This window comes from Scyliorhinus torazame, chromosome 7 (genome assembly GCF_047496885.1).
Source record: "Scyliorhinus torazame isolate Kashiwa2021f chromosome 7, sScyTor2.1, whole genome shotgun sequence".
Lineage (NCBI taxonomy): Eukaryota > Metazoa > Chordata > Chondrichthyes > Carcharhiniformes > Scyliorhinidae > Scyliorhinus > Scyliorhinus torazame.
Genome location: NC_092713.1, coordinates 157,905,673 through 157,977,761, shown reverse-complemented (window position 1 = coordinate 157,977,761; position 72,089 = coordinate 157,905,673).

Here is a 72,089-nt window from a genome sequence, read left to right as displayed (position 1 = left end):
TCCCACCCTTCATATAAGGAGGGAGATTGCAACAAGAATGTTTACTTCAACCCAAGTTGCTTGCTCTTGCTACTACACAAGAGCCTTACCAATCCATCGGCTCACCTCCCATCATGCCAGCCTGTATATCGAAGATCACCATGCCAAGGAATAACAGCAGAGGCCCTCTCACAACAACAGGAATGGAATTAATACCACCATTTAAAACCACTTCCACATCACAGATCCCACAGCTAATATTGGGCACTCTTCAACCGTTTCCACATTGGCAAAGGCACAATTGGGGCTTTGCAGGGAATCTGGGCTGCAGCTGTAGTGCACCCGGTCAATGACTCACATCATTAAAGACTGACCCCTGGGATGGGGTTAGCACTGCTGCCCCACAGCGCCAGAGGCCTGGTTTCATTCCAGCCTTGGGTGACTGTGTGGTTTTCCTCCAGGTGCTCAATTTCCACAGGTTAGGTCGATAGGCCATGAAAAATTGCTCCTTAGTGTCCTAAGATGTGCAGGTTAGGTGCAGATATGGGAGATAGGGCAGGGAGTGGGCCTAGGTGGGGTGCCCTTCAGATGTTGGGACAGACTCGATGGGCCGAATGGCCTCATTCTGCACTGTAGGAATTTTTAATTAATTCAGCAGAGGGCTCAGGGAGCTCCATTTACCCCTGCAAGGAGCTGATTTACACAGTGGGCTAAAAAGCTGGCTTGTAATGCAGAACAAGGCCAGCAGCGCGGGTTCAATTCCCGTACCGGCCTCCCCTAACAGGCGCCGGAATGTGGCAACACGGGGCTTTTCACAGTAACTTCATTGAAGCCTACTTATGTGATTATTAATTATTTAATTAATTAAAAGCTGCTACCTGATTTGAAGATAACTGCTCACACTAATAATAATTCCAAGTCAGCGCTGATTCCACATAAAGTTCCTACCCAACATTTGTCCAAAATCGAATAATACCCCATTACTCAACAACTACACAATACATCAAGCACACTATTACATACATTCTAAGTGCCAGTTTCAGTTTGTTTAGTATGCCCAGAGAGATTATTACAGATAACGGTCTGCAATTTATTTGTAATCCATTTCCGGATATGTGTGAGAGGTGGAATGTTACACCTGAGAGCAGCACTTTTAAGTGCAACTATTCTATCACCAACAGAACTCCTGTTCAGAAGACGTAACAATATATCTACTCTTGTCTATTCTACTCACCCAGAAACTAGAGAGCAGCTTTTAAAACTGCAAGAGAAGATGATCAATGTGTATGATAAAAATACGGGTACAGAATTACCAAGTTTACAGTTGGGACAACAAGATCACAACCAGGATCCCACAAAAGGTGTGTGCCAATCAATTGAGGTGACAAGGATTTGTTCAGAACCAAGTCATTTTACACAAAGGGTGAGGTGTAACTGAAGGCAAATCAGATCCATTCCAGCTCTTCAACAATGGGACAAGATCCCAAATGCATCCATGAATCACAATCGCACAGATCACTGTGAGCAATTAAAGAAACCTCCAGACAAGACCAGGGTGTACCAGCAGATTACCGTTATACTTCAGAGACTCATAGTCCTATACACATATGCAACATGAACATATATTGTACATAGTTATACTTTGTTGGAAGGGGGAAAGAATCTTTAAAAAGAATGGGGGATTTTGTAATATGCCTTAAAGGGATAGCAACATGACATCACTAGATGTCCTGAGATATAGTTCTAGTTTCGCTTTTGCTTTGAGCAGAACACACACAAACAGCTCTGGTGCCGCTATTGGTTAGTGCACTCGGCTAGAAACTAAAACACTTGTGGTTCGAGAACCCTTCCTTGTTTTCAGCATTCGTGCCACACAGATCAGGGTTGTTATGGTGCACTTTGAAACTGGTGCGGAGGGAGGGGGACCTCCCTGCCCCTGGAGCCGAGCCAAGTTGGCCATTAATAGATCCAGACAGTGGGCTCTTGAGGGGTAATCTGCTCCAACTGTCTGCCCCTCTTGCATGGCTATGTTCACTGCCTGGTGTCCCTGGAAAGGAAGCACACGGTGACTGCCAACGCCATTGAGGCCTTCCATGCCCAATGGGCACCGCAGGGATGTTGGTCCATTACTGTAGCCCTTCAATCACATTTTGTTTTGATATTTTAAGTTTCCTTTGGGATTCAGTTTACTTTGATGCAGTATCCCTTTAAGGAATTTAATTTTTAATTTATCCCACAATTCGTTGATTTAATTTATTTGGTTAATGACAAGAAGCGCACTGCTCTTGTGTCTTCAGCTTTATGTCTATCTGCATGGAAGGGAGGGGAGGATTTAAAGGGCTGGGTGTGGTTGGAAGCAAAATCCCATTTTGGATGAGACCGAAGCCAAGTTGGAGACCCTGCCGCCACCTGGCCGCCATAGCAACAGTGGCTGCCCCCGGGAGGTGGTGGGAGGTGTCAGAAGAGCCGGGCAAGGCGGAGAGAGACTCTGCCCTCGCTGGCGGATGGAATTGTCACTTCGGTAGATGGCGCTGAAGGGGTTAAAGCTGCTTCTCCCCCCCCCCCCCCCCAACACACCTCCTGTCATTGGCGCCAGCAAGAGTTAAAAGGATATTTATTTTTGAATGATGTCGGGCAAAAAAAAAACCTTTCCCACCCAGCGGCCCCCCACCTCCCCACAAGATTCCGATTAAAATTTAATTAAAATGAGAGTAAGTGAAGAGGGCTTATAGGCTGAGTGGAGATCAGCAAAGGTAAACACATTGCCAGGAGCAATTCACTCCTTCCCTTTGTGTTGTTTCGCTCCGATCAGCGCTTGCTTCCAGAGTTTACATATATTTCCTTGACCTTTGCGCCGATCCCCAGGAAGAAAAGACTGCTTGTCTGGGCTCCGGGGTGCCCTCCCAGCTCCCCCCGGGTTAGAAAGGAATGCCTCCGAATTATTAGCAGTCGAGATGAATAAAGGCAGCAGTCAATGCCCCCGACACAGGCGGTGTTTGCCTCGAACCCTCTCTCCCTCTGTTATTGCGGCTCGTTGCCTATCTGCGTGGGCAGACTTGCGCTTCATATTCTTTCAGTTCGGACCAGTATTCCTATTTCCCCATTTTACTGTTTGTTTTTCCTTTGTGGGGGGTTGTGGACGGGGGGTCTCCCTGTCGGGTCACACAGAGTTCCACAAAGCCATGGCTGGGTTAGAAAAACCAAGTCACTAATCCCCTTGAGAACAGAGTTTGTGGAGATCATTCCTCCCACTGCCATCTCTCTGCCAGGAGCGGAGGACACCAGTATGGATGTTAAAGTTTGTTGGGGGGGGGGGGGTTTCAATCCAACCCTTTCCCCCAGTATCTCCAGGAATTACACATTAATTACACCCCGCTGCGAGGAAATACAAAATAAATCGCTGGGAAACATAACGGATGCATTCAAATACAATTGTGTGTTCTCTTTTTACTCGGAGGACAAGTTAAATTATTAGTTGTAAAGATATTGGAAATGGAGGCAGAAGGGACAATTTGACCAGCCGGGGTGGTCTGAGGGAGGAGATTAATTTAATAAGGACAGGAGGAGTCCACACCGAGTAAAATAAGAAACAACGTTTTAATTACACAAGTGATATAATAATAATCTTTACTGTCACAAGTAGGCTTTATTTTAACACTACAAGAAGTTACTGTGAAAATCCCCGAGTCGCCACATTCCGGCGCCTGTTCGGGTACACTGAGGGAGAATTCCCAATGTCCAATTCACCTAACAGCACGTGCTGGATTCTCTCAAAATGGGACTATGTCCCCCACGCTGGCGTACAGATGCTGGCATTTCACTCCCGATTTTCCGATTAAAAAGGTCAGCTAATTCACCTTCAGGAGGCTAGCAGGGACCCAGAGTGATTCATTTAGCTGCGGATAAGGCTCCTGCACTTCCGGTTTTGAGTCCGCGCATGCGCATGGTAGCAGCCGCCAGCGGCCGCGCCGAGTGCCATGATGGACTCGGACCGCGGAGGCAGCTGGAAAATGTAGGCTCCCCCCAATCGGCCTCGTGCCCGAAGATCCGACCGGCCCCGGGCTGCCCATAAGGCCCCCCCCACCCCGGTGTCCGATCCACCACTGAGTCCGCAGCCGCCACGTGAGCTTCCCGAATGGTGATAGGTGGTTTGAAAAACGCCGTCGGGAACTCAGTCAGTTGGGAGCGCAGGATTGCTGGGCGGGCCTCTGGCAGTGGCCCTCTAGCCGCGCGGAGCACTCCGCGGACACGTCAATTCACAGGTCCCGGAGAATCGCCGGATCAGTATTGGGACTAATTTCGGCGTGAAAATGGATTCTCCGCACTCGCGCCAAACACGACTTCAGCGTGGGGCTGCGCAGAATCCAGCCCCACGTCTTTCGCGACTTGTGGGAGGAAACCAGAGAACCCGGAGGAAACCCACGCAGACACGGAGAGAAGGTGCAGACTCCACACAGACAGTGACCCAAGCCGGGAATCAAACCTGGGACCCTGGTATTGTGAAGCAACAGTGCAAACCACTGTGCTGCCGTGCCGCCCAGATCCCTACCAGGTTCCTCTCTCGTCGGTGCCTTATTGTCTGACCTTTTATGCATGGCTTAATTGAGATATCCTACCCCAAGCGGGGAGCTGGTACTCCGTAAGGAACACGGGGAATGCAAGGGTTCCCATCCCTTAGGTTCCATACGGGATATTATTGTCTATATGATCAAACCTCCAATCAGATTTGGCGACACGATGTTGGAGGCAGCAAGAAATGAAGACCATCTCAATTTCACCTCTGAAAGTAGGCTGTTACATTTTTTGAGAGTGAAAATTCATGCACCAAGTCAGCGATGGTTTGAGGTGGCGGTGTATTCCACATCATTCGCAAACTCTTGGCAAACACACGAGAAACTGGCCCCTTTAGATGGCTAAGACCATTTATATTATCTTCTCTTGTGGCATTCAATCAGGCTATACCATCTGAGGTAGAAATAAAGACTACACATACTGCCAGGCAACAGCCCCACACTTTGGTTTTCTCCACTCCACCTCATGGTATTCTGCAGATTCGCGGTATACAGTATGAATGGGTGCTAGGACACACGGCACATAAGGTCCCAAACTGGATTGAATCATTCCATTTACCCGCTGTGTCCTATATTTATGCAGGTGCTGGCACTGTGGCAAATGGATATTTTTCAGGATGAAGGAAGGTTTGTAGTGACGTTCCCAGGGGTCAATGTTGGGACCCTTGCTTTCCCTGAAAGATATTAATGACCTAGCCCATGGAATATAGGCCACAATTTCAAAGTTTGCAGAAGATAAAAAAACTTCTCAGCTTTGTGAACTGTGAGGAGGTACTGCAGGTAATAAAGAAAGCAAATAGATTGTTGACATTTATAGTTAAAGGAATAGAGTATAAAGGTAAGGAAGTGTTGTTGCAACTATACAAGTGTTGCCAATCGGCACCGGAGTCACCAATAATGGTGCTCTTTTTAGTGAGTGGAAAACTATCCCACCAGCGTCACCAATAATGTTGCCAAATGAATAACTAGATATGGCAGTTGTTAATGATAATATTGCTTTTCAGAGTCGCCAGTTATCAAATGATACCACCACAAGGCCTTACCGGATATCGATCAAAGACCAAACAACCAGTTAGTCAGTTCAAGTTCAAAGATAGTCTATTTATACACAAGGATTACTTCGACATGCAACATAAAACACTACAAGTTAAACTACACCTACCAACTACAATAACCTATACTTAATTTCAGGGCAACCGGCATAATACAGATGAACAAGGCCTTTCTTCGGATCTTGCCTGGCTGGGTAGAAGAAGTGGCTTTGTTTCTGCTGGGCTCACCCGTCTGGTAGCGATCGTTGGTCTTGAACTTGTCTTCTGGTCGTAATGCTGCACTTGGTTTTAGGTGTAGGCCGGGGCCAAGAGAGACGGAACACATGGCTGTGTCTCTTTTTATCCCTCTGGGATTTCGTGCTCTTTGGGGCGGTCCTTAGCTTTGGACCCAATAATTCGGCAGGTTTCGATCACTGCCTTCGATTTTGGCCAATAAAGGGGCGGGTGCCTTGATGGCTGGACGTGTCCTGAGCGGTCATTGACCTTGGCTGTTTGGGCTTTCTTAGCAAAGGGAGTGGCGCCGGTTAGTCTGCATCTGTATCGGTTACCTGAGTACAATCCTTTTGTTCTGGGGAAATGGGCCATTCGAATGCAAACGAGCAGGGGTTTTGATCGCGTCTAGCTATCTGGGTTGCAAATACACACACCAGCTCTGAGTGTGCCTGAGTCCTGGGTTGGCCATAATTCCCACAGTCCTTTGCAGGGGGCCATCTGAGATGGCTACATCCCGTCCTCTTGATCCTGAACACGAAGCGTGGTGGATCACTCTGTTGACCCCTCAACCGTCCTTGGTGTGCCGGTTACCCTTGGTCAAGGACAGGTTGTACACTACTCTGTCCTTTGTTTTTGAGCATTTACCAAAGTTTTATTCACACATCATACATTCATAATCTCTAAGGGGTCACTATAAAACATTCAACTGTGACACATTTAACTCATTCGCACAAGGGAATATCGAACTATCACTATCTAAGCTACTCTCATTCTGCTGGCAATAAAAAGGAATTTATGTACAATACAAAATTTTTAAACCAACGGCAGCATCACATTTCTACTTAACTTATCAACGATACAGAGGTGTACAATCTTTATTTTTATCGGTGGTTACATTGTTGGGTTGGGTGAATTCCAAAGAAGGGGGCTCGGAGTGTATCGGGGAGCGAGAGGCTCTTTTTCGCCATTTGCGGAGTCTAAGTGTCTGGATGACACTGCAGATTATCGCTATCTCCAGAAGGGCCTCTACTGTGTAGGAAAGGGAATGCCATTTAACAATGTTTTCGCACCAGGTGGGGGTATCAGTGTTTATCTCTATGTGTGGTGTCCAGGCTAGGGGTATCATGTTGTGTGGTCATGTTCGGGGCTGGTGTCGTGTGGGGTACAGAGGCTTGTAACGCGCGCAGTTGTAGGAGTCCAGTGATGATCACAATGTAGATCATCAGTCCTCTCTTCATCTTGTCTTCTGTCCTTCGTTCTTCGTATTTTCCTGGGGGTGCAAGCATAATATCTGTTATTATCATTGGTTAACATCTTGTTTTGTTTGTCTTTCTCTCATTAACTTCAATTACCCATTAGAATCGTCACCATGTGTGACTCCCTCATTTTTTTTTTGAAATAACCTTTTTAAGAGACAAGACATGCAAGAGAAAAAAATTCCTTTAAAGAGCAGAGAATCCCGCAGCTTGCGGTCGATGCGGGGAGTGGGCGGACAATTTCACCATCCAGTCTTTTCTTTACTACAACCATTGATGATTGAGGCTCATTCTTAATTAGCTGAATTTTAGGGCGGCCGGTTTTATAAAGCTTCTTCGTCCCAGGGTCCAGAGGTAGTTCGCGTATAGCAGCATATATGGCAACCAGGTTTGTCAAACGTGTAAATAGCAGGTGGGGAACGACCAGAGGGTCGCGGAAGGTAAAGGGATGAGTGTACAGACTGTGGCAAAGGGCATTCTTTAAACCACAATAAGAGCAGAGAAGGGAAAATTAAGACCTGCCAAAGACAGTGGAAAGTGTAAAGAACCATTCCAGAGTACTCAAAGTGACGGGAACATGAGGTGCGTGTGGGCCGCGGCAGGGCAAGAATGGGTGGGATTCCCGGGTAGGGCGGTGATCAGTGCCGTTGCTCCACTACCCAAGCTTAGCTGACCGGATGCATTTGGGGTCCTCAGGTAGGGCGGGGATTAGTGCCGTTACTCCCTACCTGGGTGACCGAAACGAGCGGAAAGAATTTGTAACACATGTGAGATCCAACAATTGTTCCTTTAACGGCCATTGGTCAGTAAATGTCGTCGGAAGAGTAGCTATGACTGTATCAAGAAATTGGGTGTCAGGCCAACATTAATTAAAACCATGTCGCAATAAGAAAGAAAGGAGGAAATAAAAGGCGGGCAGGCTCCATCAGTAAATAGGACACCGTATATCTCATGCAGTTCCTTTTTCTCATCATCTGGACACCCCAGGGTTCTGCATCGAAAAGCGTTGTAAAAGGGTTACTGTAACAGGAGTCAGACTCGGAAACGTCACCATCTCCCGGTTGCCAGACTCGTGACTGCCGTCTTTGTGCCATGGCCGTGTCGTGGAATCCGAATCGTCATGTCTTACCAATCTACAAGAGTTGTCGCGGTGCCAAAAAAGGGGTTCGTTTGTCATGGGGCATAGGGGCGGTGGCAGTGAAGGGCAAATTACTGTTGTCGGGCAGTGGTGGTGGCTCCGGATGTGGAAGGTGATATTGGGGGCCAAACATGTCCTGTTCATGGTTCTAGTGGCTGAAGGACTGGGGCTGGGGAGGTTGTACCAGTGGTCAGTGATCATGGTCAATTCGGGAATGCTGGCGCTATCGTCTGAATCAAGCTCAAGATGGAAAGTCGTACTTGTGGGCGAGACAAGGTCGGGTCTGTGGGCGTGGATATGCACGGCAAGGGGAGGGTTGGACTAAGTTGTCGATGGGCGGGGCGGAATCATCTGCTATTGCCAGGGAGATGTGGTGGGAGTGGCTACATTGGGTTCCATAGACTTTGAGCTGGTTGATGTGGAACCAACCAGTTTTACCATTGAGGTACTTTATCTTTTACACAGAGGGGCTCACTTTGTCCGAAATGGAGTAGACCCTAATTTAGGGGAGAGGAACGAACTGGGATTATAGAGGGAAACCATCACTTGCTGACCGACTGTATACTCTACTGTGTGGACTGTTTTATCAATGCTTTTTCCTAGCGCCTAGTCGGACAGCTGCAGCGAGCTGTGCTGCTTTAATATTTTCCGTGACTTGTTGGACTGCTTTTTCATGGGTGAGGGAGGTGACTGTGGGGCTTGCCAAATCGAGACATAATAAATATTCAGTTCCTTTCATGGGCCGTCCGATCATGAGGGTGTGGGGGGTGAACCCTGTGGAACTGGATACTGTGTTCCGAATGGGAGGACTGTGTCCCATGTGGTGTTATGCTGTTGCACCATTTTTCTAATGGCCGCTTTCAAGGTGCGATTAATTCGTTCAACAATGCCGCTGGATTGGGGGTGATACGCTGTGTGAAACTTTTGCTTGATTCCAAAAATCGTTGGGACATTTTGCATGACTCTGCCAGTGAAATGGGAACCTTTGTCTGACTCAATGCTGCGGGGAAGACCCCAGCGTGTAAATATCTGCTGGGTCAAAATCTTAGCTGTGGCTTTCGCTGTGTTCGTCCGGGAGGGAAATGCTTCTGCCCATTTTGTACAGGTGTCGATTACTACTAATACATATTTAAAACCATTTCTGCAGGGGGGGAGGGGACCAATATAGTCGAGCTGTGAATTTGTCCAAGGGCCATTAACAGGTCGGGTGCGTCTCAATTGTCCTTTCTCGGAGTACCTTTCAGGATTGTTCTGTGCACAGATTAAACAATTCTCAACATAATACGTGACGTCTGCTTTTAAATCGGGCCACCAGCACAAGGGTCTTAAATGGGCAATGGTATTGTCTACCCCCTGATGTCCGTGTCCTTCACGAAACTGGTAAATTATCTGGTTTCTGTCCTGGGTGGGGACCACATAAATTCCATTTTTCAAAACTATACCATCCTGTACCGTCAGTGAGTCCTTGAATTTGTCGTAGGGGGCTGGGAAGTTACCATCTAAAACTTGCTTAAGAGTGTCGTCTGCCTTTTGGACCTGGGCTAAATCTTCGATATTGGTCTGTGAAACCTGGACTGCATGTATCGGCTCACCTTCGGGGGGTTGCCAAAAGCGTCCATGGTGTGATCCTGCCTTTGCTAGGGCGTCTGCTTTACGTTACCAGGTGGGAATGAACGATGATGGCTTCTCCCTTTTATTCTGCCATATGTGCGGTCTTTAGCTGTCTTAAGGATATGCTTCAACAATGGGGCTGAGGGTAGGGGTTTACCATCAGCAGATACGAATCCTCGAGATTCCCACAGGGGCAGGAATTCTGTCAAACTATTGCAGACATGCAAACTGTCCGAATGTATGTCCGCTGGGGTCGGAAAGGAATCTGGGTGCTGCACTACATATGCTATAGCTGCTAATTCGGCTGCTTGTGATCCTAGGTGGCCGGGCAATTTTAAAGATATTTCCTCCAATGCGCGTCCCTGTGCGTCTTCCACATAAATTCCACAACCAGATATTCTCTTTCCATTTTCTATGGTGGAGGAACCGTCTATATAAATTTTTAAAACTTTGTCATTGGTCTGGGGATTCTGTGTTCTGATGCCTGCTCGGGTGTGTAGTGACTTTGGAATAAAGGGTCCTGTGTGGTGTTTGGCTGCAATGATATGGCACTCATGTGGAGTTCCTGCATACTGAAGGTTGTCTGCTAAAAATGTGTGGGTCTTTGTACGTTTAACTGTAACGTCCCTTCCTTGTAACAACAGTGTCCAGCGAGCTGCTCTAATCTGGCTGACTGAACCGTCCTTTAACCTACCATCTAACAATAGCTGCGTTGGGGTGTGCTCGGTTAAAATCGTTACTGGGTTAAGGTCTGTGATGTATGCAAAATACTGCACTGCCCAAAAGATTGCAAGCAAGTTCCATTCGCAGGCTGAAAATCCTTGCTCTACGGGATCCAAAACTCTTGAGGCATAGGCTACGGGTCCTAAGCGGACATGTCTTTCCTATAGGAGTACTGCTGATAGGGTTCGGTCGGTGGTCTCTACTTCTATGGTGTAGGGAGAGTGCGGGTCTGGAACTTGCAAAACGGGGGCTGTGCCGAGGGCGCATTTTAATTCATCGATGGCGTCCATGTGCTGTGGAAGCCATTCCCATGTGGCGTTCATTTTTTAGGAGCTCTGAGAGTGGGGCTGCTTTTGTGGCAAAACCATCTATATGGTTCCTACAATATCCAACTAATCCTAAGAATGACCAGAGTGCAGTGACATTGTGGGGCAGGGGCAATTTAACTATTGACTCAATTCATTTATGTTCGATCTCGCTCTTCCCGTGGGAGATAATGGTGCCTAAATAAAGGACCTTTTCTTTTAGGATCTGGGCTTTTTTCGGGTTAACCTTGCATCCAATTGATTGTAAGAGACCTAGCAATTCTGAAAGAAGCTTAACATGCTCTTCCTTTGTGTCTGCCTGTAGGAGTAAGTCGTCCACATACTGAATAAGGCATTCGGGGCGGGAAAATTTGGAAAGTCCGTTGGCCAATTGTCAGTGAAAAATGGAGGGGGAGTTGTGGAAACCTTGCAGGAGGCATGTCCACGTATACTGCTGTCCTTGAAATGTGAACGCAAACTTGTATTGACAGGCTTTATCTAAGGGAATGGACCAGAAGCCATTGCTAATGTCCAGCACTGTAAAGTACATTAGGTGTACTCTCTGTTTGAGCATGGTTTCGGGACTCGTGGCAATGGTGGGGGCTGCTAATGGGGTGACCTTGTTCAACTCTCGGTAGTCAATGGTTAATCTCCATGAACCGTCGGGTTTCTTTAAGGGCCAAATTGGGGCATTGTTTGTTGAGGCTACCGGCCGAATTACTCCTTGATCTAGTAAGCTATTGATGACTTTTGAGATCTCACCCTCGGCATGCTGTAGGAAACCGTACTGCTTCTGGGGCTTGGGATCGGGACATGAAATTGTGACCATGTCTGGGATCTTCCCACAATCGTGTTTGTGTTGGGCAAAGGCTACTTTATGTTTTCTGAGGACCTCTCTAATTGTCTGGTCTGTACTAATTGTTTGTGGATCACACCAATAGTCTCCTACTGAGCAAATCCTATGTTCGTAGTCCCCTATTGTGAGTGTGGCAGGGGCTCTCGCTGTTTTGGCCATTTTCCATACACACCTATTCACGGGGTCAAAGGAAAGGTTGTGAGAGCTCATAAAGTCGATTCCTAGAATGTGCTCGGCTGTTTGGGGCAAGTCGACTAAATCAACGGGGTGCCTGGTGTTTATGGTTATGACTGTGCCTGTGACTACTGTTCTGCCTGATTTGTCCCAGAGTGTGTCGCAGACCCAAGTTGGGGAGTCTGAACACCGTCAATCTGTGGTGTTGATTACTGCATTATCTGGAGAGTTGCTTTAAAACCCAAACTTCATTATGTGTGGCATCAACAGGGTTGTAATTTACACAAGCCTTTTGGTCTGCTTCTGTGGCGTGGGAGACTAAAGTGCGGGACCATTTAATTGTGTCATCTTTATCTAAGTGTGCACGGTTCAAATCCCCAAATACCGCTTTAAAATGGATCCAAAGGCGACCTGTAAATGCGGTCGGATGCTCTCCCTTCTTTTGCCCACAACGGTTCAAATCTTCTACGGGGTCTCCCTTGTTGTACCCAATCACATCAAAAATGGCCATTTTCATCTCCTGTGGGATTCCTCCTCCTACATTCTGGGGTTCTGGTAAAGCTGAGCTAACGGACGGGTCAAGGCTCATGACTATAAGCTTAACTTCCTCCCTTTCGTCTAGACCGTACATAACCGTTTGCTGTCGTACTCTTCAAAGAAATTATGTGGATCTGCAGTGGGTTCGAATGGTTCAAGTTTGGCGCAGGCATCTCTCAATTGGGTGATGGTTAGTGGGGTGGTGTAAACAAAATCAGGCTCATCCCGATCCGACGACTTGCGCTGTGTGGTGACTGGATTCATGGGGGTGTGTGCTGCCTATACAGTCGGTGGTGCGGGTGCTTTCCTTTTCGGGGGGTCTGGGGGCTCTATTGTGATTTTCGGTTTCCTCCACATATCTATGGGCGGTTTCATTTAGTTCGTGCCAATTGGGGCCATTCTCCTCAACTAAATCTTGTCCAAAGGTATCTCTGAATCTGTTTTGCACTGACAGCAGTGACTGCAACTTCTCTATTTGTTGACTACATTTCGCGTGGTCTACTGTGCTCTGTCTTTGTTCTGTAGTGGAGCTATGGAGCGCTCATAAACGTGCCTTTAAATCCGCATTGTCTTGTTAACCTGCTGATCTGTCTCTTCTCGTACCAAAATTGCACGCTGTGTATCTTGGTCGGCTTTATCGTACTGGGTCTGAAAGCTGCTAAGGTGAACTAAACAAGATTGGTGTGCCCGTTTGACATCAGCCATCTCGTTATCTTTAGCTGCCAACTGATCCCAGAGTTGCTCGTTAATCTGTTCACATTCACTATAGTTTCCCTCATTCTTCTCCTCTTTCTCAACTAGCTGTCTGCGGAGCATCCTCATGACCTCCTCTGTGCCTCGCAACTGTGCCAAACAGGACACTATTGCCATCGGCTTACGAACTTTCGCTGCATTCTTTTTATGTACCTCGGTTAGGTTGTCCCACCAGGTTTGTCCTATGCTTCCTGGACCTGACTCATCATTTGAACAAAACTCGGACCAAAGGGGCCTTCAAATACTTCCTCAATTCCTCTTCCCATATGGGGCACTGCTCTGCTCTGTTGGTCGCTGCGACCTCAGGTTCCTGCGGGTTCATTAGCCGTTCCATCGCTTTTGTGGCCATTGCTACTATTATCTCTGTTTTCCTACCGTTAAGTTCTGTTTTCCTACCTCTAGGTTCTCTTCTGCTCTGCTTCTAACTTCTCTTTTCCTACCGTCAATTTGGGACAGGGGGAATAAGGCGGTGATTCAAACAGCGGGTATGGCCTTGGCTATTTTCCGGTTCACAATACTCCCGATAGTTTTACGCAAAATCTAACGAGTTTACCTTATATCCCTGTTAGTATGCATGCAGGTTAATGCACACTTCCGAATCTTGGTGATTTGATCGATGCGGGCCTTACACTGGTGGTTTCTTACACTTTTCCTCAATTGGATTTCTAATGCAAACTTTTGTGGGTTCTCTCGGAGTGACAAAATCACTTCTAATCGAATCCCGTCAGATGTCGTCAATAAATGTTGCCTATCGGCATCAGAGTCACCAATAATGTTGCTCTTTTTAATGAGTGGAATACTATCCCACCAGCGTCACCAATAATGTTGCCAAATGAATAACCAGATATGGCAGTTATTAATGATAATATTGCTTTTCAGAGTCGCCAGGTATCAAATGATACCACCACAAGGCTTTACAGGATATCGATCAAAGGTTAAACAACCAGTTAGTCAGTTCAAGTTCAAAGATAGTTTATTTACACACAAGGATTACTTCGACATGCAACATAAAACACTCCAAGTTAAACTACACCTAACAACTACAATAATCCTATACTTAATTTCAACCGGCTCTATGCATATGAACAAGGCCTTTCTTCGGATCTTGCCTGGCTGGGGAGGAGAAGTGGCTTTGTTTCTGCTGGGCTCATCCGTCTGGTAGCGATCGTTGGTCTTGAATTTGTCTTCTGGTCGTAATACTACACTTGGTTTTAGGTGTAGGCCGGGGCCAAGAGAGACCAAACACATGGCTGTGTCTCTTTTTATCCCTCTGGGATTTCACGCTCTTTGGGGCGGTCCTTAACTTTGGACCCAATAATTCGACAGGCTTCAATCACTGCCTTCGGTTTTGGCCAATAAAGGGGCGGGTGCCTTGATAGCTGGGTGTGTCCTGAGCGGTCATTGACCTTGGCTGTTTGGGCTTTCTTAGCAAAGGGAGTGGCGCCAGTTAGTCTGCATCTGTATTGGTTACCTGAGTACAGTCCTTTTGTTCTGGGGAAATGGGCCATTAGAATGCAAACGAGCAGGGGTTTCGATCACATCTAGCTATCTGGGTTGCAAATACACACACAAGTTCTGAGTGCGTCTGAGTCCTGGGTTGGCCATAATTCCCATGGTCCTTTGCAGGTGGCAATCTGAGATGGCTACTCAAGGCTCTGATGAGTCCGCACCTGGAGTATTGTGCACAGTTGTGATCCCCTTATTTGAGGAAAGATGCAGTGGCTTTGGAGGCAGTTCAGAGGAGGTTCACTGGATTGATTCCAGAGATAAGGGGTTTGTCATATGAAGAGAGATTGTACAGTTTAGGCCTATACTCTGGAGTTTAGAAGAATGAGGGGAGGTCAAATTGAGTTTTACAAGATGCTAAAAGGTATGGATAAAGTAGACGTGGAGCAGATGCTTCCTCTTGTGGGGAATTCTAGAACGAGAGGACATAATCTTGGAATAGGAGGTAGCAAATTTAAATCAGAGTTGAGGAGAAACTACTTCTCCCAAAGGGTTGTGAATCTGTGGAATTCGCTACCCTAGAGTGGGGTGGATGCTGGGACAATGAGTAAATTTAAGGAAGAGTTTGACAGATTTTTAATTGATACAATGGGTTATGGGCAGGACAGAGGAGTTAAGGCCAGGATGAGATCAGCCAGGATCAAACGGTGGAGCAAACTCGATGGGCCAAATGGCCTAATTCTGCTCCTATATCTTATGAACTTCAAAAGGACATAGACAATTTGGTAGAATGGGCAAATAGGTGGCAAATGAACTTCAATGTGGAGAAATGTGAAGTGATTCATTTTGGTAGGAATAACATGCCGAGACAATAGAAAGGGTTCAATTCTAAAGGGTGTGCAGGAGCAGAGGGACATGGTGCATAAGTCATCGAAGATGAAAAAGACAGGTTGAGAACACGGTTAATTCAGCATACATTATCCAAGCTTTATGAATAGGGGCATAGATTACAAGAACAAGGTTATGTTGAGCTTGTACGAGACACTAGAAAGACGTCAATTAGAGTATTGTGCACAATACTGGACACCACAATTTGGGAAGGATGTTGAAGACATTTTAGAGAATGCAGAAAAGATTCAGGAGAATGGTTCGAAGGATGAGAAACATACAAAGGTGGTCGAGAGAGGTTGGGACAGTTTTCTTGGAGAACACATGAGAGGAGATTTACTGGCGGCATTCAAGATCCTGAGGGGTCCGGAATGTGTAGACAGGAGAAAATGGTTTCCATTCTGAAAGGATAAAGGACGAGAGACAACAGATTTAAATTAATTAGTAAAAGAAGTAAAGATCAAGTGAGGAGAAGCCTTTTCAAGCAGTGAGTGGTTAGAGTCTGGAATGCACTGCCTGAGAGCCTGTGGAGGCAGGTTCAATCGTGGCATTCAAAAACAACTTAAACTGTTAGCAGTAAAGAATGTGTAGGGTTACAGGAAGGACGGGGAATGAGACTAGGTGGATTGCTCGTTTGGTGAGCCAGTGCAGAGGCAATGGCCGTGTTCTACCAGCCACGCTGCACCCGAAAATCAACGTGTCACGGCGCAACATGGCCGGTAAACGACGGGAGATCCCGCTCCTGCGATCTACCTGGATCACCACGCCTCACGAGATCTAACGCGATATTGCAAGGCGTCGTGATGTGAAGCCCGCCTATTGTGGGCGGAATCACTTTTGGGCAAACCTGCATATGAGAACGAGACAGCTAGTCTGACTTTTGTATGCAGTTCCCTGAGGTAACCAAGCGTTGGGATCTATCCCCTTCGCCTTGGAGACATCGGTGAGCGCAAAAAAGGGGGATGAGATGGAATGGCACCCGTGGGGGTCTGCCAGGGGTTTGGAGGCCCCCAGATGAATGCCCTCTGGGAAGGATGGTACCCTGACACTGATGGTGCCACCTGGGCACTGACAGCCTGGCAGGGGCACTGCCAGGGTACCAGTCTGCAATGCCAAACTGGCATAGTTTGCGCAGCGGTGATTGAAGGGGGGTGCTCCGCATGGGTGGGGGTTGCTGGGACCCACTTATAGTAAGTTGGGGCTTGGGGGAGTTCAGGGGTTGTTTTGGGGGCTCGAGGGATCATCTATCTGCACTTAGGAGTTTTGGCAAGCAGGGTTCCTCAGTGCAGGAAATGGGACTAAGTGCGTCTTCGGCCCTACATTCCCCGCTAAGGCCCAGGATCCAACTGGAGTTACGTGAGATAGCGTTGTGTCTCTCAGCGCTGCGAGCGCCAGGAAACACATGGCTAAACACGCACTCTTTGGGGCACAGTTCCTACCTGGTTAAATCGCACCCAATATGTCGACATCTGCAGTGTGAAAATTTCATTTTTCTGTAATTCTGAGGCACATACAGTATCAGACAGGAGTGAATCATTCCCCTTTACCCAGTGTGTATTGTAAATGTACAGGAGCTGACACTGAGACACACACAGACTGTACAGTATCAGACAGGAGTGAATCATTCCCCTTCACCATGTGTGTATTGTAAATGTACCGGAGCTGACACTGAGACACACACAGACTGTACAATATCAAACAGGAGTGAATCATTCCCCTTTACCCAGTGTGTATTGTAAATGTACCGGAGCTGACACTGAGACACACACAGACTGTACAGTATCAGACAGAGTGAATCATTCCCCTTTACCCAGTGTGTATTGTACATGTACAGGAGCTGACACTGAGACTCACACAGACCGTACAGTATCAGACAGGAGTGAATCATTCCCCCGTTCTCCAGTGTGTATTGTAAATGTACAGGAGCTGACACTGAGACACACACAGACTGTACAGGATCAGACAGAGTGAATCACTCCCCTTTACCCAGTGTGTATTGTAAATGTACAGGAGCTGACACTGAGACATACACAGACTGTACAGTATCAGACAGGAGTGAATCACTCCCCTTTACCCAGTGTGTATTGTAAATGTACAGGAGCTGACACTGAGACACACACAGACTGTACAGTATCAGACAGGAGTGAATCACTCCCCTTTACCCAGTGTGTATTGTAAATGTACAGGAGCTGACCCTGAGACACATACAGACTGTACAGTATCAAACAGGAGTGAATCATTCGCCTTTACCCAGTGAGTATTGTAAATGTACAGGAGCTGACCCTGAGACACATACAGACTGTACAGTATCAAACAGGAGTGAATCATTCCCCTTTACCCAGTGTGTATTGTGAATGTACAGGAGCTGACACTGTGACACACACAGACTGTACAGTATCAGACAGAGTGAATCATTCCCCTTTACCCAGTGTGTATTGTAAATGTACAGGAGCTGACACTGAGACACACACAGACTGTACAGTATCAGACAGGAGTGAATCATTCCCCCATTCCCAGTGTGTATTGTAAATGGACAGGAGCTGAAACTGTGACACACACAGACTGTACAGTATCAGACAGAGTGAATCATTCCCCTTTACCCTGTGTGTAAAGTAAATGTACAGGAGCTGACACTGAGACTCAGACAGACTGTACAGTGTCAGACAGGAGTGAATCATTCCCCTTTATCCAGTGTGTATTGTAAATGTACAGGAGCTGACACTGAGACTCACACAGACTGTACAGTATCAGACAGGAGTGAATCATTTCCATCTACCCAGTGTGTATTTTAAATGTACAGGAGGTGACACTGAGACACACACAGACTGTACATTATTAGACAGGAGTGAATCATTCCCTCGTTCCCAGTGTGCATTGTAAATGTACAGGAGCTGACACTGAGACTCACACAGACTGTACAGTATCAGACAGCAGTGAATCATTTCCCTTTACCCAGTGTGTATTGTAAATGTACATGAGCTGACACTGAGACTCACACAGACTGTACAGTATCAGAGAGGAGTGAATCATTTCCCTTTACCCAGTGTGTATTGTAAATGTACAGGAGCTGACACTGAGACTCACTCAGACTGTACAGTATCAGACAGAGTGAATCAAATCCCTTTACCCAGTGTGTATTGTAAATGTACAGGAGCTGACACTGAGACACCCACAGACTGTACAGTATCAGACAGGAGTGAATCATTCCACTTTACCCAGTGTGTATTGTAAATGTACAGGAGCTGACACTGAGACACACACAGACTGTACAGTATCAGACTGGAGTGAATCACTCCCCTTTACCCAGTGTGTATTGCTCATGTACAGGAGCTGACATTGAGACACACACAGACTGTACAGTATCAGACAGGAGTGAATCATTCCGCTTTACCCAGTGTGTAATCTAAATGTACAGGAGCTGACACTGAGACACACAGAGACTGTACAGTATCAGACAGGAGTGAATCATTCCCCTTTACCCAGTGTGTATTGTAAATGTACAGGAGCTGACACTGAGACACACACAGACTGTACAGTATCAGACAGGAGTGAATCATTCCCCCGTTCCCCCTGTGTATTGTAAATGTACAGGAGCTGACACTGAGACATACACAGACTGTACAGTATCAGACAGAGTGAATCATTCCCCTTTACCCAGTGTGTATTGTAAATGTACAGGAGTTGACACTGTGACACACACAGACTGTACAGTATCAGACAGAGTGAATCATTCCCCTTTACCCAGTGTGTATTGTAAATGTACAGGAGCTGACACTGAGACTCACACAGACTGTACAGTGTCAGACAGGAGTGAATCATTCCCCTTTACCCAGTGTGTATTGTAAATGTACAGGAGCTGACACTGAGACTCACACAGACTGTACAGTATCAGAGAGGAGTGAATCGTTCCCCTTTACCCAGTGTGTATTGTAAATGTACAGGAGCTGACACTGAGACACACACAGACTGTACAGTATCAGACAGGAGTGAAACACTCCCCTTTACCCAGTGTGTATTGTAAATGTACAGGAGCTGACCCTGATACACACACAGACTGTACAGTATCAGACAGAATGAATCATTCCCCTTTACCCAGTGTGTATTGTAAATGTACAGGTGCTGACACTGAGACTCACACAGACTGTACAGTGTCAGACAGGAGTGAATCATTCCCCTTTACACAGTGTGTATTGTAAATGTACAGGAGCTGACACTGAGACTCACACAGATTGTACAGTATCAGACAGGAGTGAATCATTCCCCTTTACCCAGTGTGTATTGTAAATGTACTTGAGCTGACACTGAGACACACAGACTGTACAGTATCAGACAGGAGTGAATCATTCCCTCGTTCCCAGTGTGTATTGTAAATATACAGGAGCTGTCACTGAGACTCACACAGACTGTACAGTATCAGACAGGAGTGAATCTTTTCCCTTTACCCAGTGTGTATTGTAAATGTACAGGAGCTGACACTGAGACTCACACAGACTGTACAGTATCAGACAGGATGGAATCATTTCCCTTTACCCAGAGTGTATTGTAAATGTACAGGAGCTGACACTGAGACACATACAGACTGTACAGTATTAGACAGAGAGAATCAGTCCCATTTATCCAGTGTGTATTGTAAATGTAGAGGAGCTGACACTGAGACTCACACAGACTGTACAGTATCAGACAGGAGTCAATCATTCCCCTTCACCCAGTGTGTATTGTAAATGTACAGGAGCTGACACTGATACACACACAGACTGTACAGTATCAGACAGGAGTGAATCATTCCCCTTTACCAAGTGTGTATTGTAAATGTACAGGAGCTGACACTGTGACACATATAGAATGTACAGTATCAAACAGGAGTGAATCATTCCCCTTTACCCAGTGTGTATTATAACTGTACAGGAACTGACACTGAGACACACACACACCGTACAGTATCAGACAGGGGTGAATCACTCCCCTTTACCCAGTGTGCATTGTAAATGTACAAGAGCTGACCCTGATACACACACAGACTGTACAGTATCAGAATGAATGAATCATTCCCGTTTACCCTGTGTGTATTATAACTGTACAGGAGCTGACACTGAGACACACACAGACTGTACAGTATCAGACTGGAGTGAATCACTCCCCTTTACCCAGTGTGTATTGTAAATGTACAGGAGCTGACCCTGATACACACACAGACTGTACAGTATCAGACAGGCGTGAATCATTCCCCTTTACCCAGTATTTAATGTCACTGTACTGGAGATGACACTGAGACACACACAGACTGTACAGTATCAGACAGGAGTGAATCACTCCCCTTTACCCAGTGTGTATTGTAAATATACAGGAGCTGACACTGAGACACACACAGACTGTACAGTATCAGACAGAGTGAATCATTCCCCTTTACCCAGTGTGTATTGTAAATGCACAGGAGCTGACACTGAGACTCACACAGACTGTACAGTATCAGACAGGAGTGAATCATTCCCCTTTACCCAGTGTGTATTGTAAATGTACAGGAGCTGACACTGAGACACACACAGACTGTACAGTATCAGACAGAGTGAATCATTCCCCTTTATCCAGTGTGTATTGTAAATATACAGGAGCTGGCCCTGATAAACACACAGACTGTACAGTATCAGACAGAATGAATCATTCCCCTTTACCCAGTGTGTATTGTAAATGTACAGGAGCTGACACTGAGACACACACAGACTGTACAATATCAGACAGGAGAGAATCATTCCCCTTTACCCAGTGTGTATTGTTCATGTACAGGAGCTGACACTGAGACTCACACAGACTGTACAGTATCAGACAGGAGTGAATCATTCCCCTTTACCCAGTGTGTATTTTAAATGTACAGGAGCTGACACTGAGACACATACAGACTATACATTATCAGACAGGAGTGAATCATTCCCTCGTTCCCAGTGTGTATTGTAAATGTACAGGAGCTGACACTGAGACTCACACAGACTGTACAGTATCAGACAGGCGTGAATCATTCCCCTTTACCCAGTATGTATTGTAAATGTACAGGAGCTGACCCTGAGACACATACAGACTGTACAGTATCAGACAGGAGTGAATCATTCCCCTTTACCCAATGGGTATTGTAAATATACAGGAGCTGACACTGTGACACACATAGAATGTACAGTATCAGACAGGAGTGAATCATTCCCCTTTATCCAGTGTGTATTGTGTCTGTACAGGAGATGACACTGAGACACACACAGACTGTACAGTATCAGACAGGAGTGAATCACTCCCCTTTACCCAGTGTGTATTGTAAATGTACAGGAGCTGACACTGAGACTCACACAGACTGTACAGTGTAAGACAGGAGTGAATCATTCCCCTTTACTCAGTGTGTATTGTAAATGTACAGGAGCTTACACTGAGACTCACACAGACTGTACAGTATCAGACAGGAGTGAATCATTCCCCTTTACCCAGTGTGTATTGTAAATGTACAGGAGCTGACACTGAGACACACACAGACTGTACAGTATCAGACAGGAGTGAATCACTCCCCTTTACCCAGTGTGTATTGCAAATGTACAGGAGCTGACCCTGATACACACACAGACTGAACAGTATCAGACAGAATGAATCATTCCCCTTTACCCAGTGTGTATTGTAAATGTACAGGTGCTGACACTGAGACTCACACAGACTGTACAGTGTCAGACAGGAGTGAATCATTCCCCTTTACACATTGTGTATTGTAAATGTACAGGAGCTGACACTGAGACTCACACAGATTGTATAGTATCAGACAGGAGTGAATCATTCCCCTTTACCCAGTGTGTATTGTAAATGTACTTGAGCTGACACTGAGACACACAGACTGTACAGTATCAGACAGGAGTGAATCATTCCCTCGTTCCCAGTGTGTATTGTAAATATACAGGAGCTGACACTGAGACTCACACAGACTGTACAGTATCAGACAGGAGTGAATCTTTTAAATGTACAGGAGCTGACAATGAGACTCACACAGACTGTACAGTATCAGACAGAGTGAATCATTTCCCTTTACCCAGTGTGTATTGTAAATGTACAGGATCTGACACTGAGACACACACAGACTGTACAGTATCAGACAGAGTGAATCATTCCCCTTTACCCAGGGTGTATTGTAAATGTACAGGAGCTGACACTGAGACACATACAGACTGTACAGTATTAGACAGAGAAAATCAGTCCCATTTATCCAGTGTGTATTGTAAATGTAGAGGAGCTGACACTGAGACACACACAGACTGTACAGTATCAGGCAGGAGTCAATTATTCCCCTTTACCCAGTGTGTATTGTAAATGTACAGGAGCTGACACTGAGACACACACAGACTGTACAGTATCAGACAGGAGTGAATCATTCCCCTTTACCAAGTGTGTATTGTAAATGTACAGGAGCTGACACTGTGACACATATAGAATGTACAGTATCAAACAGGAGTGAATCATTCCCCTTTACCCAGTGTGTATTATAACTGTACAGGAGCTGGCACTGAGACACACACACACTGTACAGTATCAGACAGGGGTGAATCACTCCCCTTTACCCAGTGTGCATTGTAAATGTACAGGAGCTGACCCTGATACACACACAGACTGTACAGTATCAGAATGAATGAATCATTCCCGTTTACCCTGTGTGTATTATAACTGTACAGGAGCTGACACTGAGACACACACAGACTGTACAGTATCAGACAGGAGTGAATCACTCCCCTTTACCCAGTGTGTATTGTAAATGTACAGGAGCTGACCCTGATACACACACAGACTGTACAGTATCAGACAGGCGTGAATCATTCCCCTTTACCCAGTATGTAATGTCACTGTACAGGAGATGACACTGAGACACACACAGACTGTACAGTATCAGACAGGAGTGAATCATTCCCCTTTACCCAGTGTGTATTGTAAATGTACAGGAGCTGACACTGAGACACACACAGACTGTACAGTATCAGACAGAGTGAATCATTCCCCTTTATCCAGTGTGTATTGTAAATGTACAGGAGCTGGCCCTGATAAACACACAGACTGTACAGTATCAGACAGAGTGAATCATTCCCCTTTACCCAGTGTGTATTGTAAATGTACAGGAGCTGACACTGAGACACACACAGACTGTACAATATCAGACAGGAGAGAATCATTCCCCTTTACCCAGTGTGTATTGTTCATGTACAGGAGCTGACACTGAGACTCACACAGACTGTACAGTATCAGACAGGAGTGAATCATTCCCCTTTACCCAGTGTGTATTTTAAATGTACAGGAGCTGACACTGAGACACATACAGACTATACATTATCAGACAGGAGTGAATCATTCCCTCGTTCCCAGTGTGTATTGTAAATGTACAGGAGCTGACACTGAGACTCACACAGACTGTACAGTATCAGACAGGTGTGAATCATTCCCCTTTACCCAGTATGTATTGTAAATGTACAGGAGCTGACCCTGAGACACATACAGACTGTACAGTATCAGACAGGAGTGAATCATTCCCCTTTACCCAATGTGTATTGTAAATATACAGGAGCTGACACTGTGACACACATAGAATGTACAGTATCAGACAGGAGTGAATCATTCTCCTTTATCCAGTGTGTATTGTGACTGTACAGGAGATGACACTGAGACACACACAGACTGTACAGTATCAGACAGGAGTGAATCACTCCCCTTTATCCAGTGTGTATTGTAAATGTACAAGAGCTGACACTGAGACTCACACAGACTGTACAGTATCAGACAGAGTGAATCATTTCCCTTTACCCAGTGTGTATTGTAAATGTACAGGAGCTGACACTGAGACACACACAGACTGTACAGTATCAGACAGGAGTGAATCATTCCCCTTTACCCAGTGTGTATTGTAAATGTACAGGAGCTGACACTGAGACACACACAGACTGTACAGTATCAGACAGGAGTGAATCATTCCCCTTTACCCAGTGTATATTGTACATGTACACGAGCTGACACTGAGACACACAAAGACTGTACAGTATCAGACAGGAGTGACTCACTCCTCTTTACCCAGTGTGTATTGTAAATGTACAGGAGCTGACACTGAGACACACACAGACTGTACAGTATCAGACAGGAGTGAATCATTTCCCTTTACCCAGTGTGTATTGTAAATGTACAGGAGCTGACCCTGATACACACACAGACTGTACAGTATCAGACAGGAGTGAATCATTCCCCGTTACCCAGTGTGTATTGTAAATGTACAGGAGCTGACCCTGATACACACACAGACTGTACAGTATCAGACAGGAGTGAATCATTCCCCTTTACCCAGTGTGTATTGTAAATGTACAGGAGCTGACACTGAGACACACAAAGACTGTACAGTATCAGACAGGAGTGAATCATTCCCCTTTACCCAGTGTGTATTGTAAATGTACAGGAGCTGACCATGATACACACACAGACTGTACAGTATCAGACAGGAGTGAATCATTCCCCGTTACCCAGTATGTATTGTAAATGTAGAGGAGCTGACACTGAGACACACACAGACTGTACAGGATCAGACAGAGTGAATCACTCCTCTTTACCCAGTGTGTATTGTAAATGTACAGGAGCTGACCATGATACACACACAGACTGTACAGTATCAGACTGAATGAATCACTCCTCTTTACCCAGTGTGTATTGTAAATGTACAGGAGCTGACCATGATACACACACAGACTGTACAGTATCAGACTGAATGAATCATTCACCTTTACCCAGTGTGTATTGTAAATGTACAGGAGCTGACCCTGATACACACACAGACTGTACAGCATCAGACAGGAGTGAATCATTCCCCTTTACCCAGTATGTATTGTAAATGTACAGGAGCTGACCCTGAGACACATACAGACTATACAGTATCAGACAGGAGTGAATCATTCCCCTTTACCCAGTGTGTATTGTAAATGTACAGGAGCTGACCCTGATACACACACAGACTGTACAGCATCAGACAGGAGTGAATCATTCCCCTTTACCCAGTGTGTATTGTAAATGTACAGGAGCTGACCCTGAGACACATACAGACTGTACAGTATCAGACAGGAGTGAATCATTCCGCTTTACCCAGTGTGTATTGTAAATGTACAGGAGCTGACCCTGATACACACACAGACTGTACAGCATCAGACAGGAGTGAATCATTCCCCTTTACCCAGTGTGTATTGTAAATGTACAGGAGCTGACCCTGATACACACACAGACTGTACAGCATCAGACAGGAGTGAATCATTCCCAATTACCCAGTATGTATTGTAAATGTACAGGAGCTGACCCTGAGACACATACAGACTGTACAGTATCAGACAGGAGTGAATCATTCCCCTTTACCCAGTGTGTATTGTAAATGTACAGGAGCTGACCCTGATACACACACAGACTGTACAGCATCAGACAGGAGTGAATCATTCCCCTTTACCCAGTATGTATTGTAAATGTACAGGAGCTGACCCTGAGACACATACAGACTGTACAGTATCAGACAGGAGTGAATCATTCCCCTTTACCCAGTGTGTATTGTAAATGTACAGGAGCTGACCCTGATACACACACAGACTGTACAGCATCAGACAGGAGTGAATCATTCCCCTTTACCCAGTGTGTATTGTAAATGTACCAGAGCTGACACTGAGACACACACAGACTGTACAGTAGTAGACAGAGAGAATCATTCCCATTTATCCAGTGTGTATTGTAAATGTAGAGGAGCTGACACTGAGACACACACAGACTGTACATTATCAGACAGGAGTGAATCACTCCCCTTTACCCAGTGTGTATTGTAAATGTACAGGAGCTGACCCTGAGACACACAAAGACTGTACAGTATCAGACAGGAGTGAATCACTCCTCTTTACCCAGTGTGTATTGTAAATGTACAGGAGCTGACCCTGATACACACACAGACTGTACAGCATCAGACAGGAGTGAATCATTCCCCTTTACCCAGTATGTATTGTAAATGTACAGGAGCTGACCCTGAGACACATACAGACTGTACAGTATCAGACAGGAGTGAATCATTCCGCTTTACCCAGTGTGTATTGTAAATGTACAGGAGCTGACCCTGATACACACACAGACTGTACAGCATCAGACAGGAGTGAATCATTCCCCTTTACCCAGTGTGTATTGTAAATGTACAGGAGCTGACCCTGATACACACACAGACTGTACAGCATCAGACAGGAGTGAATCATTCCCCTTTACCCAGTGTGTATTGTAAATGTACAGGAGCTGACCCTGATACACACACAGACTGTACAGTATCAGACAGGAGTGAATCATTCCCCTTTACCCAGTGTGTATTGTAAATGTACAGGAGCTGACTCTGAGACACACACAGACTGTACAGTATCAGACAGGAGTGAATCATTCCCCTTTACCCAGTGTGTATTGTAAATGTACAGGAGCTGACTCTGAGACACACACAGACTGTACAGTATCAGACAGGAGTGAATCATTCCCCTTTACCCAGTGTGTATTGTAAATGTACAGGAGCTGACCCTGAGACACATACAGACTGTACAGTATCAGACAGGAGTGAATCATTCCCCTTTACCCAGTGTGTATTGTAAATGTACAGGAGCTGACTCTGAGACACACACAGACTGTACAGTATCAGACAGGAGTGAATCATTCCCCTTTACCCAGTGTGTATTGTAAATGTACAGGAGCTGACTCTGAGACACATACAGACTGTACAGTATCAGACAGGAGTGAATCATTCCGCTTTACCCAGTGTGTATTGTAAATGTACAGGAGCTGAAACTGAGACACACACAGACTGTACAGTATCAGACAGGGGTGAATCACTCCCTTTTACCCAGTGTGTATTGTAAATGTACAGGAGTTGACCCTGATACACACACAGACTGTACAGTATCAGAATGAATGAATCATTCCACTTTACCCAGTGTGTATTAAAACTGTACAGGAGCTGACACTGAGACACACACAGACTTTACAGTATCAGACAGGAGTGAATCACTCCCCTTTACCCAGTGTGTATTGTAAATGTACAGGAGCTGACCCTGATACACACACAGACTGTACAGTATCAGACAGGCGTGAATCATTCCCCTTTACCCAGTATGTATTGTCACTGTACAGGAGATGACACTGAGACACACACAGACTGTACAGTATCAGACAGGAGTGAATCACTCCCCTTTACCCAGTGTGTATTGTAAATATACAGGAGCTGACACTGAGACACACACAGACTGTACAGTATCAGACAGAGTGAATCATTCCCCTTTACCCAGTGTGTATTGTAAATGTACAGGAGCTGACACTGAGAATCACACAGACTGTACAGTATCAGACAGGAGTGAATCATTCCCCTTTACCCAGTGTGTATTGTAAATGTACAGGAGCTGACACTGAGACACACACAGACTGTACAGTATCAGACAGAGTGAATCATTCCCCTTTATCCAGTGTGTATTGTAAATGTACAGGAGCTGGCCCTGATACACACACAGACTGTACAGTATCAGACAGAGTGAATCATTCCCCTTTACCCAGTGTGTATTGTAAATGTACAGGAGCTGACACTGAGACACACACAGACTGTACAGTATCAGACAGGAGAGAATCATTCCCCTTTACCCAGTGTGTATTGTACATGTACAGGAGCTGACACTGAGACTCACAAAGACTGTACAGTATCAGACAGGAGTGAATCATTCCCCTTTACCCAGTGTGGATTTTAAATGTACAGGAGCTGACACTGAGACACACACAGACTATACATTATCAGACAGGTGTGAATCATTCCCTCGTTCCCAGTGTGTATTGTAAATGTACAGGAGCTGACACTGAGACTCACACAGACTGTACAGTATCAGACAGGCGTGAATCATTCCCCTTTACCCAGTATGTATTGTAAATGTACAGGAGCTGACCCTGAGACACATACAGACTGTACAGTATCAGACAGGAGTGAATCATTCCCCTTTACACAGTGTGTATTGTAAATATACAGGAGCTGACACTGTGACACACATAGAATGTACAGTATCAGACAGGAGTGAATCATTCCCCTTTACCCAGTGTGTATTGTAAATGTACAGTTGCTGACCCTGAGACACATACAGACTGTACAGTATCAGACAGGAGTGAATCATTCCCCTTTACCCAGTGTGTATTGTAAATGTACAGGAGCTGACACTGAGACACACACAGACTGTACAGTATCAGACAGGAGTGAATCATTCCCCTTTACCCAGTGTGTATTGTAAATGTAGAGGAGCTGACTCTGAGACACACACAGACTGTACAGTATCAGACAGGAGTCAATCATTCCCCTTTACCCAGTGTGTATTGTAAATGTACAGGAGCTGACACTGATACACACACAGACTGTACAGTATCAGACAGGAGTGAATCATTCCCCTTTACCAAGTGTGTATTGTAAATGTTCAGGAGCTGACACTGTGACATACACAGACTGTACAGTATCAGACAGGGGTGAATCACTCCCCTTTACCCAGTGTGTATTGTAAATGTACAGGAGTTGACCCTGATACACACACAGACTGTACAGTATCAGAATGAATGAATCATTCCCCTTGACCCAGTGTGTATTAAAACTGTACAGGAGCTGACACTGAGACACACACAGACTGTACAGTATCAGACAGGAGTGAATCACTCCCCTTTACCCAGTGTGTATTGTAAATGTACAGGAGCTGACCCTGATACACACACAGACTGTACAGTATCAGACAGGCGTGAATCATTCCCCTTTACCCAGTATGTATTGTAAATGTACAGGAGATGACACTGAGACACACACAGACTGTACAGTATCAGACAGGAGTGAATCACTCCCCTTTACCCAGTGTGTATTGTAAATATACAGGAGCTGACACTGAGACACACACAGACTGTACAGTATCAGACAGAGTGAATCATTCCCCTTTACCCAGTGTGTATTGTAAATGTACAGGAGCTGACACTGAGAATCACACAGACTGTACAGTATCAGACAGGAGTGAATCATTCCCCTTTACCCAGTGTGTTTTGTAAATGTACAGGAGCTGACACTGAGACACACACAGACTGTACAGTATCAGACAGAGTGAATCATTCCCCTTTATCCAGTGTGTATTGTAAATGTAAAGGAGCTGGCCCTGATACACACACAGACTGTACAGTATCAGACAGAGTGAATCATTCCCCTTTACCCAGTGTGTATTGTAAATGTACAGGAGCTGACACTGAGACACACACAGACTGTACAGTATCAGACAGGAGAGAATCATTCCCCTTTACCCAGTGTGTATTGTACATGTACAGGACCTGACACTGAGACTCACAAAGACTGTACAGTATCAGACAGGAGTGAATCATTCCCCTTTACACAGTGTGTATTGTAAATGTACAGGGGCTGACACTGAGACACACACAGACTGTACAGTATCAGACAGGAGTGAATCATTCCCCTTTACCCAGTGTGTATTGTACATGTACGGGAGCTGACTCTTAGACACACACAGACTGTACAGTATCAGACAGGAGTGAATCATTCCCCTTTACCCAGTGTGTATTGTAAATGTACAGGAGCTGACACTGAGACACACACAGACTGTACAGTATCAGACAGGAGTGAATCACTCCCCTTTACCCAGTGTGTATTGTAAATGTACAGGAGTTGACCCTGATACACACACAGACTGTACAGTATCAGAATGAATGAATCATTCCCCTTGACCCAGTGTGTATTAAAACTGTACAGGAGCTGACACTGAGACACACACAGACTGTACAGTATCAGACAGGAGTGAATCACTCCCCTTTACCCAGTGTGTATTGTAAATGTACAGGAGCTGACCCTGATACACACACAGACTGTACAGTATCAGACAGGCGTGAATCATTCCCCTTTACCCAGTATGTATTGTAAATGTACAGGAGATGACACTGAGACACACACAGACTGTACAGTATCAGACAGGAGTGAATCACTCCCCTTTACCCAGTGTGTATTGTAAATATACAGGAGCTGACACTGAGACACACACAGACTGTACAGTATCAGACAGAGTGAATCATTCCCCTTTACCCAGTGTGTATTGTAAATGTACAGGAGCTGACACTGAGAATCACACAGACTGTACAGTATCAGACAGGAGTGAATCATTCCCCTTTACCCAGTGTGTTTTGTAAATGTACAGGAGCTGACACTGAGACACACACAGACTGTACAGTATCAGACAGAGTGAATCATTCCCCTTTATCCAGTGTGTATTGTAAATGTAAAGGAGCTGGCCCTGATACACACACAGACTGTACAGTATCAGACAGAGTGAATCATTCCCCTTTACCCAGTGTGTATTGTAAATGTACAGGAGCTGACACTGAGACACACACAGACTGTACAGTATCAGACAGGAGAGAATCATTCCCCTTTACCCAGTGTGTATTGTGCATGTACAGGACCTGACACTGAGACTCACAAAGACTGTACAGTATCAGACAGGAGTGAATCATTCCCCTTTACACAGTGTGTATTGTAAATGTACAGGGGCTGACACTGAGACACACACAGACTGTACAGTATCAGACAGGAGTGAATCATTCCCCTTTACCCAGTGTGTATTGTACATGTGCGGGAGCTGACTCTTAGACACACACAGACTGTACAGTATCAGACAGGAGTGAATCATTCCCCTTTACCCAGTGTGTATTGTAAATGTACAGGAGCTGACACTGAGACACACACAGACTGTACAGTATCAGACAGAGTGAATCATTCCCCTTTATCCAGTGTGTATTGTAAATGTACAGGAGCTGGCCCCAATACACACACAGACTGTACAGTATCAGACAGAGTGAATCATTCCCCTTTACCCAGTGTGTATTTTAAATGTACAGGAGCTGACACTGAGACACACACAGACTGTATATTATCAGACAGGAGTGAATCATTCCCTCGTTCCCAGTGTGTATTGTAAATGTACAGGAGCTGACACTGAGACTCACACAGACTGTACAGTATCAGACAGGCGTGAATCATTCCCCTTTACCCAGTATGTATTGTAAATGTACAGGAGCTGACCCTGAGACACATACAGACTGTACAGTATCAGACAGGAGTGAATCATTCCCCTTTACACAGTGTGTATTGTAAATATACAGGAGCTGACACTGAGGCACACACAGACTGTACAGTATCAGACAGGAGTGAATCACTCCCTTTTACTCAGTGTGTATTGTAAATGTACAGGGGCTGACTCTTAGACACACACAGACTGTACAGTATCAGACAGAGTGAATCATTCCCCTTTACCCAGTGTGTATTTTAAATGTACAGGAGCTGACACTGAGACACACACAGACTATACATTATCAGACAGGAGTGAATCATTCCCTCGTTCCCAGTGTGTATTGTAAATGTACAGGAGCTGACACTGAGACACACACAGACTGTACAGTATCAGACTGGAGTGAATCTCTGCCCTTTACCCAGTGTGTATTGTTCATGTACAGGAGCTGACATTGAGACACACACAGACTGTACAGTATCAGACAGGAGTGAATCATTCCCCTTTACCCAGTGTGTAATCTAATTGTACAGGAGCTGACACTGAGACACACAGAGACTGTACAGTATCAGACAGGAGTGAATCGTTCTCCTTTAACCAGTGTGTATTGTAAATGTACAGGAGCTGACACTGAGACACACACAGACTGTACAGTATCAGACAGGAGTGAATCATTCCCCCGTTCCCACTGTGTATTGTAAATGTACAGGAGCTGACACTGAGACATACACAGACTGTACAGTATCAGACAGAGTGAATCATTCCCCTTTAACCAGTGTGTATTGTAAATGTACAGGAGCTGACACTGTGACACACACAGACTGTACAGTATCAGACAGAGTGAATCATTCCCCTTTACCCAGTGTGTATTGTAAATGTACAGGAGCTGACACTGAGACTCACACAGACTGTACAGTGTCAGACAGGAGTGAATCATTCCCCTTTACCCAGTGTGTATTGTAAATGTACAGGAGCTGACACTGAGACACACACAGACTGTACAGTATCAGACAGGATTGAATCACTCCCCTTTACCCAGAGTGTATTGTAAGTGTATTGTAAATGTACTTGAGCTGACACTGAGACACACACAGACTGTACAGTATCAGACAGGAGTGAATCATTCCCTCGTTCCCAGTGTGTATTGTAAATATACAGGAGCTGACACTGAGACTCACACAGACTGTACAGTATCAGACAGGAGTAAATCTTTTCCCTTTACCCAGTGTGTATTGTAAATGTACAGGAGCTGACACTCAGACTCACACAGACTGTACAGTATCAGACAGGATGGAATCATTTCCCTTTACCCAGAGTGTATTGTAAATGTACAGGAGCTGACACTGAGACACACACAGACTGTACAGTATTAGACAGAGAGAATCATTCCCATTTATCCAGTGTGTATTGTAAATGTAGAGGAGCTGACACTGAGACACACACAGACTGTACAGTATCAGACAGAGTGAATCATTCCCCTTTACCCAGTGTGTATTGTAAATGTACAGGAGCTGACACTGTGACACATATAGAATGTACAGTATCAGACAGGAGTGAATCATTCCCCTTTACCCAGTGTGTATTGTAAATGTACAGGAGCTGACACTGAGACACACACAGACTGTACAGTATCAGACAGGAGTGAATCATTCCCCTTTACCCAGTGTATATTGTACATGTACAGGAGCTGACACTGAGACACACAAAGACTGAACAGTATCAGACAGGAGTGAATCACTCCCCTTTACCCAGTGTGTATTGTAAATGTACAGGAGCTGACCCTGTTACACACACAGACTGTACAGTATCAGACTGAATGAATCATTCCCCTTTACCCAGTGTGTATTGTAAATGTACAGGAGCTGACCCTGATACACACACAGACTGTACAGTATCAGACTGAATGAATCATTCCCCTTTACCCAGTGTGTATTGTAAATGTACAGGAGCTGACCCTGATACACACACAGACTGTACAACATCAGACAGGAGTGAATCATTCCCCTTTACCCAGTATGTATTGTAAATGTACAGGAGCTGACCCTGAGACACATACAGACTGTACAGTATCAGACAGGAGTGAATCATTCCCCTTTACCCAGTGTGTATTGTAAATATACAGGAGCTGACACTGTGACACACATAGAATGTACAGTATCAGACAGGAGTGAACCATTCCCCTTTACCCAGTGTGTATTGTAAATGTACAGGAGCTGACACTGAGACACACACAGACTGTACAGTATCAGACAGGAGTGAATCATTCCCCTTTACCCAGTGTGTATTGTAAATGTACAGGAGCTGACCCTGAGACACATACAGACTGTACAGTATCAGACAGGAGTCAATCATTCCCCTTTCCCAAGTGTGTATTGTAAATGTACAGGAGCTGACACTGAGACACACACAGACTGTACAGTATCAGACAGAGTGAATCATTCCCCTTTATCCAGTGTGTATTGTAAATGTACAGGAGCTGGCCCCAATACACACACAGACTGTACAGTACCAGACAGAGTGAATCATTCCCCTTTACCCAGTGTGTATTTTAAATGAACAGGAGCTGACACTGAGACACACACAGACTATACATTATCAGACAGGAGTGAATCATTCCCTCGTTCCCAGTGTGTATTGTAAATGTACAGGAGCTGACACTGAGACACACACAGACTGTACAGTATCAGACTGGAGTGAATCACTCCCCTTTACCCAGTGTGTATTGTTCATGTACAGGAGCTGACATTGAGACACACACAGACTGTACAGTATCAGACAGGAGTGAATCATTCCGCTTTACCCAGTGTGTAATCTAATTGTACAGGAGCTGACACTGAGACACACAGAGACTGTACAGTATCAGACAGGAGTGAATCGTTCTCCTTTACCCAGTGTGTATTGTAAATGTACAGGAGCTGACACTGAGACACACACAGACTGTACAGTATCAGACAGGAGTGAATCATTCCCCCGTTCCCACTGTGTATTGTAAATGTACAGGAGCTGACACTGAGACATACACAGACTGTACAGTATCAGACAGAGTGAATCATTCCCCTTTAACAAGTGTGTATTGTAAATGTACAGGAGCTGACACTGTGACACACACAGACTGTACAGTATCAGACAGAGTGAATCAATCCCCTTTACCCAGTGTGTATTGTAAATGTACAGGAGCTGACACTGAGACTCACACAGACTGTACAGTGTCAGACAGGAGTGAATCATTCCGCTTTACCCAGTGTGTATTGTAAATGTACAGGAGCTGACACTGAGACACACACAGACTGTACAGTATCAGACAGGATTGAATCACTCCCCTTTACCCAGTGTGTATTGTAAATGTACTTGAGCTGACACTGAGACACACACAGACTGTACAGTATCAGACAGGAGTGAATCATTCCCTCGTTCCCAGTGTGTATTGTAAATATACAGGAGCTGACACTGAGACTCACACAGACTGTACAGTATCAGACAGGAGTAAATCTTTTCCCTTTACCCAGTGTGTATTGTAAATGTACAGGAGCTGACACTCAGACTCACACAGACTGTACAGTATCAGACAGGATGGAATCATTTCCCTTTACCCAGAGTGTATTGTAAATGTACAGGAGCTGACACTGAGACACACACAGACTGTACAGTATTAGACAGAGAGAATCATTCCCATTTATCCAGTGTGTATTGTAAATGTAGAGGAGCTGACACTGAGACACACACAGACTGTACAGTATCAGACAGGAGTGAATCACTCCCCTTTACCCAGTGTGTATTGTAAATGTACAGGAGCTGACACTGAGACACACACAGACTGTACAGTATCAGACAGGAGAGAATCATTCCCCTTTACCCAGTGTGTATTGTACATGTACAGGAGCTGACACTGAGACTCACAAAGACTGTACAGTATCAGACAGGAGTGAATCATTCCACTTTACCCAGTGTGTATTTTAAATGTACAGGAGCTGACACTGAGACACACACAGACTATACATTATCAGACAGGAGTGAATCATTCCCTCGTTCCCAGTGTGTATTGTAAATGTACAGGAGCTGACACTGAGACTCACACAGACTGTACAGTATCAGACAGGCGTGAATCATTCCCCTTTACCCAGTGTGTATTGTAAATGTACAGGAGCTGACCCTGAGACACATACAGACTGTACAGTATCAGACAGGAGTGAATCATTCCCCTTTACACAGTGTGTATTGTAAATATACAGGAGCTGACACTGTGACACACATAGAATGTACAGTTTCAGGCAGGAGTGAATCATTCCCCTTTACCCAGTGTGTATTGTGACTGTACAGGAGATGACACTGAGGCACACACAGACTGTACAGTATCAGACAGGAGTGAATCACTCCCCTTTACTCAGTGTGTATTGTAAATGTACAGGGGCTGACACTGAGACACACACAGACTGTACAGTATCAGACAGGAGTGAATCATTCCCCTTTACCCAGTGTGTATTGTACATGTACGGGAGCTGACTCTTAGACACACACAGACTGTACAGTATCAGACAGGAGTGAATCATTCCCCTTTACCCAGTGTGTATTGTAAATGTACAGGAGCTGACACTGAGACACACACAGACTGTACAGTATCAGACAGAGTGAATCATTCCCCTTTATCCAGTGTGTATTGTAAATGTACAGGAGCTGGCCCCAATACACACACAGACTGTACAGTATCAGACAGAGTGAATCATTCCCCTTTACCCAGTGTGTATTTTAAATGTACAGGAGCTGACACTGAGACACACACAGACTATACATTATCAGACAGGAGTGAATCATTCCCTCGTTCCCAGTGTGTATTGTAAATGTACAGGAGCTGACACTGAGACACACACAGACTGTACAGTATCAGACTGGAGTGAATCGCTCCCCTTTACCCAGTGTGTATTGTTCATGTACAGGAGCTGACATTGAGACACACAAAGACTGTACAGTATCAGACAGGAGTGATTCATTCCCCTTTACCCAGTGTGTAATCTAATTGTACATGAGCTGACACTGAGACACACAGAGACTGTACAGTATCAGACAGGAGTGAATCGTTCTCCTTTACCCAGTGGGTATTGTAAATGTACAGGAGCTGACACTGAGACACACACAGACTGTACAGTATCAGACAGGAGTGAATCATTCCCCCGTTCCCACTGTGTATTGTAAATGTACAGGAGCTGACACTGAGACATACACAGACTGTACAGTATCAGACAGAGTGAATCATTCTCCTTTAACCAGTGTGTATTGTAAATGTACAGGAGCTGACACTGTGAAACACACAGACTGTACAGTATCAGACAGAGTGAATCATTCCCCTTTACCCAGTGTGTATTGTAAATGTACAGGAGCTGACACTGAGACTCACACAGACTGTACAGTGTCAGACAGGAGTGAATCATTCCCCTTTACCCAGTGTGTATTGTAAATGTACAGGAGCTGACACTGAGACACACACAGACTGTACAGTATCAGACAGGATTGAATCACTCCCCTTTACCCAGAGTGTATTGTAAATGTACTTGAGCTGACACTGAGACACACACAGACTGTACAGTATCAGACAGGAGTGAATCATTCCCTCGTTCCCAGTGTGTATTGTAAATATACAGGAGCTGACACTGAGACTTACACAGACTGTACAGTATCAGACAGGAGTAAATCATTTCCCTTTACCCAGAGTGTATTGTAAATGTAGAGGAGCTGACCCTGATACACACACAGACTGTACAGTATCAGACAGGAGTGAATCACTCCCCTTTACCCAGTGTGTATTGTAAATGTACAGGAGCTGACCCTGAGACACATACAGACTGTACAGTATCAGACAGGAGTGAATCATTCCCCTTTACCCAGTGTATATTGTACATGTACAGGAGCTGACACTGAGACACACAAAGACTGAACATTATCAGACAGAGAGAATCATTCCCCTTTACCCAGTGTATATTGTACATGTACAGGAGCTGACACTGAGACACACAAAGACTGAACAGTATCAGACAGGAGTGAATCACTCCCCTTTACCCAGTGTGTATTGTAAATGTACAGGAGCTGACCCTGGTACACACACAGACTGTACAGTATCAGACTGAATGAATCATTCCCCTTTACCCAGTGTGTATTGTAAATGTACAGGAGCTGAACCTGATACACACACAGACTGTACAACATCAGACAGGAGTGAATCATTCCCCTTTACCCAGTATGTATTGTAAATGTACAGGAGCTGACCCTGAGACACATACAGACTGTACAGTATCAGACAGGAGTGAATCATTCCCCTTTACCCAGTGTGTATTGTAAATATACAGGAGCTGACACTGTGACACACATAGAATGTACAGTATCAGACAGGAGTGAATCATTCCCCTTTACCCAGTGTGTATTGTAAATGTACAGGAGCTGACACTGAGACACACACAGACAGTACAGTATCAGACAGGAGTGAATCATTCCCCTTTACCCAGTGTGTATTGTAAATGTACAGGAGCTGACCCTGAGACACATACAGACTGTACAGTATCAGACAGGAGTCAATCATTCCCCTTTCCCAAGTGTGTATTGTAAATGTACAGGAGCTGACACTGTGACACATATAGAATGTACAGTATCAAACAGGAGTGAATCATTCCCCTTTACCCAGTGTTTATTATAACTGTACAGGAGCTGACACTGAGACACACACAGACTGGACAGTATCAGACAGGAGTGAATCACTTACCTTTACCCAGTGTGTATTGTAAATGTACAGGAGCTGACCCTGATACACACACAGACTGTACAGTATCAGACTGGAGTGAATCACTCCCCTTTACCCAGTGTGTATTGTAAATGTACAGGAGCTGACCCTGAGACACACACAGACTGTACAGTATCAGACTGGAGTGAATCGCTCCCCTTTACCCAGTGTGTATTGTTCATGTACAGGAGCTGGCATTGAGACACACAAAGACTGTACAGTATCAGACAGGAGTGATTCATTCCCCTTTACCCAGTGTGTAATCTAATTGTACATGAGCTGACACTGAGACACACAGAGACTGTACAGTATCAGACAGGAGTGAATCGTTCTCCTTTACCCAGTGGGTATTGTAAATGTACAGGAGCTGACACTGAGACACACACAGACTGTACAGTATCAGACAGGAGTGAATCATTCCCCCGTTCCCACTGTGTATTGTAAATGTACAGGAGCTGACACTGAGACATACACAGACTGTACAGTATCAGACAGAGTGAATCATTCTCCTTTAACCAGTGTGTATTGTAAATGTACAGGAGCTGACACTGTGAAACACACAGACTGTACAGTATCAGACAGAGTGAATCATTCCCCTTTACCCAGTGTGTATTGTAAATGTACAGGAGCTGACACTGAGACTCACACAGACTGTACAGTGTCAGACAGGAGTGAATCATTCCCCTTTACCCAGTGTGTATTGTAAATGTACAGGAGTTGACACTGAGACACACACAGACTGTACAGTATCAGACAGGATTGAATCACTCCCCTTTACCCAGAGTGTATTGTAAATGTACTTGAGCTGACACTGAGACACACACAGACTGTACAGTATCAGACAGGAGTGAATCATTCCCTCGTTCCCAGTGTGTATTGTAAATATACAGGAGCTGACACAGAGACTCACACAGACTGTACAGTATCAGACAGGAGTAAATCATTTCCCTTTACCCAGAGTGTATTGTAAATGTACAGGAGCTGACACTGAGACACACACAGACTGTACAGTATTAGACAGAGAGAATCATTCCCATTTATCCAGTGTGTATTGTAAATGTACAGGAGCTGACCCTGAGACACATACAGACTGTACAGTATCAGACAGGAGTGAATCACTCCCCTTTACCCAGTGTGTATTGTAAATGTACAGGAGCTGACCCTGAGACACATACAGACTGTACAGTATCAGACAGGAGTGAATCATTCCCCTTTACCCAGTGTATATTGTACATGTACAGGAGCTGACACTGAGACACACAAAGACTGAACAGTATCAGACAGAGAGAATCATTCCCCTTTACCCAGTGTATATTGTACATGTACAGGAGCTGACACTGAGACACACAAAGACTGAACAGTATCAGACAGGAGTGAATCACTCCCCTTTACCCAGTGTGTATTGTAAATGTACAGGAGCTGACCCTGGTACACACACAGACTGTACAGTATCAGACTGAATGAATCATTCCCCTTTACCCAGTGTGTATTGTAAATGTACAGGAGCTGACCCTGATACACACACAGACTGTACAACATCAGACAGGAGTGAATCATTCCCCTTTACCCAGTATGTATTGTAAATGTACAGGAGCTGACCCTGAGACACATACAGACTGTACAGTATCAGACAGGAGTGAATCATTCCCCTTTACCCAGTGTGTATTGTAAATATACAGGAGCTGACACTGTGACACACATAGAATGTACAGTATCAGACAGGAGTGAATCATTCCCCTTTACCCAGTGTGTATTGTAAATGTACAGGAGCTGACACTGAGACACACACAGACTGTACAGTATCAGACAGGAGTGAATCATTCCCCTTTACCCAGTGTGTATTGTAAATGTACAGGAGCTGACCCTGAGACACATACAGACTGTACAGTATCAGACAGGAGTCAATCATTCCCCTTTCCCAAGTGTGTATTGTAAATGTACAGGAGCTGACACTGTGACACATATAGAATGTACAGTATCAAACAGGAGTGAATCATTCCCCTTTACCCAGTGTTTATTATAACTGTACAGGAGCTGACACTGAGACACACACAGACTGGACAGTATCAGACAGGAGTGAATCATTCCGCTTTACCCAGTGTGTAATCTAATTGTACAGGAGCTGACACTGAGACACACAGAGACTGTACAGTATCAGACAGGAGTGAATCATTCCCCATTACCCAGTGTGTATTGTAAATGTACAGGAGCTGACACTGAGACTCACACAGACTGTACAGTATCAGACAGGAATGAATCATTCCCCTTTACCCAGTGTGTATTTTAAATGTACAGGAGCTGACACTGAGACACACACAGACTATACATTATCAGACAGGAGTGAATCATTCCCTCGTTCCCAGTGTGTATTGTAAATGTACAGGAGCTGACACTGAGACACACACAGACTGTACAGTATCAGACTGGAGTGAATCACTCCCCTTTACCCAGTGTGTATTGTTCATGTACAGGAGCTGACATTGAGACACACAAAGACTGAACAGTATCAGACAGAGAGAATCATTCCCCTTTACCCAGTGTATATTGTACATGTACAGGAGCTGACACTGAGACACACAAAGACTGAACAGTATCAGACAGGAGTGAATCACTCCCCTTTACCCAGTGTGTATTGTAAATGTACAGGAGCTGACCCTGGTACACACACAGACTGTACAGTATCAGACTGAATGAATCATTCCCCTTTACCCAGTGTTTATTGTAAATGTACAGGAGCTGACCCTGATACACACACAGACTGTACAACATCAGACAGGAGTGAATCATTCCCCTTTACCCAGTATGTATTGTAAATGTACAGGAGCTGACCCTGAGACACATACAGACTGTACAGTATCAGACAGGAGTGAATCATTCCCCTTTACCCAGTGTGTATTGTAAATATACAGGAGCTGACACTGTGACACACATAGAATGTACAGTATCAGACAGGAGTGAATCATTCCCCTTTACCCAGTGTGTATTGTAAATGTACAGGAGCTGACACTGAGACACACACAGACTGTACAGTATCAGACAGGAGTGAATCATTCCCCTTTACCCAGTGTGTATTGTAAATGTACAGGAGCTGACCCTGAGACACATACAGACTGTACAGTATCAGACAGGAGTCAATCATTCCCCTTTCCCAAGTGTGTATTGTAAATGTACAGGAGCTGACACTGTGACACATATAGAATGTACAGTATCAAACAGGAGTGAATCATTCCCCTTTACCCAGTGTTTATTATAACTGTACAGGAGCTGACACTGAGACACACACAGACTGGACAGTATCAGACAGGAGTGAATCATTCCGCTTTACCCAGTGTGTAATCTAATTGTACAGGAGCTGACACTGAGACACACAGAGACTGTACAGTATCAGACAGGAGTGAATCATTCCCCATTACCCAGTGTGTATTGTAAATGTACAGGAGCTGACACTGAGACTCACACAGACTGTACAGTATCAGACAGGAATGAATCATTCCCCTTTACCCAGTGTGTATTTTAAATGTACAGGAGCTGACACTGAGACACACACAGACTATACATTATCAGACAGGAGTGAATCATTCCCTCGTTCCCAGTGTGTATTGTAAATGTACAGGAGCTGACACTGAGACACACACAGACTGTACAGTATCAGACTGGAGTGAATCACTCCCCTTTACCCAGTGTGTATTGTTCATGTACAGGAGCTGACATTGAGACACACACAGACTGTACAGTATCAGACAGGAGTGAATCATTCCGCTTTACCCAGTGTGTAATCTAATTGTACAGGAGCTGACACTGAGACACACAGAGACTGTACAGTATCAGACAGGAGTGAATCGTTCCCCTTTACCCAGTGTGTATTGTAAATGTACAGGAGCTGACACTGAGACACACACAGACTGTACAGTATCAGACAGGAGTGAATCATTCCCCCGTTCCCACTGTGTATTGTAAATGTCCAGGAGCTGACACTGAGACATACACAGACTGTACAGTGTCAGACAGGAGTGAATCATTCCCCTTTACCCAGTGTGTATTGTAAATGTACAGGAGCTGACACTGAGACACACAAAGACTGAACAGTATCAGACAGAGTGAATCACTCCCCTTTACCCAGTGTGTATTGTAAATGTACAGGAGCTGACCCTGATACACACACAGACTGTACAACATCAGACAGGAGTGAATCATTCCCCTTTACCCAGTGTGTATTGTAAATGTACAGGAGCTGACCCTGTTACACACACAGACTGTACAGTATCAGACTGAATGAATCATTCCCCTTTACCCAGTGTGTATTGTAAATGTACAGGAGCTGACCCTGATACACACACAGACTGTACAACATCAGACAGGAGTGAATCATTCCCCTTTACCCAGTATGTATTGTAAATGTACAGGAGCTGACCCTGAGACACATACAGACTGTACAGTATCAGACAGGAGTGAATCATTCCCCTTTACCCAGTGTGTATTGTAAATGTACAGGAGCTGACACTGTGACACACATAGAATGTACAGTATCAGACAGGAGTGAATCATTCCCCTTTACCCAGTGTGTATTATAAATGTACAGGAGCTGACACTGAGACACACACAGACTGTACAGTATCAGACAGGAGTGAATCATTCCCCTTTACCCAGTGTGTATTGTAAATGTACAGGAGCTGACCCTGAGACACATACAGACTGTACAGTATCAGACAGGAGTCAATCATTCCCCTTTCCCAAGTGTGTATTGTAAATGTACAGGAAGTGACACTGTGACACATATAGAATGTACAGTATCAAACAGGAGTGAATCATTCCCCTTTACCCAGTGTTTATTATAACTGTACAGGAGCTGACACTGAGACTCACACAGACTGTACAGTATCAGACAGGAGTGAATCACTTCCCTTTACCCAGTGTGTATTGTAAATGTATAGGAGCTGACCCTGATACACACACAGACTGTACAGTATCAGACTGAATGAATCATTCCCCTTTACCCTGTGTGTATTATAACTGTACAGGAGCTGACACTGAGACACACACAGACTGTACAGTATCAGACAGGAGTGAATCACTCCCCTTTACGCAGTGTTTATTGTAAATGTACAGGAGCTGACGCTGATACACACACAGACTGTACAATATCAGACAGGCGTGAATCATTCCCCTTTACCCAGTATGTATTGTGACTGTACAGGAGATGACACTGAGACACACACAGACTGTACAGTATCAGACAGGAGTTAATCACTCCCCTTTACCCAGTGTGTATTGTAAATATACAGGAGCTGACACTGAGACACACACAGACGGTACAGTATCAGACAGAGTGAATCATTCCCCTTTACCCAGTGTGTATTGTAAATGTACAGGAGCTGACACTGAGACTCACACAGACTGTACAGTATCAGACAGGAGTGAATCATTCCCCTTTACCCAGTGTGTATTGTAAATGTACAGGTGCTGACACTGAGACACACACAGACTGTACAGTATTAGACAGGAGAGAATCATTCACCTTTACCCAGTGTGTATTGTACATGTACAGGAGCTGACACTGAGACTCACACAGACTGTACAGTATCAGACAGTAGTGAATCATTCCCCTTTACCCAGTGTGTATTTTAAATGTACAGGAGATGACACTGACACACACACAGATTATACAATATCAGACAGGAGTGAATCATTCCCTCGTTCCCAGTGTGTATTGTAAATGTACAGGAGCTGACACTGAGACTCTCACAGACTGTACAGTATCAGACAGGCGTGAATCATTCCCCTTTACCCAGTATGTATTGTAAATGTACAGGAGCTGACCCTGAGACACATACAGACTGTACAGTATCAGACAGGAGTGAATCATTCCCCTTTACCCAGTGTGTATTGTAAATATACAGGTGCTGACACTGTGACACACATAGAATGTACAGTATCAGACAGGAGTGAATCATTCCCCTTTACCCAGTGTGTATTGTGAGTGTACAGGAGATGACACTGAGACACACACAGACTGTACAGTATCAGACAGGAGTGAATCACTCCCCTTTACCCAGTGTGTATTGTAAATGTACAGGGGCTGACACTGAGACACACGCAGACTGTACAGTATCAGACAGGAGTGAATCATTCCCCTTTACCCAGTGTGTATTGTACATGTACGGGAGCTGACACTGAGACACACACAGACTGTACAGTATCAGACAGGAGTGAATCATTCCCCTTTACCCAGTGTGTATTGTAAATGTACAGGAGCTGACACTGAGACACACACAGACTGTACAATATCAGACAGAGTGAATCATTCCCCTTTATCCAGTGTGTATTGTAAATGTACAGGAGCAGGCCCCAATACACACACAGACTGTACAGTATCAGACAGAGTGAATCATTCCCCTTTACCCAGTGTGTATTGTAAATGTACAGGAGCTGACACTGAGACACACACAGACTGTACACTATCAGGCAGGAGTGAATCATTCCCCTTTACCCAGTGTGTATTGTACATGTACAGGAGCTGACACTGAGACTCACACAGGCTGTACAGTATCAGACAGGAGTGAATCATTCCCCTTTACCCAGTGTGTATTTTAAATGTACAGGAGCTGACACTGAGACACACACAGACTATACATTATCAGACAGGAGTGAATCATTCCCTCGTTCCCAGTGTGTATTGTAAATGTACAGGAGCTGACACTGAGACACACACAGACTGTACAGTATCAGACTGGAGTGAATCACTCCCCTTTACCCAGTGTGTATTGTTCATGTACAGGAGCTGACATTGAGACACACACAGACTGTACAGTATCAGACAGGAGTGAATCATTCCGCTTTACCCAGTGTGTAATCTAAATGTACAGGAGCTGACACTGAGACACACAGAGACTGTACAGTATCAGACAGGAGTGAATCGTACCCCTTTACCCAGTGTGTATTGTAAATGTACAGGAGCTGACACTGAGACACACACAGACTGTACAGCATCAGACAGGAGTGAATCATTCCCCCGTTCCCACTGTGTATTGTAAATGTACCAGATCTGACACTGAGACATCCACAGACTGTACAGTATCAGACAGAGTGAATCATTCCCCTTTACCCAGTGTGTATTGTAAATGTACAGGACCTGACACGGTGACACACTCAGACTGTACAGTTTCAGACAGAGTGAATCATTCCCCTTTACCCAGTGTGTATTGTAAATGTACAGGAGCTGACACTGAGTCTCACACAGACTGTACAGTGTCAGACAGGAGTGAATCATTCCCCTTTACCCAGTGTGTATTGCAAATGTACAGGAGCTGACACTGAGACTCACACAGACTGTACAGTATCAGACAGGAGTGAATCATTCCCCTTTACCCAGTGTGTATTGTAAATGTACAGGAGCTGACACTGAGACACACACAGACTGTACAGTATCAGACAGGATTGATCACTCCCCTGTACCCAGTGTTATTGTAAATGTACAGGAGCTGACCCTGATACACACACAGACTGTACAGTATCAGACAGAATGAATCATTCCCCTTTACCCAGTGTGTATTGTTAATGTACAGGTGCTGACACTGAGACTCACACAGACTTTACAGTGTCAGACAGGAGTGAATCATTCCCCTTTACACAGTGTGTATTGTAAATGTGCTTGATCTGACACTGAGACACACACAGACTGTACAGTATCAGACAGGAGTGAATCATTCCCTCGTTCCCAGTGTGTAATGTAGATATACAGGAGCTGACACTGAGACTCACACAGACAGTACAGTATCAGACAGGATTGAATCTTGTCCCTTTACGCAGTGTGTATTGTAAATGTACAGGAGCTGACACTGAGACTCACACAGACTGTACAGTATCAGACAGGATGGAATCATTTCCCTTTACCCAGTGTGTATTGTAAATGTACAGGAGCTGTCACTGAGACACATAAAGACTGAACAGTATCAGACAGGAGTGAATCACTCCCCTTTACCCAGTGTGTATTGTAAATGTATAGGAGCTGACCCTGATACACACACAGACTGTACAGTATCAGACTGAATGAATCATTCCCCTTTACCCAGTGTGTATTGTAAATGTACAGGAGCTGACCCTGATACACACACAGACTGTACAGCATCAGACAGGAGTGAATCATTCCCCTTTACCCAGTATGTATTGTAAATGTACAGGAGCTGACCCTGAGACACATACAGACTGTACAGTATCAGACAGGAGTGAATCATTCCCCTTTACCCAGTGTGTATTGTAAATATACAGGAGCTGACACTGTGACACACATAGAATGTACAGTATCAGACAGGAGTGAATCATTCCCCTTTACCCAGTGTGTATTGTAAATGTACAGGAGCTGACACTGAGACACACACAGACTGTACAGTATCAGACAGGAGTGAATCATTCCCCTTTACCCAGTGTGTATTGTAAATGTACAGGAGCTGACCCTGAGACACATACAAACTGTACAGTATCAGACAGGAGTCAATCATTCCCCTTTACCAAGTTTGTATTGTAAATGGACAGGAGCTGACACTGTGACACATATAGAATGTACAGTATCAAACAGGAGTGAATCATTCCCCTTTACCCATTGTGTATTATAACTGTACAGGAGCTGACACTGAGACACACACAGACTGTACAGTATCAGACAGGAGAGAATCACTCCCTTTACCCAGTGTGTATTGAAAATGTACAGGAGCTGACACTGAGACACACACAGACTGTACAGTATCAGACTGGAGAGAATCATTCCCTTTTACCCAGTGTGTATTGTACATGTACAGGAGCTGACACTGAGACTCACACAGACTGTACAGTATCAGACAGGAGTGAATCATTCCCCTTTACCCGGTGTGTATTTTAAATGTACAGGAGCTGACACTGAGACACACACAGACTATACATTATCAGACAGGAGTGAATCATTCCCTCGTTCCCAGTGTGTATTGTAAATGTACAGGAGCTGACACTGAGACTCACACAGACTGTACAGTATCAGACATGCGTGAATCATTCCCCTTTACCCAGTATGTATTGTAAATGTACAGGAGCTGACCCTGAGACACATACAGACTGTACAGTATCAGACAGGAGTGAATCATTCCCCTTTACCCAGTGTGTATTGTAAATATACAGGAGCTGACACTGTGACACACATAGAATGTACAGTATCAGACAGGAGTGAATCACTCCCCTTTACCTAGTGTGTATTGTAAATGTACAGGGGCTGACACTGTGACACACACAGACTGTACAGTATCAGACAGAGTGAATCATTCCCCTTTACCAAGTGTGTATTGTAAATGTACAGGAGCTGACACTGAGACTCACACAGACTGTACAGTATCAGACAGGAGTGAATCATTCCCCTTTACACAGTGTGTATTGTAAATGTACAGGAGCTGACACTGAGACACACACAGACTGTACAGTATCAGACAGAGTGAATCATTCCCCTTTATCCAGTGTGTATTGTAAATGTACAGGAGCTGGCCCCAATACACACACAGACTGTACAGTATCAGACAGAGTGAATCATTCCCCTTTACCCAGTGTGTATTGTAAATGTACAGGAGCTGACACTGAGACACACACAGACTGTATAGTATCAGACAGGAGTGAATCATCCCGTTTACCCAGTGTGTATTGTACATGTACAGGAGCTGACACTGAGACTCACACAGACTGTACAGTATCAGACAGGAGTGAATCATTCCCCTTTACCCAGTGTGTATTTTAAATGTACAGGAGCTGACACTGAGACACACACAGACTATACATTATCAGACAGGAGTGAATCATTCCCTCATTCCCAGTGTGTATTGTAAATGTACAGGAGCTGACACTGAGACTCACACAGGCTGTACAGTATCAGACGAGTGAATCATTCCCCTTTACCCAGTGTGTATTGTAAATGTACAGGAGCTGACATTGAGACTCACTCAGACTGTACAGTATCAGACAGAGTGAATCATTTCCCTTTACCCAGGGTTTATGGTAAATGTACAGGAGCTGACACTGAGACACACACAGACTGTACAGGATCAGACAGAGTGAATCATTCCCCTTTACCCAGTGTGTATTGTAAATGTACAGGAGCTGATCCTGAGACTCACACAGACTGCAGAGAATCAGACAGGAGTGAATCATTCCCCTTTACCCAGTGTGTATTGTAAATGTACAGGAGCTGACACTGAGACACACACAGACTGTACAGTATAAGACAGGAGTGAATAACTCCCCTTTACCCAGTGTGTATTGTAAATGTACAGGAGCTGACCCTGAGACACATACAGACTGTACAGTATCAGACAGGAGTGAATCATTCCCCATTACCCAGTGTGTATTGTAAATGTACAGGAGCTGACACTGTGACACATATAGAATGTACAGTATCAGGCAGAAGTGAATCATTCCCCTTTACCCAGTGTGTATTGTAAATGTACAGGAGCTGAAACTGAGACACACACAGACTGTGCAGAATCAGACAGGAGTGAATCATTCCCCTTTACCCAGTGTGTATTTTAAATGTACAGGAGCTGACCCTGAGACACATACAGACTATACAGTATCAGACAGGAGTGAATCATTCCCCTTTACCTAGTGTGTATTGTAAATGTACAGGAGCTGACACTGTGACACATATAGAATGCACAGTATCAGACAGGAGTGAATCATTCCCCTTTACCCAGTGTGTATTGTAAATGTACAGGAGCTGACACTGAGACACGCACAGACTGTACAGAATCAGACAGGAGTGAATCACTCCCCATTAAACAGTGTGTATTGTAAATGTACAGGAGCTGACACTGAGACACACACAGACTGTACAGTATCAGACAGAGTGAATCAGTCCCCTTGACCCAGTGTGTATTGTAAATGTACAGGAGCTGACACTGAGACACACACAGACTGTACAGTATCAGAGAGGAGTGAATCATTCCCCTTTACCCAGTGTGTATTGTAAATGTACAGGAGCTGACACTGAGACACACACAGACTGTACAGTATCAGACAGATTGAATCATTCCCCTTTATCCAGTGTGTATTGTAAATGTACAGGAGCTGGCCCTGATACACACACAGACTGTACAGTATCAGACAGAGTGAATCATTCCCCTTTACCCAGTGTGTATTGTAAATGTACAGGAGCTGACACTGAGACACACACAGACTGCACAGTATCAGACAGGAGTGAATCACTCCCCTTTACCCAGTGTGTATTGTAAATGTACAGGAGCTGACCCTGATACACACACAGACTGTACAGTATCAGACAGAGTGAATCATTCCCCTTTACCCAGTGTGTATTGTAAATGTACAGGAGCTGACACTGAGACACACACAGACTGTACATTATCAGACAGGAGTGAATCCTTCCCCTTTACCCAGTGTGTATTGTACATGTACAGGAGCTGACACTGAGACACACACAGACTGTACAGTATCAGACAGGAGTGAATCACTCCCCTTTACCCAGTGTGTATTGTAAATATACAGGAGCTGACCCTGATACACACACACACTGTACAGTATCAGACAGAATGAATCATTCCCCTTTACCCAGTGTGTATTGTAAATGTACAGGAGCTGACACTGATACATACACAGACTGTACAGTATCAGACAGGAGTGAATCATTCCCCTTTACCCAGTGTGTATTGTAAATGTACAGGAGCTGACACTGAGACACACACAGACTGTACAGTATCAGACAGGAGTGAATCATTCCCCTTTACCCAGTGTGTATTGTACATGTACGGGAGCTGACACTGAGACACACACAGACTGTACAGTATCAGACAGGAGTGAATCATTCCCCTTTACACAGTGTGTATTGTAAATGTACAGGAGCTGACACTGAGACACACACAGACTGTACAGTATCAGACAGAGTGAATCATTCCCCTTTATCCAGTGTGTATTGTAAATGTACAGGAGCTGGCCCCAATACACACACAGACTGTACAGTATCAGACAGAGTGAATCATTCCCCTTTACCCAGTGTGTATTGTAAATGTACAGGAGCTGACACTGAGACACACACAGACTGTATAGTATCAGACAGGAGTGAATCATTCCCGTTTACCCAGTGTGTATTGTACATGTACAGGAGCTGACACTGAGACTCACACAGACTGTACAGTATCAGACAGGAGTGAATCATTCCCCTTTACCCAGTGTGTATTTTAAATGTACAGGAGCTGACACTGAGACACACACAGACTATACATTATCAGACAGGAGTGAATCATTCCCTCGTTCCCAGTGTGTATTGTAAATGTACAGGAGCTGACACTGAGACTCACACAGGCTGTACAGTATCAGACGAGTGAATCATTCCCCTTTACCCAGTGTGTATTGTAAATGTACAGGAGCTAACATTGAGACTCACTCAGACTGTACATTATCAGACAGAGTGAATCATTTCCCTTTACCCAGGGTTTATTGTAAATGTACAGGAGCTGACACTGAGACACACACAGACTGTACAGGATCAGACAGAGTGAATCATTCCCCTTTACCCAGTGTGTATTGTAAATGTACAGGAGCTGATCCTGAGACTCACACAGACTGCAGAGAATCAGACAGGAGTGAATCATTCCCCTTTACCCAGTGTGTATTGTAAATGTACAGGAGCTGACACTGAGACACACACAGACTGTACAGTATAAGACAGGAGTGAATAACTCCCCTTTACCCAGTGTGTATTGTAAATGTACAGGAGCTGACCCTGAGACACATACAGACTGTACAGTATCAGACAGGAGTGAATCATTCCCCATTACCCAGTGTGTATTGTAAATGTACAGGAGCTGACACTGTGACACATATAGAATGTACAGTATCAGGCAGGACTGAATCATTCCCCTTTACCCAGTGTGTATTGTAAATGTACAGGAGCTGACCCTGAGACACATACAGACTATACAGTATCAGACAGGAGTGAATCATTCCCCTTTACCTAGTGTGTATTGTAAATGTACAGGAGCTGACACTGTGACACATATAGAATGCACAGTATCAGACAGGAGTGAATCATTCCCCTTTACCCAGTGTGTATTGTAAATGTACAGGAGCTGACACTGAGACACACACAGACTGTACAGAATCAGACAGGAGTGAATCACTCCCCATTAAACAGTGTGTATTGTAAATGTACAGGAGCTGACAATGAGACACACACAGACTGTACAGTATCAGACAGAGTGAATCATTCCCCTTGACCCAGTGTGTATTGTAAATGTACAGGAGCTGACACTGAGACACACACAGACTGTACAGTATCAGAGAGGAGTGAATCATTCCCCTTTACCCAGTGTGTATTGTAAATGTACAGGAGCTGACACTGAGACACACACAGACTGTACAGTATCAGACAGAGTGAATCATTCCCCTTTATCCAGTGTGTATTGTAAATGTACAGGAGCTGGCCCTGATACACACACAGACTGTACAGTATCAGACAGAGTGAATCATTCCCCTTTACCCAGTGTGTATTGTAAATGTACAGGAGCTGACACTGAGACACACACAGACTGCACAGTATCAGACAGGAGTGAATCACTCCCCTTTACCCAGTGTGTATTGTAAATGTACAGGAGCTGACCCTGATACACACACAGACTGTACAGTATCAGACAGAGTGAATCATTCCCCTTTACCCAGTGTGTATTGTAAATGTACAGGAGCTGACACTGAGACACACACAGACTGTACATTATCAGACAGGAGTGAATCCTTGCCCTTTACCCAGTGTGTATTGTACATGTACAGGAGCTGACACTGAGACACACACAGACTGTACAGTATCAGACAGGAGTGAATCACTCCCCTTTACCCAGTGTGTATTGTAAATATACAGGAGCTGACCCTGATACACACACAGACTGTACAGTATCAGACAGGAGTGAGTCATTTCCCTTTACCCAGTGTGTATTGTAAATGTACAGGAGCTGACACTGAGGCACACACAGACTGTACAGTATCAGACAGGAGTGAATCACTCCCCTTTACCCAGTGTGTTTTGTAAATGTACAGGAGCTGACACTGAGACACACACAGACTGTTCAGTATCAGACAGAGTGAATCATTCCCCTTTACCCAGTGTGTATTGTAAATGTACAGGAGCTGAAACTGAGACACACACAGACTGTACAGTATCAGACAGGAGTGAATCATTCCCCTTTACCCGGTGTGTATTGTAAAAGTACAGGAGCTGACCCTGAGACACATACAGACTGTACAGTATCAGACAGGAGTGAATCATTCCCCTTTACCCAGTGATTACTGTAAATGTACAGGAGCTGGCCCAGATACACACACATACTGTAAAGTATCAGACAGAGTGAATCATTCCCCTTTACCCAGTGTGTATTGTAAATGTACAGGAGCTGACACTGAGACACACACAGACTGTACAGAATCAGACAGAGTGAATCACCCCCCTTTACCCAGTGATTACTGTAAATGTACAGGAGCTGGCCCAGATACACACACATACTGTACAGTATCAGACAGAGTGAATCATTCCCCTTTACCCAGTGTGTATTGTAAATGTACAGGAGCTGACACTGAGACACACACAGACTGTACAGTATCAGACAGAGTGAATCATTCCCCTTTACCCAGTGTGTATTGTAAATGTACAGGAGCAGACCCTGAGACACATACAGACTGTACAGTATCAAACAGGATTGAGTCATTCCCCTTTACCCAGTGTGTATTGTAAATGTACAGGAACTGACACTGAGACACACACAGACTGTACAGTATCAAACAGGAGTGAATCATTTCCCCTTTACCCAGTGCGTATTGTAAATGTACAGGAGCTGACACTGAGACTCACACAGACTGTACAGTATCAGACAGGAGTGAATCATTCCCCTTCACCCAGTGTGTATTGTACATGCTCAGGAGCTGACACTGAGACTCACACAGATTGTACAGTATCAGACAGGAGTGAATTATTCCCCTTTACCCAGTGTGTATTGTAAATGTACAGGAGCTGACACTGAGACACACACAGACTGTACAGTATCAGACAGGAGTGAATCATTCCCTCGTTCCCAGTGTGTATTGTAAATGTACAGGAGCTGACACTGAGACACACACAGACTGTACAGTACCAGACAGGAGTGAATCATTCCCCTTTACCCAGTGTGTATTGTAAATGTACAGGAGCTGACACTGAGACACACACAGACTGTACAGTATCAGACAGGAGTGAATCATTCCCTCGTTCCCAGTATGTATTGTAAATGCAGAGGAGCTGACCCTGAGACACATACAGACTGTACAGTATCAGACAGGAGTGAATCATTCCCCTTTACCCAGTGTGTATTGTAAATGTACAGGAGCTGACACTGAGACACACACAGACTGTACAGTATCAGACAGGAGTGAATCATTCCCCTTTACCCAGTGTGTATTATACATGTACAGGAGCTGACCCTGATACACACACAGACTGTACAGTATCAGACAAGAGTGAATCATTCCCCGTTACCCAGTGTGTATTGTAAATGTACAGGAGCTGACACTGAGACACACACAGACTGTACAGTATCAGACAGGAGTGAGTCATTTCCCTTTACTCAGTGTGTATTGTTAATGTACAGGAGCTGACACTTAGACACACACAGACTGTACAGTATCAGACTGGAGTGAATCACTCCCCTTTACCCAGTGTGTATTGTAAATGGAGAGGAGCTGACACTGAGACACACAGAGACTGTACAATATTAGACAGGAGTGAATCATTCCCCTTTACCCAGTATTTATAGTAAATGTACAGGAGCTGACCCTGAGACACATACAGACTGTACAGTATCAGACAGGAGTGAATCATTCCGCTTTGCCCAGTGTGTATTGTAAATGTACAGGAGCTGACACTGTGACACACATAGAATGTACAGTATCAGACAGGAGTGAATCATTCCCCTTTAACCAGTGTGTATTGTAAATGTAGGGGAGCTGACACTGAGACACACACAGACTGTACAGTATCAGACAGGTGTGAATCAATCCCCATTACCCAGTGTGTATTGTAAATGTACAGGAGCTGACCCTGAGACACAGGCAGACTGTACAGTATCAGACAGGAGCGAATCATTCCCCTTTACCTAGTGTGTATTGTAAATGTACAGGAGCTGACACTGTGACACATATAGAATGTACAGTATCAGACAGGAGTGAATCATTCCCCTTTACCCAGTGTGTATTGTAAATGTACAGGAGCTGACACTGAGACACACACAGACTGTACAGAATCAGACAGGAGTGAATCACTCCCCTTTACCCAGTGTGTATTTTAAATGTACAGGAGCTGACCCTGATACACACACAGACTGTACAGTATCAGACAGAGTGAATCATTCCCCTTTACCCAGTGTGTATTGTAAATGTACAGGAGCTGACACTGAGACACACACAGACTGTACATTATCAGACAGGAGTGAATCATTCCCCTTTACCCAGTGTGTATTGTACATGTCCAGGAGCTGACACTGAGACACACACAGACTGTACAGTATCAGACAGGAGTGAATCATTCCCCTTTACCTAGTGTGTATTGTAACTGTACAGGAGCTGACACTGTGACACTAATAGAATGTACAGTATCAGACAGGAGTGAATCATTCCCCTTTATCCAGTGTGTATTGTAAATGTACAGGAGCTGGCCCTGATACACACACATACTGTACCGTATCAGACAGAGTGAATCATTCCCCTTTACTCAGTGTGTATTGTAAATATACAGGAGCTGACACTGAGACACACACTGACTGTACAGTATCAGGGAGGAGTGAATCACTCCCCTTTACCCAGTGTGTATTGTAAATGTACTGGAGTAGACCCTGAGACACATACAGACTGAACAGTATCAAACAGGAGTGAGTCATTCCCCTTTACCCAGTGTGTATTGTAAATGTACTGGAGCAGACCCTGAGACACATACAGACTGTACAGTATCAAACAGGAGTGAGTCATTCCCCTTTACCCAGTGTGTATTGTAAATGTACAGGAACTGACACTGAGACACACACAGACTGTACAGTATCAAACAGGAGTGAATCATTTCCCCTTTACCCTGTGCGTATTGTAAATGTACAGGAGCTGACACTGAGACACACACAGACTGTACAGTATCAGACAGGAGTGAATCATGCCCCTTCACCCAGTGTGTATTGTACATGTTCAGGAGCTGACACTGAGACTCACACAGATTGTACAGTATCAGACAGGAGTGAATCATTCCCCTTTACCCAGTGTGTATTGTAAATTTACAGGAGCTGACACTGAGACACACACAGACTGTACAGTATCAGACAGGAGTGAATCATTCCCCTTTACCCAGTATGTATTGTAAATGTACAGGAGCTGACCCTGAGACACATACAGACTGTACAGTATCAGACAGGAGTGAATCATTCCCCTTTACCCAGTGTGTATTGTAAATGTACAGGAGCTGACACTGAGACACACACAGACCGTACAGTATCAGACATGAGTGAATCATTCCCTTTTACCCAGTGTGTATTGTAAATGTACAGGAGCTGACACTGAGACACACACAGACTGTACAGTATCAGACAGGAGTGAATCATTCCCCGTTACCCAGTGTGTATTATAAATGTACAGGAGCTGACACTGAGACACACACAGACTGTACAGTATCAGACAGGAGTGAGTCATTTCCCTTTACCCAGTGTGTATTGTAAATGTACAGGAGCTGACACTGAGACACACACAGACTGCACAGTATCAGGCTGGAGTGAATCACTCCCCTTTACCCAGTGTGTATTGTAAATGGAGAGGAGCTGACACTGAGACACACACAGACTGTACAGTATTAGACAGGAGTGAATCATTCCCCTTTACCCAGTATGTATTGTAAATGTACAGGAGCTGACACTGAGACACATACAGACGGTACAGTATCAGACAGGAGTGAATCATTCCCCTTTACCCAGTGTGTATTGTAAATGTACAGGAGCTGACACTGTGACACACATAGAATGTACAGTATCAGACAGGAGTGAATCATTCCCCTTTAACCAGTGTGTATTGTAAATGTACAGGAGCTGACACTGAGACACACACAGACTGTACAGTATCAGACAGGAGTCAATCATTCCCCTTTACCCAGTGTGTATTGTAAATGTACAGGATCTGAAACTGAGACACACACAGACTGTGCAGTATCAGACAGGAGTGAATCATTCCCCTTTACCCAGTGTGTATTCTAAATGTACAGGAGCTGACCCTGAGACACATACAGACTGTACAGTATCAGACAGGCGTGAATCATTCCCCTTTACCTAGTGTGTATTGTAAATGTACAGGAGCTGACACTGTGACACATATAGAATGTACAGTATCAGACAGGAGTGAATCATTCCCCTTTACCCAGTGTGTATTGTAAATGTACAGGAGCTGACACTGAGACACACACAGACTGTACAGTATCAGACAGGAGTGAATCGTTCCCCTTTACCCAGTGTGTATTGTAAATCTACAGGAGCTGACACTGAGACAAACACAGACTGTACAGTATCAGACAGAGTGAATCATTCCCCTTTATCCAGTGTGTATTGTAAATGTACAGGAACTGGCCCTGATACACACACAGACTGTACAGTATTAGACAGGAGTGAATCACTCCCCTTTACCCAGTATGTATTGTAAATGTACAGGAGCTGACCCTGAGACACATACAGACTGTACAGTATCGGACAGGAGTGAATCATTCCCCTTTACCCAGTGTGAATTGTACATGGACAGGAGCTGACACTGAGACACACACAGACTGTACAGTATCAGACAGGAATGAATCATTCCCCTTTACCTAGTGTGTATTGAAAATGTACAGGAGCTGTCACTGTGACACATATAGAATGTACAGTATCAGACAGGAGTGAATCATTCCCCTTTACCCAGTGTGTATAGTAAATGTACAGGAGCTGACACTGAGACACACACAGACTGTACAGTATCAGACAGGAGTGAATCATTCCCCTTTACCTAGTGTGTATTGAAAATGTACAGGAGCTGTCACTGTGACACATATAGAATGTACAGTATCAGACAGGAGTGAATCATTCCCCTTTACCCAGTGTGTATTGTAAATGTTCAAGAGCTGACACTGAGACACACGCAGACTGTACAGTATCAGACAGAGTGAATCATTCCCCTTTACCCAGTGTGTGTTTTAAATGTACAGGAGCTGACCCTGAGACATACACACACTGTACAGTATCAGACAGGAGTGAATCATTCCCCTTTACCCAGTGTGTATTGTAAATGTACAGGAGCTGACCCTGATACACACACAGACTGTACAGTATCAGACAGGAGTGAATCATTCCCCCGATCCCAGTGTGTATTGTCAATGTACAGGAGCTGACACTGTGACACACACAGACTGTACAGTATCAGACAGGAGTGAAACATTCCCCTTTACTCAGTGTGTATTGTAAATGTGCAGGAGCTGACCCTGAGACACATGCAGACTGTACAGTATCAGACAGGAGTGAATCATTCCCCTTTACCAGTGTGTATTGTAAATGTACAGGAGCTGACACTGAGACACACACAGACTGTACAGTATCAGACAGAGCGAATCATTCCCCTTTACCCAGTGTGTATTGTAAATGTACAGGAGCTGACACTGAGACACAGACAGACTGTACAGTATCAGACAGATTGAATCATTCCCCTTTACCCAGTGTGTATTGTAAATGTACAGGAGCTGACACTGTGGCACACACATACTGTACAGTATCAGACAGGAGTGAATCACTCCCCTTTACCCAGTGTGAATTGTAAATTTACAGGAGCTGTTACTGAGACACACACAGACTGTACAGTATCAGACAGGAGTGAATCATTCCCCTTTACCCAGTGTGTATTGTAAATGTACAGGAGCTGACACTGAGACACACGCAGACTGTACAGTATCAGACAGAGTGAATCATTCCCCTTTACCCAGTGTGTATTGTACATGTACAGGAGCTGACACTGAGACACACACAGACTGTACAGTATCATACAGGAGTGAATCATTCCCCCGTTCCCACTCTGTATTGTAAATATACAGGAGCTGACACAGTGACACACACAGACTGTACAGTATCAGACAGGAGTGAATCATTCCCCTTTACCCAGTGTGTATTGTAAATGTTCAAGAGCTGACACTGAGACACACACAGACTGTACAGTATCAGACAGAGTGAATCATTCCCCTTTACCAGTGTGTATTGTAAATGTACAGGAGCTGACACTTGAGACACAGACAGACTGTACAGTATCAGACAGAGTGAATCATTCCCCTTTACCCAGTGTGTATTGTAAATGTACAGGAGCTGACACTGTGACACACACAGACTGTACAGTATTAGACCGGAGTGAAACATTCCCCTTTACCCACTGTGTATTGTAAATGTACAGGAGCTGACACTGAGACACACACAGACTGTACAGTATCAGACAGGAGTGAATCACTCCCCTTTACCCAGTGTGTATTGTAAATGTACAGGAGCTGTTACTGAGACCCACACAGACTGTACAGTATCAGACAGAGTGCATCATTCCCCTTTACCCAGTGTGTATTGTAAATGTACAGGAGCTGACCCTGATACACACACAGTCTGTACAGTATCAGACAGGACTGAATCATTCCCCCGTTCCCACTACGTATTGTAAATATACAGGAGCTGACACTGTGACACACACAGACTGTACAGTATCAGACAGGAGTGAATCATTCCCCTTTACCCAGTGTGTGTTGTAAATGCACAGGAGCTGACACTGAGACACACACAGACTGTACAGTATCAGACAGAGTGAATCATTCCCCTTTATCCAGTGTGTATTGTAAATGTACAGGAGCTGACACTGAGACACAGACAGACTGTACAGTATCTGACAGAGTGAATCATTCCCCTTTACCCAGTGTGTATTGTAAATGTACAGGAGCTGACAATGTGACACACACAGACTGTACAGTATCAGACAGGAGAGAAACATCCCCCTTTACTCAGTGTGTATTGTAAATGTACAGGAGCTGACACTGAGACATACGCAGATTGTACAGTATCAGACAGGAGTGAATCATTCCCCCATTCCCACTGTGTATTGTAAATATACAGGAGCTGACACTGTGACACACACAGACTGTACAGTATCAGACAGAAGTGAATCATTCCCCTTTACCCAGTGTGTGTTTTAAATGTACAGGAGCTGACACTGAGACACACACAGACTGTACAGTATCAGACAGAGTGAATCATTCCCCTTTACCCAGTGTGTATTGTAAATGTACAGGAGCTGACACTGAGACACACACAGACTGTACAGTATCAGACAGAGTGAATCATTCCCCTTTACCCAGTGTGTATTGTAAATGTACAGGAGCTGACACTGAGACACACACAGACTGTACAGTATCAGACAGAGTGAATAATTCCCCTTTACCCAGTGTGTGTTGTAAATGTACAGGAGCTGACACTGAGACACACACAGACTGTACAGTATCAGACAGGAGTGAATCATTCCCCTTTGCCCAGTGTGTGTTGTAAATGTACAGGAGCTGACACTGAGACACACGCAGACTGTACCGTATCAGACAGAGTGAATCATTCCCCTTTACCCAGTGTGTATTGTAAATGTACAGGAGATGACACTGAGACACACACAGACTGTACAGTATCACACAGAGTGAATCATTCCCCTTTACCCAGTGTGTATTGTAAATGTACAGGAGTTGACCCTGTGACATACACACACTGTACAGTATCAGACAGGAGTGAATCATTCCCCTTTACCCAGTGTGTATTGTAAATGTACAGGAGCTGACCCTGATACACACACAGACTGTACAGTATCAGACAGGAGTGAATCATTCCCCCGTTCCCACTGTGTATTGTAAATATACAGGAGCTGACACTGTGACACACACAGACTGTACAGTACCAGACAGGAGTGAATCATTCCCCTTTACCCAGTGTGTGTTGTAAATGTACAGGAGCTGACACTGAGACACACACAGACTGTACAGTATCAGACAGAGTGAATCATTCCCCTTTACCCAGTGTGTATTGTAAATGTACAGGAGCTGACACTGAGACACAGACAGACTGTACAGTATCTGACAGAGTGAATCATCCCCCTTTACCCAGTGTGTATTGTAAATGTACAGGAGCTGACACTGTGACACACACAGACTGTACAGTATCAGACAGGAGTGAAACATTCCCCTTTACTCAGTGTGTATTGTAAATGTGCAGGAGCTGACCCTGAGACACACGCAGACTGTACAGTATCAGACAGGAGTGAATCATTCCCCTTTACCCAGTGTGTATTGTAAATGTACAGGAGCTGACACTGAGACACACACAGACTGTACAGTATCAGACAGAGTGAATCATTCCCCTTTACCCAGTGTGTATTGTAAATGTACAGGAGCTGACACTGAGACACAGACAGACTGTACAGTATCAGACAGAGTGAATCATTCCCCTTTACCCAGTGTGTATTGTAAATGTACAGGAGCTGACACTGTGACACACACAGACTGTACAGTATCAGACAGGAGTGAATCACTCCCCTTTACCCAGTGTGAATTGTAAATTTACAGGAGCTGATACTGAGCACACACAGACTGTACAGTATCAGACAGGAGTGAATCATTCCCCTTTACCCAGTGTGTATTGTAAATGTACAGGAGCTGACACTGAGACACACGCAGACTGTACAGTATCAGACAGAGTGAATCATTCCCCTTTACCCAGTGTTTATTGTACATGTACAGGAGCTGACACTGAGTCACACACAGAGTGTACAGTATCAGACAGGAGTGAATCATTCCCCCGTTCCCACTGTGTATTGTAAAAATACAGGAGCTGACACTGTGACACACACAGACTGTACAGTATCAGACAGGAGTGAATCATTCCCCTTTACCCAGTGTGTATTGTAAATGTTCAGGAGCTGACACTGAGACACACACAGACTGTACAGTATCAGACAGAGTGAATCATTCCCCTTTACCCAGTGTGTATTGTAAATGTACAGGAGCTGAGACTTGAGACACAGACAGACTGTACAGTATCAGACAGAGTGAATCATTCCCCTTTACCCAGTGTGTATTGTAAATGTACAGGAGCTGACACTGTGACACACACAGACTGTACAGTATCAGACAGGAGTGAAACATTCCCCTTTACCCACTGTGTATTGTAAATGTACAGGAGCTGACACTGAGACACACACACACTGTACAGTATCAGACAGGAGTGAATCACTCCCCTTTACCCAGTGTGAATTGTAAATTTACAGGAGCTGATACTGAGACACACACAGACTGTACAGTATCAGACAGGAGTGAATCATTCCCCTTTACCCAGTGTGTATTGTAAATGTACAGGAGCTGACACTGAGACACACGCAGACTGTACAGTATCAGACAGAGTGAATCATTCCCCTTTACCCAGTGTGTATTGTACATGTACAGGAGCTGACACTGAGACACACACAGACTGTACAGTATCAGACAGGAGTGAATCATTCCCCCGTTCCCACTGTGTATTGTAAATATACAGGAGCTGACACTGTGACACACACAGACTGTACAGTATCAGACAGGAGTGAATCATTCCCCTTTACCCAGTGTGTATTGTAAATGTTCAGGAGCTGACACTGAGACACACACAGACTGTACAGTATCAGACAGGAGTGAATCACCCCCCTTTACCCAGTGTGTATTGTAAATGTACAGGAGCTGATACTGAGACACACACAGACTGTACAGTATCAGACAGGAGTGAATCATTCCCCTTTACCCAGTGTGTATTGTAAATGTTCAGGAGCTGACACTGAGACACACACAGACTGTACAGTATCAGACAGAGTGAATCATTCCCCTTTACCCAGTGTGTATTGTAAATGTACAGGAGCTGACACTGAGACACAGACAGACTGTACAGTATCAGACAGAGTGAATCATTCCCCTTTACCCAGTGTGTATTGTAAATGTACAGGAGCTGACACTGTGACACACACAGACTGTACAGTATTAGACCGGAGTGAAACATTCCCCTTTACCCACTGTGTATTGTAAATGTACAGGAGCTGACACTGAGACACACACAGACTGTACAGTATCAGACAGGAGTGAATCACTCCCCTTTACCCAGTGTGTATTGTAAATGTACAGGAGCTGGCCCTGATACACACACAGACTGTACAGTATCAGACAGGAGTGAATCATTCCCCTTTACCCAGTGTGTATTGTCAATGTACAGGAGCTGATACTGAGACACACACAGGCCATACAGTGTCAGATATGAAGGAATCATTCATCTTTACGCAGTTTGTACTCAATATGTACCAGGTTGTAGTGAGATCAACTCTTTAATGAGTTTGCTCGTGGATTGAAATGTTTCTCTCTATTCTGATGGCGACAGTGAATCGTTTCCCATCCCTGCAATTCTTTATCATTTTGGGTGCAACTAAATTGATGTTTCGGACAATGACGCAGTCTAAACATACAAAATGTTGGGATTTAAGAATATATTCAATCAGTGAAACCATTAGGAGGAAATTCTGACTATTTGAAGGTGAATGGTACACTCCATATCAAGTCAGCTCCGTATCTTCCTGCAACGGATGGATTGGCTGACTGTTCTATCCAGTCATTGAAACATTCCATCATGGCATCAAAGGACCAAAGTGGATTGTCAAGAGAATGAACAAATGCTTAATATTGTACTGGAATACTGTACGCCCTACCACACAGAGATCACCGGCAATGCTGTTGTTCAGAAGGAAACTGCAAACACAGTTCAATTTGTTGCCTCCACCTGATACGTCCGAGATTGTCAAACAACAAGCTCAGATTTCTAGGGGCAGAACAAAACTCTAAAAAGTGAGTATTCATTCAAAGAGAGCGAATGTTGGGCAGAAACTGCACCACCAATGAGAAATGGGTATCTGCTGTGATCCTAGCAAAGACAGGTCTAATTTCATACACCGGACAGGCGGATGATGAGACTCATACTGACCAAATCTGAGCTTGTTGTTGTTGTTTGACAATCTCGGACGTATCAGGTGGAGTCAACAAATTGAACTGTGTTTGCAGTTTCCTTTTGAACAACAGCATTGCCGGTGATCTCTGGGTGGTAGGGCGTACAGTATTCCAATATTAAGAATTTGTTCATTCTCTTGCCAATCCACTTTGGTCCTTTGGTCATACTGACCAACTACTAGCTTCACAAAGGGAAACGGACAAAGCTTCACCAGAAGTATTTTCATTGGAAAATCTAGAATACTGAGACAGGCGTCAATTCTGTTTCTGAGGACTTTCCAATGCCTCTTGCGATGGAAACTTAAGTAACTTTTCACGAACTACCACCTACTGAAGGGAATGAGGACACTTCCAAGGTCGCGAGAAGCCAGGCTCCAGAATGTGGAATGCAACCCAAAAGGAATAGATATTCAGCTGAGAGACAGTCGTATTGAATTGTATATATGTATAGAGGTAATCCATGAGTGAGTCTGTCGTATAAATGTTAATTGTTGTCATTGCACGAATTAAGTAAAGGGGGAGGGGTGTTATGTATCAGAGAATACATTCCTGCTGGTTTAGAATCACGTGATGTGTAGTGAAGCCAGCAGTCTTTGCGCGGGCTTTAGGCAGTTCTCCATCTTTGATTGTATGAGAAACACTTCTTAATAAACCTCCCATTGTGTTTGAAAGAATCCAGGGCACCTCCATACCCTTTCTCTTTGCAGCTGACAAAGAAATATAATAGAAAGCTTCCACATTTTTCTGTGCTGACTCAGCCCGTCAATCACAGATAGACTGGAGTTGTCCTCAAATCCCTAGGGAGGCGAAAATCAGTTGTCATCATATTTCAATGGCATCCACTGAATAGTGTGCTTGCTTTGTGTGTGTCTTTATGTGTGATTGCATGTTTGTGTTGTTTGTATACATGTGTGTCTTTGTGTATGCATTTCATAGGATCAAAGAATCATAGAATCCTTACAGTACAGACAGAGGCAATTCAGCCCATTAAGTCTGCACCAACCAGGCTCCCGCCCTATCCCTGCAACCCCATAATCCCACCTAACCCGCTCATTGCTAGATACTAAGGAGCAATTTAGCATGGCCAATCCACCTAACCTGCACATCTTTGGACAGTGGGAAGAAACCGGAGAACCCGGAGGAGACCCATGCAGACACGGGGAGAACATGCAGACTCCATTGTCACCCAAAGTTGGAAATGAACCTGGGTCCCTGGCGCTGTGAGGCTGCAGTGCTAGCCACTGTGCTACCATGCCACCCTGTCTATTTAAATGCTTGTGTTGTGTGTGTGTAGATGTGTGTCTTTATGTGTGAGCATGTCTATTTGCATGTCTGTGTTGTGTGTATGTGTGTCTTTGTGTGTGCATGTCCATTGCATGCTTGTATTTGTGTGCGTACAAGTGTGTCTTTATGTCTGTGCATGTCCATTTACATGTCTGTGTTGTGTGTGTGCAAATGTGTGTGCCTTTATGTGTGCAAATGTTTGTGTGTGAGTGTGCATGGCCAGAATTTTATGCTCCCCTGCCTGCCCAATGGGTTTTGAGGCAGGGTGGAAGCGTGAAATTGCATGGAGGGGATTCCCTCCAGATTCCTGGCTACCCTGACCCTTTAGTCATTTTACATTGGAACGGGCAAGGCCTTGGAGTCCACCCTTGCTCCAATTAAAGCCCTTAACTGGCCACATAATGGCCACATAAAATGAACAAAGCTGGAATTCAGGTGGGAAGTGGTGAGGGGGCACCTCCATCAGAAGTCCCCTACAGACTGGAGGCACCCTCCCCTTCAGGCATGGTGATCTCCAGACCTCCTCCCTCGACATAACACTCGATACCCCGATCACACACCCTGGGGCCCCCCAGACATTCCCTACACTCCTCACCCCGGGACCCCTGCCACATCTTCTTCAGTTTAGACTTAATGCTAGGCAGCTCCCTGCAGTGTCTTTTCCAATCTTATTGACTGGCAGCTCTCCAAGGTGGGACTCTCTCCCAAGTAAGGGGCTGATGTCCCGCCTTATGCCAATCAACGCTCATTAGAGTGTAATATGGCAACAGGGTAGTTGAAGTTGGCAGGGGGGTGTTCCCTGACATCCAAAGAGATGGCGAGGGTGAGCAGCTGCCATCCTGAATGTTCAGGCCCATGTGTGTTTTGTGTCTTTATGCGTGTGCATGTCCATATGCATGTTTGTGTTGTGTGTGTATATGTGTATGCATGCCTATCCACGAGCATGTCTGTGTTGCGTTTTTGTGTGTTGCCCTGGTCAATGTTTATACATCATAAACAAATGACACAGTCAGTACCGTACTGCTGTTCATGGGATATTGCTGTGCCCAAATCGACTATATTACACCTGTGGCTGGACTTCCTGAGGGCATTGAGGGAGAACTAGGGAATAGGGCCAGTATGGCTCTGAGGCAGAGCAAACAGGGAGAAGTTGCTGAACACAGAGGGTCTGGTGGCCAGATGTGCATATGTTTTAATGCACGAAGTATTACAGGCAAGACAGATGAATTTAGAGCTTGGATTAGTACTTGGAATTATGATGTTGTTGCCATTACAGAGACCTGGTTGAGGGAAGGCAGGATTGACAGCTGAACGTTCCAGGATTTAGATGTTTCAGGCGGGATAGAGGGGGTTGTAAAAGGGGTGGCGGAGTTGCGCTACTGGTTAGGGAGAATATCACAGCTGTACGGGAGGTCACCTCAGAGGGCAGTGAGGCTATATGGGTAGAGATCAGGAATAAGAAGGGTGCAGTCACAATGTTGGGGGTTTACTACAGGCCTCCCAACAGCTAGCGGGAGATAGAGGAGCAGATCGGTAGACAGATTTTGGAAAAGAGTAAAAACAACAGGGTTGTTGTGATGGGAGACTTCAACTTCCCCAATACTGACTGGGACTCACTTAGTGCCAGGGGCTTAGACGGGGCAGAGTTTGTAAGGAGCATCCAGGAGGGCTTCTTAAAACAATATGTAGACAGTCCAACTAGGGAAGGGGCTGTACTGGACCTGGTATTGGGGAATGAGCCCGGCCAGGTGGTAGAAGTTTCAGTAGGGGAGCATTTCGGGAACAGTGACCACAATTCAGTGTGTTTGGTGAACAAGTGCTGGTGAACAAGGATAAGAGTGGTCCTAGGGTGAATATGCTAAATTGGGGGAAGGCTAATTATAACAATATTAGGCTGGAACTGAAGAACCTAGGTTGGGGGCGGATGTTTGAGGGTAAATCAACATCTGACATGTGGGAGGCTTTCAAGTGTCAGTTGAAGGGAATTCAGGACCGGCATGCTCCTGTGAGGAAGAAGGATAAATACGGCAATTTTCAGGAACCTTGGATAACGAGAGATAGTGTAGGCCTCGTCAAAAAGAAAAAGGAGGCATTTGTCAGGGCTAAAAGGCTGGGAACAGACAAAGCCTGTGTGGAATATAAGGTAAGTAGGAAGGAACTTAAGCAAGGAGTCAGTAGGGCTAGAAGGGGTCACGAAAAGTCATTGGCAAATAGGGTTAAAGAAAATCCCAAGGCTTTTTACACGTACATAAAAAGCAAGAGGGTAGCCAGGGAAAGGGTTGGTCCACTGAAGGATAGGCAAGGGAATCTATGTGTGGAGGCAGAGGAAATGGGCGAGGTACTAAATGAATACTTTGCATCAGTATTCACCAAAGAGAAGGAATTGGTGGATGTTGAATCTGGAGAAGAGTGTGTAGATAGCCTGGGTCACATTGAGATCCAAAAAGACGAGGTGTTGGGCGTCTTGAAAAATATTAAGGTAGATAAGTCCCCAGGGCCTGATGGGATCTACCCCAGAATACTGAAGGAGGCTAGAGAGGAAATTGCTGAGGCCTTGGCAGAAATCTTTGGATCCTCACTGTCTTCAGGTGATGTCCTGGAGGACTGGAGAATAGCCAATGTTGTTCCTTTGTTTAAGAAGGGTAGCAAGGATAATCCAGGGAACTACAGGCCGGTGAGCCTTACGTCAGTGGTAGGGAAATTACTGGAGAGAATTCTTCGAGACAGGATCTACTCCCATTTGGAAGCAAATGGACGTATTAGTGAGAGGCAGCATGGTTTTGTGAAGGGGAGGTCATGTCTCACTAACTTGATAGAGTTTTTCGAAGAGGTCACAAAGGTGATTGATGCAGGTAGGGCAGTGGATGTTGTCTATATGGACTTCAGTAAGGCCTTTGACAAGGTCCCTCATGGTAGACTAGTACAAAAGGTGAAGTCACACGGGATCAGGGGTGAGCTGGCAAGGTGGATACAGAACTGGCTAGGTCATAGAAGGCAGAGAGTAGCAATGGAAGGGTGCTTTTCTAATTGGAGGGCTGAGACTAGTGGTGTTCTGCAGGGATCAGTGCTGGGACCTTTGCTGTTTGTAGTAGATATAAATGATTTGGAGGAAAATGTAACTGGTCTGATTAGTAAGTTTGCAGACGACACAAAGGTTGGTGGAATCGCGGATAGCGATGAGGACTGTCAGAGGATACAGCAGGATTTAGATTGTTTGGAGACTTGGGCAGAGAGATGGCAGACTGAGTTTAATCCGGACAAATGTGAGGTAATGCATTTTGGAAGGTCAAATACAGGTAGGGAATATACAGTGAATGGCAGAACCCTCAAGAGTATTGAAAGTCAGAGAGACCTCGGCGACAGGTCCACAGGTCACTGAAAGGGACAACACAGGTGGAGAAGGTAGTCAAGAAGGCATACAGCATGCTTGCCTTCATTGGCCGTGGCATTGAGTATAAGAATTGGCAAGTCATGTTGCAGCTGTATAGAACCTTAGTTAGGCCACAGTTGGAGTATAGTGTTCAATTCTGGTCGCCACACTACCAGAAGGATGTGGAGGCTTTAGAGAGGGTGCAGAAGAGATTTACCAGAATGTTGCCTGGTATGGAGGGCATTAGCTATGAGGAGCGGTTGAATAAACTCGGTTTGTTCTCACTGGAACGACGGAGGTTGAAAGGGCGACCTGATAGAGGTCTACAAAATTATGAGGGGCATAGACAGAGTGGATAGTCAGAGGCTTTTCCTCAGGGTAGAGGAGTCAATTACTAGGGTACATAGGTTTAAGGTGCGAGGGGCAAGGTTTAGAGTAGATGTATGAGGCAAGTTTTTTACACAGAGGGTAGTGGGTGCCTAGAACTCGCTACCGGAGGAGGTGGTGGAAGCAGCGACGATAGTGACACTTAAGGGGCATCTTGACAAATACATGAATAGGATGGGAATAGAGGGATACAGACCCTCTACAGTGTAGACGATTGTAGTTTAGTCGGGCAGCATGGTCGGCATGGGCTTGGAGGGCCGAAGGGCCTGTTCCTGTGCTGTACTTTTCTTTGTTCTTTGTTGTTCAGAAAGCGCTTGACAGGCTGTAAAGCAGTTTGGGTCTTCCTGAAGCGATGGTGGAAGGTGATATCGAAACTATCTATTATTATTTTCAATTATAGAATTCCTACAGTGCAGAAAGAGGCCGTTTGGCCCGTCTAATCTGCACCGACCCTCAGAAAGAGCACCCTAACTCGGACCAACCCCTGCCCTACCCCTGTAACCCTACATAACCAACACACTTTTGGACGCTAAGGGGCACTTTATCATGGTCAATCTACTTAACCTGTATATTTTTGGACTGTGGGAGGAAACCAGAGCACCCGGAGTAAATCCGCGCAGACATGGGAGAACATGCAATCTCTGCATAGTCACCCAAGGCTGGGTACCTGACGCTGTGAGGCAGCAGTGCTAACGACAGGGCCACTGTGTTGTCCATTATCTACTTTCAATGTATAATCGAGGATTGATTGATGCTGACACGGGGTATAAAAGTGAGGAGTAATTCTCTACTCCTAAGCATTGGCATTCATCAATTTGACAAGTCAAAGTACTGAAAACAAATAAATGCAGTGTGAGATTAACTGAGACAAAGTACAAATGAGATCCGATGTTGAAGAGCTGCTGATGACATGGATTTCTACAATACAGTATTAACCTATGCCGGACCGCACTAGCTTGATCTCCAGCTTAACTCTCCTGGGGGACCACCATGCATTGACACAGGTGCAATGACAGGCAGCCACTATCGTGTGACCAGATCGGGGGGGGGTGCGGAATGAATGTGCTGTCACAACTGCTCCATTGAGGCCAGGAGGAAAGAAAATGAGCCGGTGTGTGAGGCGCCACCAGAAAAGAGATGAAGGATTAGTTTGTCCCAGCCCCTCGCCACTTGATCCACCACCCCCCCCCCCCCCCCCTGCCCCCGTGAATTCTGAGCGATAGAAAGAGAGAGGATTGAGTTTCCTCTTCCCAGCTTGTGAACTTGTAATCTGCAAACTCACATGTCGGGCTTCCCTTGCACCTCCTCTGCTGTCAGAAATGCTCCACGTCCGGCCTTACCCCAATCTGTTCAGAATGGCAAATCCAGGCAATGAAAGGCGAGGAATCACCCAACTGAAAAATGCTGTATTGCTGTTTGTGGGATCCTGCTGTGCACAGATTAGTTGCCATATTTCATTACATTACACCTGTGACTACACTTTGAGATTGGTTGTAAGATCACTTTGGGATGTCTTGAATCATGAAAGGTTCTCTTTAACTGCTCGTGCTTTGCCACTTTTACATTGTAAAATATCGACTGAGGGCATTTTTGGCACGGTAGCACCAGTCTTCACCATTAAACAATTGTGTGTATTCTGTTTTACTCAAAGAAAATAGAGCAAGCCTAATAGAGAGCTGTCTGCATCCACAGAATTGTAACATGCATGTCACACACATGTAAGGCAATGACTATTGCTGACAAGAGAGAATCACCCATCTCCCTATAACATTCAACAGCATCAGCATCGCTGAATCCCCCACTAAGCCTGAAGGTTACCATTGACCAGAAACTGAGCTGGACCAGTCATATCAATACTGTGGCGACAAGAGCAGGTCAGGGGATGGGAATTCTGCAGTAAATAACTCACCTCCTGACTCTCAGAGGTCTGTCTGCAATCTACAAGGCACAAGTCAGGAGTGCAATGGAATATTCTCCATTAGCCTGGATGAGTGCAGCTCCAACAACTCTCAAGAAGCTCAACACCATCCAGGACAAAGCAGCCGCTTGATTGGCACCTCATCCAACAACTTAGACATTCACTCCCTCCACCACTGACGTGCTGTGGCAACAGTATATACCATCTACAAGATGCACTATGAGGCCCCTACCACAGCACCTTCCAAGCACGGAACCACTACCATCTAGCAGGACAAGGGCAGCAGACACATGGGGCCCCCCCAACCTGGATGTTCCCCTCCAAGTCACTCACTATGCTGACTTGGAAATATATTGCTGTTCCTCCACTGTTGCTGGGTCAAAATTCTGGAATTCCCTCCCTAACAGCACCGTGGGCATACCTACTCCACATGGACTGCAGCGGTTTAAGAAGGCAGCTCACCCACCATCTTCTCAAGGGAATTAAGGATGGGCAACAGATGTTGACCCAACCAGTAATGATATTTATTCCCGTGAATAAATAATTAAAATAAAATACCAGTGTGCAGGGAGGCAGGCGCATTGAGGAAATCACATCCAAGACATGGTTGGCGGGCTACTACCTATCTCAGGATAAGATGGGGGAGGCTGCTGGAACCATCTCAGGATAGAATGGAACAGGTCTAATTGAACCATATCACTTTAAGCCTCAGGTGAGTAAAGGAGGAAATCAGAACTCTGCTAGGACCCCGATATTCCAGTTCTTCACCCAATGCAGAGGATGTCCTGAAGATATCTTGGTGAAATGGCTTTGTGCCTGTGTCTATGCAGACGAAGGCACAAGTCAGGAATGAGATTTAGTGTCTGTCTTTACTACGAAGCAGTAACCTGAGGATAGTGAAGGGAATTGCTGAGGGTTAATTAATGTCGAGAGCAGGTGGTGTGAAGCATGAAGAATCAGCAGGTGTTGATCTAGATGAAAGAGCGGCCTGCTCAACTAAGATTTACATCAGCATTCAAAAGTCCCAAGTTATTTAATTAGTTTATTTCACACCTATTAAAAAATCACGCATGTCCTGAGAGAACATACGTAGGTCGGATTAAGGTGCCAATCACAGTTAAACCTGAGGTGGGCTTTGAAGGCACATTACACGCATAAATGAGTTTGAATGGTTTTCTTCCAGGCAATGGTTTGGGGTCATGCGTTAATGTGAGGGGGTGATGGTGTCCCGCAGTAGAATGTTCTCCATGTTACATCCAGTTGTGATTCTGAATTGAATCAGGCTGGGGAGATGTGGGAGTCTTTTGCAGGACTGCGCTAGGAACAGTGGAAATTGGGCGAGATAGTGAAACTGAGCTGGAGGTTGAAATGAGGCGGACAAACTCAGGGAACTTACTCACACATTCGCTTGTTTGGATCCTTGCTGCCTCCACAGGTAATCCTCCAAACTAACACCGTACCTCCTCATCAGTCCTCTTCCTCGGAAATTTTCTTGTTTCCTTTCTCTTGTTTTTCTTCATTCACGGAATGTCACTGGTTCGGCCACTATTTATTGCCCATTCCTAGTGGCCTTGGAGAATGACCACCACAGTTAAGGTACACTAAGGAGCTTCAGGATGCCAGGCGGCCTGTCTGGTTTTGTTCCTTCCAGACATTTTAA